At 34.9% G+C, this 72,089-nt stretch overlaps 1 protein-coding gene across 1 annotated transcript; it reads left to right on the forward strand.

Moving 5' to 3' along the window:
- The first annotated feature begins 24,292 nt into the window (after positions 1–24,292).
- Positions 24,293–56,646, forward strand: SULT1E1 (sulfotransferase family 1E member 1). Its single transcript, XM_082463935.1, has 8 exons — positions 24,293–28,194; positions 32,062–32,223; positions 34,274–34,399; positions 35,401–35,498; positions 45,383–45,509; positions 47,416–47,510; positions 50,391–50,571; positions 52,482–56,646. Exons 2-8 carry the CDS (start codon positions 32,073–32,075, stop codon positions 52,592–52,594), a joined length of 891 nt encoding a protein of 296 aa, XP_082320061.1. The 5' UTR covers positions 24,293–28,194; positions 32,062–32,072; the 3' UTR covers positions 52,595–56,646.
- Positions 56,647–72,089: the final 15,443 nt, after the last annotated feature.

Below are 72,089 nucleotides of genomic sequence, written 5' to 3' on the forward strand. Positions count from 1 at the left end.
CTAGCTATCTATTTTACGCTTGGTAGTGTATATATGTCAATGCCACTCTCTCACTTTGTCACAGCTTACCCTTCCCCCTCCCCATATCCTCAAGTCCATTCTCTAGTAGGTCTGTGTCTTTATTCCCATCTTACCACTAGGTTCTTCATGACCTTTTTTTTTTTTTTCCTTAGATTCCATATATATGTGTTAGCATACTGTATTTGTTTTTCTCTTTCTGACTTACTTCACTCTGTATGACAGACTCTAACTCCATCCACCTCACTACAAATAACTCCATTTCGTTTCCTTTTATGGCTGAGTAATATTCCATTGTATAAATGTGCCACATCTTCTTTATCCATTCATCCAATGATGGACACTTAAGTTGCTTCCATGTCCTGGCTATTGTAACCTCATTCTACATTTAATTGGTAAGAGCCTTGGACTCTGCTACTTGGCTCAGAGCTCATCTCCTGCTTGATTCCCAATTTACCAGGTAGAAGTCACCCGAACTTGTATATACTTTGACCTTACATGACTTACCTGCTTACATGTTTGGGATATCTCTTCTGAAAGGAATGTGGACACCAGGTCACATTTGCAAAGTGGACTTCTTTCAGAAAATATTCATGTTTGTCCACATTTATAATCCTGTGACCCTTTGAGTATGTTGAATGGTTTCGTCTTTCAGAAATGCCAAAATTGAAGCTGAGCTGGGAGAATCTCTCTCCTTGAACTTCCAGCCTGAATCCTGCAGCAGATTGAATTCTAGAATCAGTTACATGTCCTGGGCTGAGTCACTGTGACTCTCTAGTCAATCTGCCTGAGGTAGAATTCCAACATAACTTTCACCAAGATTTTAGTTAAGTTCTTTTCCCAGAACCACGTCTGTTGGTTACAGTGTTGTGCAATGGGCTGCACCCTTTACTCTGATGCCCACAAGTCCGTCTGCTCTGCATTTCCTCCTTGATTACTTATCTTCCATGTCCTAGGCATGTAGGCACCGGTGTCCCTGCTTATACTAGGGTTTATATGATTCTTCTACATGCATTTTTATTCTTGTTTATTTCACTGTGGAAGAAACATTTCTGTGAGATGCTAAATGTCCTCATGTAGAGAGTAATTAATTTTCTACCTTGCTAACGTTAGAGGTAGTTTAACAGACCTCTGCCTTTGACTGTCACAGAGTTCACACCATGAATTATAATTTCCTCTTCTGATTCTTTTATATCTATGTCTTATATGGAAAGAAAGGTTAAACTTACAGAAAATGCTTACTTATCAGCAAGGAAAAAGATGAAAGTCCTCGTGGATAACTTAGTTTTTTTCTAAATATATTCATATCTTGCTTAGCAAGATGTGGGTAAGTTTTGTTTTGTTTTTCATTTTTACTGCTTGTCACTATAATGGCTCTTTCAAAAGGTAAATATTATGTGTTTGTTTATATTATTATTTCTTAAGCATTGCATTCTTTCATGTCTATCTTTGTGGGATACTTATGAAATAAGTCTTCAAATACCTAGATATATACTCAGTTTATCTTAACTTTTTCTTACATTTTATGTTTTCTTGACCTTTGCACTGGTTTCTCTCAAAAATCTCTCTACTTTATCTTCTAGGTAGTTGATTTGATATTTTATTTTAATCTATAGAGAATGTTTTATTTCAATATCATGTAATCAATATCTAAAAATAATCATTGTTTCTTGTACAAAACAGTCTATTTTAGAATACCTGTAACATCCTACTGAACAATCATGGGCATATTAATTATTCATCTTTTAAAGTTTTCTTGAGTTTTCTGCATAAACCAATTTCTTCAGGTGTTAATGCTTCTTTTTGTAATTTTGGTGCCTCTCTATCATGCTTTTGGTTGTCTGTTTATATTAGACCATGATACACTCTAGTGCATACCATTAGGCTGTAAAGTATATTTAATAGTATTCTTGAGGTATATTGCACAATTACCAGCTGGAGAGTAGGACAAGCATCCAATGTGCTTTTCTATAGGGTGTGTGGCTAGCTTCTGTTTGACAAAATCAGTCCATTTTCCATAGTGGTTCTAAGTTACCTGGGTTGCACTTCTCCATCTATACTATTTGTTCTAGAAATTTCTGTTGTCAAAACTCCCATTTTAGATAGCTACTACCCTAGTTTTTGCTTAGGAGAAATCTCCAATGTCAGGAGTGAAAAGTTAGAACAGCTATTCTGCTGCCCATTAATTAAATGCACAGCTGCTCCCACAGGCACTTCCTTCTGTCAGCTTCTGCCGGCTCTGATCTTGAGGCAATTCTGTTCTGCTGAGATAACTCAGTATCTTTGAAGACTCTCTCTTTCTTGGGTTCTGGACCAAGATGCTGGAGTAGGAAGATCCTGAGGTCACCTCCTCCCATAGACACACCAAAACTACAATTAAATGTAGAACAACTATCTCTAAAAATGACCTGAAGACTAGCAAAACAGATTTTCTACAACTAAGGATACAAAGAAAAGGCCATATCAAGATGGGTAGGAGGGGCAGAGATGTGTTCTCGTCAGAACCCACCCTGCCCATAATGCCGGTTGTATCTCAACCCATGAAAGGAGGGATATCACAGCTGTAGGGGTACGCCTTGAGGAGCAAGGGGTCTAAGCCCCACGTCCTGGTCCCCAGCCCAGGGAACTTGCACCAGGAATATGAACCCCCATGTTTGTCTTTGAAAACCAGCAGGACTTACAACCACATCCAGGAAAGCCAAAGGGTTGTAAGAAACTGAGAGTTTGCTCTTGAAGGGCTTGCACACAAACTCACTCACTCAGCCCAGATGCAGAGGCACCAGCTTAAGAAGTGCTTGAGTCATAGGAGAAGGAGATTCATTGACTAATTTTAGGGCAAGTGCCAGAGGGGTGGAAATTTCTCTGGGATAGAAGCACTGGTGGGCATCATTTTTAAAAATGTTACTTCCACCTAGTTGGTCTGGCATTTTTGAGAGTCATTTCTGTGACTCTCTATCAACTTAGCTAACACCACGCACCATACCGCTGAGGACCCACACCATTAACTCACCCACCCTGGTCATGCCCTCCAAAGTGGCTTCTGCCCCATCCCACCTCGTGGGCAGCCCTGGCTGGTACAAGTGTCCCTCCAAAAAAGTTCCTGCTTCAGGGATCCAGGCCCACTCCACCTGGTGGGCAGCCTAAGCTAGCACCAGCACCCCTCCAAAGTGGCTGGGCGCCAGACCCACAACCCAGTGCACCTGCAATACTCATGTACCCACAGCAGTGATGGCTTGGCTTGGTAGCCAGTCACACTGGGGCCAGCCCCACCCACCAGTGTGCCTGCAGCAGTCACAACAGGAGGTCACACACAGTCCACATAGGGGATACCCCTGGCGTACATGGCTCTGGTGACCAGGGAGGATTGCACCACTATACTCCACAGGACACCTTGTACATGCCACTTTTTCAAGACCAGAAGGCATATTATGTATTAGCTGATATAATTAATACATAGAAAAAAACACAGAGAGTTAGGCAACAAAAGGAGACAGAGGAATACCTCCCAAAATGAAAGAACAAGGCAAAACCTCAGAAAAAGAACTAAATGAAACAGAGATAAGCAATTACCAGATTAAAAAGTTCAAAATCATAAAGATGTTCACTGAACTTGGAAGAAGAATGGATGAATTCAGTGAGAACTTTAACAAAGACACAGATAATATAAAAAAGAACCCATCAGAACTGAAGAATACAATAACTGAAATGAAAAATACCCTAGGGGGAATCAACAGTAGATTAGAGAATGCAGAAGAACAGATCAGTGAACTAGATCAGTGAACAGGGTAATGTGGAAATCACATTGGATAAAATAAATAAAAAAATAAATTAAAAAATGAAAATAGTTTAAGGGACCTTTGGAACAACAGCAAGCATACTAACATTCAAATTATAGGGGTCCCAGAGGAGACCAGAGAGAAAGGAACAGAAAACGTATTCAAAAAAAAAAAAAAAAAAAAATTGATGGCTGAAAACCTCCCTAACCTGGTGAAGGAAACCGATATCCAAGTGCAGGAAACACAGAGAGTCCCAAACAAGATGAATCAATTACAAAGAAATAAAACTGGAAAAAACACAAAACACAAACACATGGAAGCTAAACAACATGTATCTAAACAACCAATGGTTCAATAAAGAAGAAATCAAAGAGACAAATGAAAATGGAATCACAAACTTTCTAAAATCTATGGGATGCAGCAAAAGCAGTTCTAAGAGGGAAGTTTATAGCAGTACAGGCCTACCTCAGGAAACAAGAAAACTCTCAAATAAACAATCTAACCTTACACTAAAGGAATTAGAAAAAGAAGAAACAATGAACAAAGTTAGTAGAAGGAAGGAAAAAAATAAAGATCAGAACAGAAATAAATAAAACAGAGACTAACATAAATAGAAAAGATCACTAAAACTAAGAGTTAGTTCTTTGAAAAGAGAAACTAAATTGATAAACATTTAGCCAGACTCATCAAGAAATAAAGAGAAGGGCCCCAAATAAATAAAATCAGAAATGAAAGGCAAGAAGTTACAACTGACACCACAGAAGTGCAAAAGATTATAAGAGATTATTATGAATAATTATATGCCAACAAATTGGGTAACCTAGAAAAAAATGGATAAATTCCTAGAAATGTACAATCTTCCAAATCACTAGTAATGAAAGTGAATCAAAACCAAAAATCCCAACAAAGAAAATTTAGTACAAAATAGCTTTAAAGCATTTAAAGAAGACCTAATATCTATCCTTCTGAAACTATTGCAAAAAATTGAAAAGGAAAGATCACTTCCAAACTCATTCTATAAAGTTACCATTACTCTGATACCAAAATCAGAAAAAGAAACTACAAAAAAAAAAAAAAAAAGAAAATTACAGGCCAATAACCCTGATGAACACAGATGCAAAAATCCTTAACAAAATATTAACAAACAAAATTCAACAAATATTAATATTTAGTAAATTTAATAAAATTTAAATTTAAATTTAATATTATGATTTAGGCTGATTTGAGAAATATTGATTTTTCTTATTCCACCATTCATACTGCATTTATTATGAAAAATTTCCTGTAAAGACAAACTTTCCCTCATGTGCTAAGTCTTTAGAGACTCTGAAATCCAGTTCACATCGAAAAGACAGGATACATGCAAGCGACCAAAGCTGTTCCCCTTTCTGAAGTGCTTAGAACAATTTGGTAGAAATTGGGATCAAAGGCTAGAAGAAAACACAGGAAATTATTTGACTAAGGTACGAGTTAAAAGCCATTAATATTTTAAATCAAATGCAAATTAATTCTATCATCTTACACTGTTTATGACCAAGTTATGAATTTTAAGACAATGTGATCTTGGATTGAGTACCAGTTGGACGAGAGAAAGAGGAGTGTGTATAGGAAGTATTGAGATAGGTTTGAGCAATTTGAATCTTGGTATTTTTTGAACTAGCTTGAGATAAAACTAAAGAACCTTCTTATTTCCTTTTTTAGTAACCTTTTTCTTCTTTATGGAGCAGTGTCTTTCCATATTTCCACAAGTCCACATATAGATTTTCATATATTTTATGCCCTTATGCTGTCCTAAATTGTCTTAATTCTTATGTTTCTTTTCCTTCTTTGGACGTGTCCTAAGCTCAGAATGTGGGTTTTCTACACTTTTTCAATCTCAGTCTTCTCCAGTAATTACTCACAGATATCTATCTATGAAATTAAGTAAAATCTCCTGAGTCAAGCAAAAAAAGCCATTCAGGGACTTCCCTGGTGATGCAGTGGTTAAAAATCCACCTGTATGCCACAACTACTGAGCCTGTGCTCTAGAGCCCTTGAGCCACAAGTACTGAAGCCCGCATGCCTAGAGCCCATGCTCTGCAACAAGAGAAGCCATCACAATGAGAAGCCCATGCACCGCAATGAAGAGTAGCCCCCGCTCACCGCAGCTAAAGAAAGCCCGCGCGTAGCAATGAAGACCTAACGCAGCCAAAAATAAATAAATAAAAATAAATAAATTTATTTTAAAAAAGCCATTCACAATAAGTTTCCATTTATCTCTCAAATCTTATCTCCTCCTACTACTAGTATTACTAGTAGTAATACTACTACTATACTATTACTAGTACTAGTATACTAATACTAGTACTAGTAATACTACTAGTATTTAGCAGCTTGTATTCTATGATACTCTACTGATTATTGTTTTAGGAAAATGCCCTTGATTTTTTATTTCCTTGCAGGATGTTTGGTCCTGTCCAAAATGTCTGTAAGACATTTGGTCCATAAGACATTTGGTCTACTGCAAAAGGTCCTTGATATTTGGTTCTATCCAAAACATCCATGAGCATATTTGGTTCCTGCCAAATGGTTTTGGATAGGACCAAATGTCTGCTAACCTTTCATTTCTGCAGTTGTTCATACTGTTTTCTTTGGCTGTAATTATTTTTCTACTCTTCTTGTCCTGTCAAAGTTCTACCCATCTATCAAGGGCATTTCAAGTTTATTTTTTCACAATAGTTTTTGCATGTCTTATACCTATAACTCTCAGAGCTCTGTTTTATATTTCCCTTCTTGTTTTATGTTCCTTCATATTGCAAAATATTTATATAATTCACAGGTATGTTCATTCATTTGTTTGTCAATTATAGAATAAATTAATAAATTATACTGCTAGGGGAAGTGAAGTTGAATGTACATGGATTCTTTGTTGAACATGGAATGATTTACAAAATAGTAAGTATTCTTTTCAGAACTAAATAAAACAGACACCAAAGGCAGTCAGGCTAGAAAACACTATCAAAGTTGTTTTGTTTTTCCTTTTAGTGTATCAGGGTGCCTGACATGGCCATGAAAAGGTTGCAGGGAGAATGATCATGGTATCTTTTTTCTGCTCTATGAGGATATCCAAGAGATGATGATAATCCTTAAAATGAGAGAAAAAACACAGGAAACTGTGAGGAGTATTTTCCAAAAGTAATGATAGGAAATGAATTCAGTTTATACTACTTTGCGGCAGTGGGATCTGAAGCTGGAGTTGATAGGAAATTATCAAGCAAGTGGTAGCTCTTCAACTTATAGAGTCAATAGTTTGAAGATAATTAAACACACAGCAAGAAGAAAAATGTTTTAGGAATTAAATATACATTACACATTATACATTACAAAGTATAATCAGATGCTTAAGGGATTCAGAATTCTACAGACATGGGCCAACAGACCAAGTCCTCCAATGGACATTGAAACCAGCTGCATTTTACTTCTTCATCATGTATTCAAAAGATTCTGTAACAAATAGGTCACTTCCCAACGCATTGAATCCAAGGTCGAAGCTCTCTTCTTTTGAGTCCTCAGGCAGAACAAAACTTTCCATAATTTTTGTGGCTGGATGGATTCGGATACAGGCAGAATTTATACCAGAAAAGTTTCTTTGGTAGATGATAAGGAGTGAGGCAGTAAGTGTTAAAAACAGCTACTGATCCACTGTTCTACCTCCCGAGTAATTCAGTAATTATTCTTGTAAAAATGATTTACTAAAAGGCACAATGTAGTTTTTAGTTTATTGACTCCCTGAAAAATCAAGCTTTTATCTCTTTTTCAGTAAGATCCAAAGCAACAGGAACTTTCATTCATTGCTAGTGAGAATGCAAAATAATATGGACATTTTGGAAAACAGCCTGCAATTTCTTACAAAACTAAACATTGTCTTACCATATGACCCAGCAGTCATGCTCCTAGAGATTTACCTAAATAAGTTAAAGATGTGTAGCCTACTATCTCAACTGATGAATTCAAGTGCATTTTCCCTCTACCTAATCTCTAACCACTTGCAACAGCAATGTTTTATTGCACAAAATCAATATGGGGCATCTAGCTAATACCGAAAGAATGTTCCTTTTTTGATAGGAGGCCACAAGAGCCTTCTACCACCACAGATATTTAACTACACTCAAAGTTTCCATTGTTCTGGCTCTTCTATTTTTCAGTGTATAGGTTAAGTTGTAGTGTTGGGTCAGAGACCATGTTCTGGGCTCCCTTTCCAGGGACACATGTTTTGTCTGAATGAGCAATCATCAACAGGACTGTCCTCTGAGCAACAGTGACAAGGTCAAAGACAAAGTGGCTAAGAAATGCGGTTTTCTAAATGTCCAGGAAGGAGAGGAACACCAGGTATAAGGAAGTACCTGTATAGCCTACATAATCTCTCACTCAGAATACTCAGAAAGCTCTCTCTGTTTGACAGCCCCCCTAAACTTTTAGCATCCTTACCTACCAATGTGCAAAATAAGCTGTTAAAATAAAATTGTATTAAATAAAAGTCAATGACGAATCATTCAGTTCTTTATTTACTAATTAAATAAATAGTTTAATACCTAATAATGTTAGATGCCTGGGTACGTGTTTTGGGAAAAAAAATATGAATAATTACAATTATTTTACTCAAAAAATAGTAACATGTGAAACATATAAGTATCAAAATGAACATTATTTATGCTTTGATTCAAAAGTATTTATTGATCAATATTATGTGCTAGGTAATTACCAGAGAAACTGCTATGACTAATATATCTTCTACTTTCATGAAGCCTATATTTTATTCTGATGGAGGGAGAGAGAAAGCAAGCAAACAAACAAACATATTCCTACAAATGTGTAATATGCCATGTGGAGATAAATCCTATGAATTATCATAATGAAGAGTAAAGGACTAAAGTTTGGGGGAAGGTTGCTATTTGATATAAACTGATCTAGAAATGCCTATGAAAGTGATACTTGAGCAAAAAACTGAATGAAAGTTATACTTCATGAAGAACAGAATAATTATGTATATTATTATGAATAATAATTATGTATGCACATTTATAGGGTATAGAGTGTTATCTCTATGCTGGAATTCTCCCCTAAAAATCAACATTTACTACCCATCTCCATGTAGATATCTATTTGACCTCTCAAAATTAATGAGTCCAAAACTGAACTCTTATCCTCCCTTTCCTGTAGCTTGTATCCAAAGGAGTGAATTCCAAATAAAACATTCTTTGACTTGCTCAGCCCCCAAACCTTGGAATCATCCTTTACTTTACTCTCTCACTTAACCATTCCCAAATCCTGTAGAGTCTATGGCTACTTCTTACCAAATCCATGACTTTCATTTTCATCCAAGTCAGCATGGGCCATTGCCTGGATAGCTGCAAAAGCTCCTGCCAACTAAAGAATGTTGTTTGCCATCCGGCTCTACAAGGATTAGGTCATTAGCCACTGTGATTGCTGACCTTTAACACACCCTGAAAGGAGTTCAGGGTGGAGATTAGGAATGAGACACTCTGTGCTCTGGGAAAACTGGCAGAACAAACCTTCAGATAGTTAGGTACCTTCAGGAGAAATTCTTGAACCCCAAATCTTGCATCTTCTCATACCTAGAGAGGTACTAAAATCATTAATGGAGACATCTGCTCCCTGTGACTAGCAGCAACCTTCTACAGAGATGTGGACTTGGTTTCACGTACCCTCTTCATGAAAATCATGTATATATACTGACCTCCCCACTACCTCTTCAGAGAAGTTCCTCACAGCTATCTGAGAGGCTGTCTCCCAGGCTATAGTCCTCAGTAAGCCCCAAATAAAACTGAACTCACAGCTCTCACATTGTTGTGTGTGTATGTTTTTTAGTTGAAACCCCAGTTATTCTTTCTGCTCTACTCTTGCCTGCACCTCCAACCTCACATTTATTTTCAGTGCAGTCACCAGGGTAAATCTTTTAAAATAGAAATCAGATCTCTCAGTCCTCTGCTCAGATCTCTGTGATGAGTTCTCCCAGAACAACAAAAGCTGTTACAGTAGACTGCAAACCCCTCTGTAACGGGGCTCTACACTGCTGTTAACCTCTTCTCCTCCTACTTATCCCTTTTTCTCCTCCTTCCATACTAACAGCCTTACTATTCCCCAAACAGACTTGGCACATTTGCACCTGCTGTGCCCTTTTTTCTGGAATGCTCTTCCCTAAAATATCTTTATGGCTCACTCACTTTTCTTATTCAGATCTCTGTTCAAATGCTACCTACTCAGAAATGAATTTCCTGATCACCATATTTAAAATAAACTACTCCTTACCCTATCACCCTGCTTTACTTATCAGAAATTAATGCTAATCACTATTTGGAATTCTATATGTCTCATTTATTTTGTCTATTGCCTGCTTCATCTCAACAGATTGCGGGGAATTATATCTGCTGTTATCCACTGTTGTACTTTGGTGCCTACTAGGCCCTCAATAAATACGTGTGAAACGAAAAAAGGAAAAATAATGTCTTTCAATCTCTGTTCTGAAAATGATGGGATTTAAAAAAAAAAAAACACCAGGGAGACAGACACCTTCAACCCTGCCACAAAAGTATGACGCTCGATGAAATTGAATAACAGTGCTGTGGTCAGTTTTTAATACCTATATTTGTTCATATTATCTGAAAGTAAACATAAAATTTCTGGAGCAGAGATCAGAGGTATTATTACTCACCGTCATAACTTTATTAATTCCTTTTTACCCTAATTCTTTCTCTGAAGTAATGTGATAACCAGATGGACACGCCTGCAAGTACAAATGCTGTTTTTGTATTACAGGAGTGGAACCTGAAAAATATAAATATGAGTTTATATACATGTTGCCTTCCTCTGGTCCAGAGAGAGGAAGGAAAGCTTAATTTCCCTAATTTAAACAAATTATAATTGGGAAATGAAGGAGAGGGTTTCAAGGTTCTTATCCTTTGGAATGTAAATGAATGTCTCCGGGGGTGTTGGAATGTGTCAAATACCTCCAGTTTTGCAAGCCCAGGAAAGTTTCCTGGATTCCAAATGTAAATGAATACGTCCCAGATAGTAAATCTCAGTCATCTTTTAACTGCCAAGGCTTGTTTCTTAACCTAGGTCCCAGATTTCATTGTTCAGAAAGACTTAACTATACAAACATTTAAAAATATTTTCTCTGCAGTCCTGCCATCCAGTCACCTTTTTATCTATGCTCTTTTTCTTCTACTGAGCATTCTTATTCTTTCTTCTCAACAAGTTTTTAATTTCCCAAGTAATACACGAATATACACACATACACACAATCCTACACCATCACATTTTATAAATTCAAATGATTAGAGAAAGCAAAGTCACTCTTTTGTACCACCCAATTTCATATTCTTTTTCAGAGATTCTTCCAAATCAGTTTGCAAGCATTTTGCCTGTATATATATATACAATCAGATATGTATACATATATTAAGAAATATATAATTGTTCATTTTACATTAGAGAGATGACACTTTATGAATTGTTTTTCTCCCAGTTTTTGTCACTGAAGAATGTCTTAGAGATAATTTCATATCAATATATTCACATTATTATTTTTAAGTACTAAGTGATTAGATGTCTTACACCTGCTCTTCTCTCTAATTAGAATGTTATTTCTTCTCTTCCATTTTGTTCTTAAGAGAAATTTGACTCATCCTTTAAAACCTAGCTCAAGTATTACCTCTTGTATGAAACATTTCCTTACCATTCAGGGTACGTTAACTTCTGTTCTAATGGCCCGAAAGGCTGGGAGGAGAAGAGGAATAACCCCTGAATTAAAGGACCTGACCCATGTGTAGGGTTCATCCCCTTGGAGGGGTATCATAAATTAAAGCACAAGGTCCAGTGGAGAGGGATAAACTGGAGTGTAATTGTGGACAGTATTCATATCTATGGGCGAAAAGAGTAATATTTACAAATCAGTGGGCAAGAGGGGGAAGGTTTGTACTGGGGTTCTAGATATTTTCCTTTTTTGAAATAGAATTTTTTTCTACTAACTAAAGTGACCAAGGAAAGCATCTGATCCTAAAGGAGATAGAATTGGGGTCTGTGTCAGGATCTCTTCCAGTTTGTCTGAAGTTCAGCATAGAATTCCAGTCCCACTAAGGGACTATGGAAGAAATGGTTTCATGTGGATTAGTACACTTTTGAAATTAATGGAAACGGTTGTAATAACACCATGAATAAAGAACTTTTCTGAGGAATGATCTTAAAATAAGAAAAATAATTTTAAATCCTTCTTTCCTAGCAGGCTCTATCAGGTTTGGTTCAAGAACTTGAGGGAATGACACTAGAAAAAAATGTTTTTTCTGAAATTGATTATGGATGGGAGAGTGAAGGCACATACTCTTTCTCTCTGTACTTCCTTTGTATGTTACTGTTATCTTTAATGACATTTTCTGTTAGTTAATATAGTATCAGTTCCTTGAAGGTAAGATTTACGTATGATTGAACTATGTGTGTTCAGTGACTAACATAATACCTGGCACTTAGTTGATGCTAAGACATTGTTTCTCGAATTAATTTCTAAATCACTAACTATTTGAATCGCTTCAAAAAATGAAACAAAAATTTATTTACTCTTAAAGAACTTAATGAAACAGCAGAAAATTAGTAGAATTGATTCTCTTTAAACTTTCTGATCATCTTTGATATTCACTGTGCTCCAAGCCAGAAATCTAAAAATGAACTAATGCTGCAGTCAGTCTAGCAGCAGATATTGATATGTGCCAGTAGAGAGCAGCATGACCCTTTACTGCTAGTAGCACAAGGATTCTTTCCAGGACAAAACTTTAGTCGGGCTTCTCTGAGCCCTCCGCTCAACTAGGCCTGATCTTGGGATTATCTTAATACTTGTAGAGTCTAGTTTTGGCAGAATCCTGCTAAGTCCATTTAGCCAGAATCCCCCATGATTAATATCTGATCACCCTCAATATCTGCCCAAATTCCTTTATCCTCTACTATCCCCCAGGTAATATCTGATCATCCTGGCCTACCTTCAGCAAGAATCTTGTTAGGTCAGTTTAGCAAGAATAACACCTTTCCCTCTTACTAATTTTCCATTTATTTCCACCATGCCCCCTCTTACTTGCTCCTTGACTATAAATTTCCACATTTCCTTGCTGTATTCAAAGCTGAGCCAAATAGCTCTCCCCTACTGCACAATTCCATTGCAATAATCCCTATACAAAGTGCAGCAGTCCTGAATAAAGTCTACCTTCACATCTCTAAGAAGTGTCATGAATAATGTTTTCTTTAACACAAGCATAGTCTAAAACCTCAGAAAATTCTGGGGTTGATCAGCTGGTATAAAGTCTTCTACAGTAAGTTACTCTACTTCTTTATATAGAAATGTACTTTATAAATAAACAATTCAAATAATTAAAAGATATAGATTTTGCCCTCAAAGGGCTGATATTTCTACAATTAATAAGTGAAATTTTCTTTTTGTATTGACGTTGCATCAATTTTGCTCAAACATTTCCCAGATAATGAGATTTAAACAAGAACCTTGGATATCTAAAGTTTGAAAGGACTTATATTTATTTATTCATATGCCTTCTTTTTCTACAATATATTTGAGACTACTCTAAAATAAACAAATATATACATATACCACAAAAAAAGGAAAATTAATGTGATTATTTCTAGGAAGTGTAACTGATACTTAATATTCATTTCATCTATTACAATATTTTTGGTTTTATGGTTTGTTTTTTTCTTGGTACAATGGCTATATATGTCTTTCTAAATTAAGATGTAAATGTGGGGAAAACACTTAAGGTATTTGGTGTCAACTTGTTCTCTTGAGTTGAGATTGGCCAAATCTGATAGTGAAGATGTGAAAAGAAGAAGGGCAGGAAGAGTACTAACTAGTGACCACCGTCAAAGTGGTGAAAAGCTCACTCTGAAATGCAACTCCAAGAGCTTGCAATTAATAAGGGAATCACCTGATAGAAGAGATAATGAAGAAAACTATTTACAAAAGCAGCAGTAATAACAAGAACAGCAATAACAGCAACAAAGATGAAACACCCTTCCCCATAAAGCTGGATTCATGTAAGACTTAAATGAAAAAAATCATGAAACCTACAGAAGGATGCAAACTAAGACTTGAGTAATTGAAAGATTCTGTGATTTTACATAGACACAAATTCATACAGTTAAGAATTCTTCCTAAGTTAGTTAATAAAACAAAAGTGATAAAAATACAGAGTTTGTTTTATATTTTAATTAGATATGCTGAATCTAAGGAAAGTCATATAGAAAAGTCAACTCCTGTGAGGTGGCCTCTTCTCCAGCTCTCACTGGGTTCTCGTAATATCCTTTTCCCTAGCCCCTTCAGGCCAAGAGTGGTGATCGCTTTCTACTGAAGCCAGTCTCTGGGTGCCTCATTATTCCTTATCAGTTCAGGTCCCTTAATCTTGCCTGCATCTTTGGAAATAACCTCATGAAACTCACTTTAGTCAAATCCTCTTGAGTGGAATTATTCTTGCTTAGCTGCAATCCAGTTTTCTGAGTGATTAGCTGGTAAAACAAAACTTGCCACCCCAAAATGTGTCTCTTTGGCTTGACAGTTAGTTTGAGCTGATAGTTTTTAAGAATCAAAAGGCTCAGGAAGTCTTTCTTTTTTCCTCCCCCTTAACTGCCTAAAAGAATTTAGATAAGGGGCCCTGTCCAGGAAGAGCCCTCTCACCAGAGATATCTGCAGAGAACATGGGCTACTGTGGTAGGGAAACTCAGCAGGGCCTGGAGACCAAAGTCCACTCTGTGTCCCACTGTCTCTATAGCATAGCAAACATTTGTTTACCAAAAATTTGTTTTTCCATCTCCATGTGAATTGACTTCCTCCCCTCTGAAGCCTCAAACCCCTACCCCCTTCTTCTCTCAGATGGCATATAAGCCTTGATTGCCTAACTTGTCTTTGGGCCTCATAGTCTTATGGAAGCTCTATGCATATGCAGCTAAATTTGGTTTTTCTTCTGTTAATGTTTCATGTCAATTTAAGTGTTAGTCCAGTCAGAAGAACCTAGAAGAATAAAGTTTTTTCCTTCCCCAACAATTATAAATTGACTTCTGCAATTAGAGATTTTTTCAAATGAGGGTTCAACTTGTGTTGATGAGTTTATGCTGGATGAGAACAAACTATTGAGAGAATATTTAAATTTAGTAATAATTGAGTATGTCTTGATTTCCATTTAAATTAATTAAATACTAAGGCGGTATAGGATGCTTGTTTCATCAATAAAGTACACTCCTTACATGGATGCACGGATCATATATATAATCTCTCCTTTTCACTTAATCTTATTCTGATCCAATTTTCAATTTTCCTTTCTAAAAATAAAAAAAGGGGACTTCCCTGGTGGTCCAGTGGTAAAGAATCTGCCTTACAATGCAGGGAATGTGGGTTTGATCCCTGGTCAGGGAACTGAAATCCCACATGCCGTGGGGCAACTAAGCCCATGTGCCACAACTGCTGAGCTCACGTGCCTCAACTAGAGAGCCTGAGTGCTGCAAACTACAGAGCCCATGCGCTCTGGAACCGGTGTGCCACAACTACAGAGCCCACGCACCCTGGAGCCTGCACACCACAACTAGGGAGAAGCCCACACTCTGCAAGGAAGAGCCCGTGTGCCACAACTAAGACCCAATGCAGCCAAAAATAAATAAAATAAGTAAATAAATAATAAGTCTTTAAAAAATAAAAAATAAAAATAGAATAAATAATTGAAGAAGTTTGTTATAGAAATATACAGCTTCTGAAACTAGACACACAGTTTTCCCATGAGGGTAATCTTGGATCCTAAGGCCAGCGGTGCAGCCTTCAGAAAGACACTTGAGACCAAAGAGAAAAGCTCCCAAGGATTCATCTTTTTCTCACATCTGCTCTTTTCTTCTCTCCCTGTATGGCTCTATCTACTCTTCAATTTGCAATGCAAACAGAACTTTGCTGCTCTGGTGCCATAACTGAATTGTTTAAGAGCCCAACCCCAAATCCTACAGAACCTCTAGGTTTAGATTCCTGGTCATAATCTGATTAGCCCTACCTCGGGGAATATCTAATTCCTTCTTGATCATCTGTGTCCAAAACAGTCACTTTTACAAAATTGACTTTTGAGGTTCTAAAGCTGTAGAGTTCAGAACATCATTTTTAGCTGGAAACATACCCAAAAAGGTTTATTATTTCCAGAAATGGTGATCATCTTTTTGAATATATAATTTCATATACTCTTCCAGAAACCTTATAAGGAAGTTACTATATGAACATAATTTATAGATAAACCTCAAGAAGCGTCAATCAATTGTTCGAGGTCACAACAATTAAGTGACAGAACTGTTATTTAAATTCAGGTCTGCCCCAAGTCTAGAGTTGGAGCTCTAAGCCACTCCATGAAACTCCTGTATCGAGTCTTGGCTCAATGAAATTATTCTATGAGAAGACAAAATAAGCAAGTGTAAGTACATAGCTCTTTGACGGCCTGCCTTAATCCAAAAGTAACATTTAAAAATATCCAGAGAAACAGAATTCACTCCCTCAAACAGCTCTTTATAAATATTGCTTTTCATAACCTGGCTTTTGATATGTACTGGACAGCATAGAATTCAAAGTTGCTATCTCTGGCAAGCTAAATCTAATTTACTCTTTCCTACTTAAGCAAGATGTGGAGGCAAGCTAGGGCGGAGGGAGCAGTATGTTCTAACAAACTAGCAGAGAGAACACTGGGCTCTTCCTGTCCCCTTGCACCTCTGCACCCACTCGTTTGTTCAGCCAATATTCATTTTACACATATTAAACTCATGTCTGATGTTTTGCCATTTACAAAGCTTTTCCAAAGATTTTCATATTTGCCCCATTCCTTATAGTAAGAGAAGATGTGTTATTCTCTTTTATATTAAGGAATAGTAGTTAAAATAATTCCCTTGTATTGCTCAGTTCATCACAAGGAGACCAGGTAGCCTCACTATCAGGTCTATTTTCATTCACTATCTTGTTTGGTATTCTATGGAGGGCACCATGAACTTCAAGGGAAAAAATTACATTTGATTTCTCAGTGAATTTATAATTTATAAATTATAATTTATAATTATACATTATATAATTTAATATATAATATAATATATAAAAATTATAATTTATAATTTTAATTTATAATTTTATATAATATATATAAATTATAATTTATAATGTATATATTATATAATTTATATAATATATTCTTTATATTTAGAATTTATAATATCTCAGTGAATTTATAATTATGCTCACAATATTGAACTTTACCTGTTGTTCTCTGGAAAAGGGATTATTGCAAAGAAACACCCTTTCCTATATAACTTTGGTAAGAGTCACGGATGCCCCCTTGATTACCGGTAACACAGACACAGTTACCCTCCACATTTCCATTCTTGCCTTGTAAATGATTAATTGAACAAAATGTTTGTTGACTAAACTTTGGTTTTGATTCTTTCCTTCCCCCAGGAGCTGAACTTTGTCCTACCATCTGCCTGAATCAATAAACAACCCCATTTTATAAAATTTATTTTTTTTTTGAGGTAACATTGGTTTAGAACATTATGTAAGTTTCATGTGTACAATATTATATTTCTACTTCTGTATAGACTACACCGTGCTCACTACCAAAAATTTAGTTTCCATCTATTACCATACAGTTGGCCTCTTTACCCATTTTCCCCTCTTCCCCCACCCATTCCCCTTTGGTAACCATTACTCTGTCCTCTGTATCTGTGTTCATTTTCGTTTGGTTTGGTTTGTTCATTTATTTTGTGTTTTTGTTAGTTTGTTTTTTAGATTCCACATATGAATGAAATCATACAGTATTTGTCTTTCTCTGTCTGACTTATTTCACTTATCATAATATCCTTAAGATCTATCTATGTTGTTGCAAATGGCAATATTTCATCTTTTTACATGGCTGAGTAGTAACAACCCCTTTTTAACAGCCCATCTGAGAATAGGCTGGCTTCAGGGTGAGACATTCTCTGATCGTCTATTCCATCACACCACCCTTCATCCCACTTCTCCACTCATGGTTCTTTCTAGCCTTGTTGACTTCTCCATATGAAAGAAAAAACCTTTTGCCTATCTCTTCCACCCCCAGCTTTCCTGAGGTATAACTGACAAATAAAAATTGTGTACATTTAAGCTGTGCAATGTGATGATTTGATATAAGCATGCACTGTGAAATGATTACCACGATCAAGTTAATAACATGTCTATCATCTCTTACAGTTAACTTTGTGTGGTGAGAACACTGAAGATGTACTCTCAGCAAATTTCAAGTATACAATAGAGTATTATTAACTATAGTCACCATGCTGTACATTAGATCCCCAGAACTTATTCATCTTATAGCTTGAAGTTTGTACCCTTTAACCAACATCTCCCCATTCTCCCACCCACTAGCTCCCTGGTAACCACCTTGCTACTCTCTGCTTCTACAAGTTTGACTTTTTAAATTCCACACATAAGTGAGATCACATAATATATACCTTGCCTGACTCTTAAGATGCTTGCTGATCTATCAGTCAGAATGTTCTCCCTATTGCAGTGGTTCTTCCTCCATCCCCCCCCAATCCCCTGTCATCTTGAAATAGTTTAATTCTTTTAAATAAAGTTTCTTTCTACTAAGTCCAGATTTGTGTTTTTTGAAACCACAATATTACAATCTATAAGCGACATTCTCCATTTCACTGTCAGAGTAAATGTTCTTTTGAAACAATAATCTGACCTTATCCTTATCAAAGGTCAGATATTCCCATGTTCTTAGCTCTAGGTATTGTCCAATTCTCTTCATAATACCAACCCTAATTTTTAAAGCCTTTTATAGCTCTTCACTTCTAATTACATATGCCTTATGTCCTAGATAAAACAAGACACCTTTATTGTATTACAAAACCATATTTTTTTCCTTAAATCTGCACAAAGGTCCATAATACTAGATTACTTTACTGTGCTCTGTAATATTTTTCTAAAATGCAGTGTACTTCCCTTATATTAATCAGTATCATATATAGTATCATATATATCATGGCATGAATTAATTTGACCATTATTTGTTTAATCAGATTGGTTCATTTAGAAAGATACAGCTTTATTTTCTAGGATTTGCTCATTTGGCATTTATTGAAAGAACAGACAACTGCAAAACATCAGTGACTTATAATGAGAAAAATTAATTTCTTGCTCATGCCACTTGAAGGCTACAACTCAGTTATGGTGTAGTTGGGCTCTGCTGAGCTTCATTTGTCTCCTCGTTCAAAGACTGAAGATGAAGGAGGAGGTATTATCTGGTACATTATGTTCTCTTGGTGGAGGATAACAGAATCACAGCCAAAACACACAAGGACATTCCAAGCTTTTGCTCAGACATGGCCTATGTCATGTCTTATCATATTCTATTGGACAAAGCAAGTTACATGGTCGATTGTAAGATTATTGTAGTAGAGAACTATACTTCACCTTCAGGTAACAACGGCTGTGCATTTGTTTCCTAAGGCTGCCACAGTACCACAAATTAGGAGGCTTAAAACAACAGAAATTTATTCTCTCATAGTTCTGGAGGTTAGAAGTCCAAAATCAAGATGTCAGCAGAGCCATATTTCCTTTGAGACTGTAGGTAGAATCCTTCCTTGCTTCTTCCTAGGTTTGATGGTGTCTGTCAGTCCTTGGTGTTCCTTGGATTGTAGATGCATAACTCCAATCTCTACCTCCATCTTCACATGGAGTTTTCCCCTTATATCTTTACACTGTCATCTATAAGGACATCATTATATTGGATTAAGGCTCCTCCCTACTACAGTAAGATCTTAACTAATATTCTGAGGTACCAGGGGTTAAGATTTTAACATATATTTTGAGGGGACATAATTCAACCCATAACAAGCAAAGAGGGAACTCATTCTTACAAATTATAAATCTGCCACCATTTTTCTTCCTTTCTCCCTGTTCGTAACCTTTCAAGAATATACACTATAACAGTTACCTCAGTTACCTCCGAAATTGAGGAAGTAGAGGAATGGATCAAGATTCAAGATGGAATTCTTTCTTAGAAGATGGCCAAAATAGTAGAAAGTAGACTGACTACAGAGTGGAGATCAGAGCAGAAACCCACAGTTGCAGTGGACCTGCATAGGTGCAAGCTATCTCTGTGGCTTCAGGTCTTCAGGAATTGCCCCAGTTCACCAGTCCCCTGGTGTAGTTGACTATGAGATTCCTGCGAGCAAAAGGAATATGGAAATTACACCAGAGTCTCTATGCACAGAGGCAGAAGCCCTTAGGTAGGTTAGAATGATTATCCCTTTCAGAACTGGCTCAACTCTAGCTAGGCAGTCTTATCAGAGACAGAACTATTAGGAGCTAGTGAAAAAAAAGATGAAAATAAAGTAGGAATTCAATATGCTGATTAAAGATTAGAGAATTACTGGACTTGACTAAGCAATTGGGGGTTATCTAAAAAACCATCTCTTCTCACTCCCCCAAAATCTTTCTGGTTTCCACAGCTGTAGCATCTCCTCATGCCCTGAAGCCAATCCTGCTAAGAATGAGGATGAAGTGAGAAGATGAAGCTAGAGGTGGTGCAGGGAAGTGAGGGGTACTTAACTGCTACAGTCCTTTGCCACAGGGTTCTTTGAATGAGCTTTTGAATCAGTTGGCTTGGGTTCAAATCCCAAGTCAGCCACTTAGTGGCTGTAAATTTTTGCTACTTACCTAACCTAACTGAACTTCTTTTCTTTTGTCTTAAAATGAGGATAAAAGCACTAATTGATGTGAGGAGAAAAAGAGATAATCTATGAAAAGCACTCAGCATAGTTCCTGGGATGAAATAAGCCCTCATGAAATTTGAGATAATTTTAGCAGTTTTACAAATCAGGTGAGGAACTCTGTCTTATGATAAAACCTGCATTATATCCCATTATATCCCAGGTTTCTCACTTTTCTTCCACATCTGAATCTTTATCTGGGTACCTTAAGTTCCTCTCATATAGGATTCAGACTTGTTTTTTCTGTCTCTCTGGGAATTAGTCCTGCTCCTGAGCTCCAGGTTTATAGCAACACCTCTATCATCTGCTCAGCTCTTTCTGACCCTGTTCTCCAATTCCTGACTCTTAATACTCACCTTTCTGTTACCTACTACCCCATGTTCCCTGAATTCCATTGTCCTAGCACTTTCTGCCTATCTGTTCTGTGATAACGTGGTTTTGTTTTTTTTTTTTTTGATCAAGAAATCTAATTCAAATCTGAATCATTTTAAAGAAGAAGACCATGACTTCTGGAAAGAGTTTAAGATTAGCCTAGGTTTCTCTCACTCTCTCTTCACCATGATGCGTCTTTGTGTAGTTGGTTTCCAGTATCACAGGTGTGTCCTCCCACCTGCATATCTCAGGACATAGTTGTAGGACATACTTCCATTGGATAAATGTGAAGATCACAGATAACTGTACACAAACTGAGTGGCATATAAATTCTGTAAATTTTACTATGTCCTCTTCTTATTGTCATTGTTGCTGCTGCAGACACATGAGTAGAGAAAGAGCCCAATTACTAGATACAGGCCAACAGTGGACCAGTAACAGGGCTGACTTACCATAAAAGAAGTATAGTATTAATATTTTTTCAAAATAATTTTTAATTTGCCAAGAATTGGAAGTAGAATGTTCAGGAATGGTAAAATGAGGAAACTTGAACCTGCATATTGATATCATGTTTGAGAATTAGAGCCATCAAGAGGAATGGAATCAAAACAGTAAGAGGAACATATGATTTCATAATCTTCCTGGAAGCTGATACTTGCTTGAACTTAAGGTAAAAAATCCCTACAAAATAAAGAAATCCATGAAAAATAGGACTATAATGTAAGGATTTTAAAAGTATTTACCAAATTACCAGTGCCGTATTTAAAGTACAGCAATATTACACTAATAATGTCATGACCCATGTAGCAAAATACTATGAATTATAGTCTATTTTATATGTAGTTTATTACTTTCAAATGTACAACATTGTTAAAATAATTGGATAAGGCTCATTTGGAATTCACAGTACAATTTAGAGGCCAACAACTACTGTTTGAGCTTTAAAGATAACTCTATCAAGTGGATAGCAGGTATATATCTGATAGGAATGAAAAATAAAGTACGAAATTTGATGTTGAAAAAACCTGAGTTCAAAAAGATTTTCTTTTACTAAGATAAACAAAGATGTCGAGTTTTGTAAATCATTTAAAAATTTCTGGCATTCCAAGTATCAGGCATTTCAAAGAAGCTATCCGCTCTAATGAACACTACTGAAAAGTTAGTGGTGATGTCTTTTTTCCCTGATAAGACTCTCAGGGAACTTTTCACGAGTGGGAGAAGACTGTAGTCACTTCACATTTTTAGGCTCACAGAATATCAAAAAGTGAAGCCACATAGATGCATTAAAGTACTGTCAGACTCCTGGATTTGCTCTGACATATAAAGAGCATGTAAATAGTCAATCATATCCTCACAACAAGAAAAAAAAAAACCAAAAAACTGAACTGGAAATCAACAATGCGTCTTAGATCCATCAGAGAAATGAGGTCACAGGGCAAACTGCAGCCCCCAAAACTGGAGAGACAGGAGAATACATAGAATGAGAGGCAATGAAAGTGAAAGCCAGTGGAGCCAGTAACTGGTAAGAACTGATGAAATGCTGGAGGCTCAGTGTGGATTAGTTTAAGAGTTAAAAACTCCTGAGGGCCCAGTCAGAGAGAAGCCCCAGGCTTTTGTGAGTTTTACTTCCAAGAGTCTCACCAGGTTATCATGTTGAAGAACAAATGGAGAAAAATCCCCTGGGTTCAGGCAGAGAGAGGGGAAAAATAACCATCTAAAAAAAAAAAAAAAAAAAACCTAAAGGGAAAAAATGAGAATGCAAATTTCAAAAGTACCTGAAATTAGAAGGCTTTGAAAAGTGTCTATAGTCATTAGTATCTTAATATAAACAGATGAAAGTAAAAATTCTAGTCCTAGAGATACGGATGATAAATTGAACTTTGGGTCATTTATTTAGATGTTTGATATTGGGTAAATCCAGCCACATATTAAAGGAACTCTTATCCTTTGTTCTGCCTTCTTAATATTACAGTTACACAGATTTTCCAAGAGGAACATTATTTCATCAATATTTTGCTTACTTTCTATGCAAAGCTCACAATGTCTTCATGATTAATATGTACAGAGACAATGTCAAGGTATTTGATTTGTGTCTGTGTTTATTTTTAAAATACATTTAGGCCTAGTTCAAATATGAGAAGTCTCTTCAAACTTGAGGGTCATGGAAAAAAAGCATAGATGCATCTACTTAATAAAGTCTTCCTGAATGTTAGAGGATATTTTGAAACCTAAATCTGCTTATAAATAAAAGTTCCATCTATGAGAAAGAATTGGAGATAAACAAAAAGAAAAATGTAGCTAAATATTCTGTCTAGTATTTGTACTGTTGAAAGATAATTCTTATTTTCTTCACCCTTCAAAATTCATTGAAAAATTTAAATATTTAAGGAAGTGTTTCCTGGAGTTATTCTTTTCAGAATTTCCATGGCTATTTTTGCTCTGTGTCTTTCAAATAAACTTTATAACCAACATGTTTTGCCGAAGAAAAGAAAAATAATAATAAAATAAACCGAGAGTGTCCTCCACAATAAGGGTCTACTCGTTAAAGAAAAAGATCTTACCATAATCTTATCTCACCCGGGGGAAGGGAAATACTCAATTACAGCCCCCTCTGGGCTTCCTGTCTCATAAAGGGGAGGAAAAAGACAACAGAGGAGACCAAAGCAAGGACACTAGAGGAAATTCAAGTATGTGACACTATAGCAAACATTAAATACAGCCTAACTCTTAGACAATATCCAAAATTCTTACAATACCAAATGATGGCGAGGATGTGGAGCAGTAGGAACTCTGATTCACTGCTGGTGGGAGTGCAAAATGGTACAGCAACGGTGACAGTTTCCTACAAAGTCAAACATAGTCTTAACCATTCAATCTCACAATAACACTTCTACATATTTACTCAAATGAGGTGCAAACTTATTTCCACACAAAAACCTGCACATGAATCTTTTTTTTAAAATATCTTTATTGGCATATAATTGCTTTACAATGGTGTGTTAGTTTCTGCTTTATAACAAAGTGAATCAGTTATGCATATACATATGTTCCCATATCTCTTCCCTCTTGCATCTCCCTCCCACCCTCCCTATCCCACCCCTCTAGGTGGTCACAAAGCACCAAGCTGATCTCCCTGTGCTATGCGGCTGCTTCCCACGAGCTATTTATTTTACATTTGGTAGTGTATATATGTCCGTGCCACTCTCTCACTTTGTCACAGCTTACCCTTCCCCCTCCCCATATCTTCAAGTCCATTCTCTAACAGGTCTGTGTCTTTATTCCCATCTTGCCTCTAGGTTCTTCATGACTTTATTATTATTATTTTTTTTAGGTTCCATATATATGTGTTAGCATACGGTATTTGTTTTTCTCTTTCTGACTTACTTCACTCTGTATGACAGACTCTAGGTCCATCCACCTCACTACAAATAACTCAATTTCGTTTCTTTTTATGGCTGAGTAATATTCCATTGTATATATGTGCTACATCTTCTTTAGGGTGTTTCTGTAGTGTAGTAGTTATCACGTTCGCCTCACACATGAATCTGAATAGCAACTTTATAGATACTCGTGAAAACTGGAAACAGCCAAGAAGTCCCTCGATAGGTGAATGGATAAACAAATTTTGGTACCTTCAGACAATAGGATATCATTCAGCAATTAAAATAAATCAGCTATCAAAGCACCAAAAGACGTGGAGGAACTTTGAATGTACATCGTTAAGTCAAAGAAGCTGATCTAAAAAGGCTACACATGCTGTTTGACTTCAACTATATGGCATTCTGGAAAAGACAAAACTACAGATACAGTAAAAGAATCAGTGATTGTCAGCTTCACAGGAGGGGAATCAGGATGAATAGATATTCTTGTGTGTCGGGAGGGGCGGGGGTGGCGTTGAAACTATTCTGTATGACACCATAATGGTGGATGCTTGACATTAAGCATTTGTCAACACCCACAGAAATGTACAATACAAAAAATTGAACCTTAATGTAAATGATGGACTTCATTTAATACTAATGTTTCAACAACGGTTCTTCAGTTATAACAGATATACCACATTGATGCAAGATGTTAATAAATAGGAGAAAGCAAACAGGGGATAAGAGATATATCAGACCTCTCTGTACTATCTGCTCATTTTTGTAAACCCAAAACTGTTCTGAAAAGTAAAGTCTGCTACTAATAATAACAATAAAAACCACTCCGTCACACAGCCACAGTTTTTCACTATAAATATCAAAATCTTGTCATTTATGAAACAAGTGTTAGGACCCTCAAATTAGATCTAAAAGAAGTAAGTGTGTCATACAGAAGGAAAAGAAAAAGCTAAACGCTCACAAATAAGGAAAAACCATTGTCTTGGGAGCATTTTGTCACACGGACATTCCAGTGCCACATTTGTTTTCAGTGTTGTAGAGTTTGACAGCGGTATGCTATCACATCTGCCCAAACTCTAAGAATCAAAATAAACATTTTAAAAATAGTTCCTTATTAGGGATTTATTTTCCTAGATCGAATGTACAAAGGAGGAAAGATCAAAACATGGACTCAAACGTTTTCTAACTTCCTCTATACTCACTGCTCATGGAGAAAGATGAAGGTTAATGTGGTCATTTTGCCTGTTGCTTTTTTTTTATCAGCAAGTGAATCCTCATCATTTGAAAGATTTGTTAAGGCTAAATGTGTTTTGGACTTCAGTGGCTGCTAGCATCACATGGTTTAGAAACATTTGTAGTATCCTTGCAGCCAATTGCTTACAAGTGAAAGACAAGAGAGATGGCCTGAAAGAAAAGAGAGAAGGTTAAATTTGTTCAGATTAGCCTTTGCTCATACCCTGACTTTTTAGATCAAAGAATATCTTGGTAAACAATGAAGGAAACATCACAGATCCTTATCATTAAATAATGATAATTTAAAAATTAAATTAAACTACACAATAGTGTTAAATATTACAGTCCATATTAAATTTGTATATTTAACAATTAAATGTTTTAGCACATTTTATTCAACTCAAATAAATATAAAAAATAAAACGACCAACTACATAAGACCAAATAATATACAATCTAAAAATAAGCCCCTGGTTAAGCCTGCTCTACTTTGATTTTCTATCATGAAAAATTACCATTTTTCAAAAACCACCTAACTGTTCATTTTCTTTTATTTTTTTGTTTGTTTGGGTTTTTTTTGGTTTTATTTTTTGTTTGTTTGTTTTTGTTTTTTTGCTTTTTTTTATTGGAGTAAAATTGCTTTACAGTGTTGTGTTAGTTTCTGCTGTACAATGAAGTGAATCAGCTGTATGTATACCTATATCCCCTCTCTCTTGGACCTCCTTCCCATCCCCCCCACCAACCCACCCATCTAGGTCATCACAGAGCACCGAGCTGAGCTACCTGTGCTATACAGCAGGTTCCCACTAACTATTTATTTCACACACGGTAGTGTATTTATGTCATAGGGCTGGATATTAATGCCTTTTACAATTAACAACCACAGTTCTCTTAACTCCTTTTTTTTCTTGAACACATGAGCCACTTTCATTCAGTTAATATGTATTCACTGCCCAGCCTGCTAAATGCCATCCAGTGAGCTAATTACAGAATAGCACTCTGTTTTAAATGTATACACAGACTAATAAGGGAGTTGGACAAGTAAATTTTAATTACGGCACAATGAGATAAATGCTAAATAGGTTGCGGTGCAAGGTTTCAAAGGTCACTTGGAGGGATATTCAGTCTTGCGAGAGTCAGGAAAAGACTTTCAAAGAAAGTGCAATCAAATTAGAGTCAAGAGACAAAGGAGAACTAATCAGGCTTTGAACTAACTGGATTGGAGGTATTGATGGGGGTATAAGGTGGGAGCAAAGGAGAATATCCTCAGCTGAGGACAGAGTAGGTGTAGAGACATGAAAAGGAAAAAATGTGAAGGATTCATGCATTCCAAAACCCTTGGACTTTTTTTGAATTGAAGTATAGTTGAGGTAAATATTATATAAGTACAGGTGTACAATATAGGGAGTTACAATTTTTAAGGGTTATACTCCATTTATAGTTATCATAAAATATTGGCAATATTTCTGGTGTTGTACAATATATCCTTGTAGCTTATTTTATACCTAACAATTCATAACTCTTAATCTTCTATGCCTATCTTTCACCTCCCTCCTTCTCTCTCCCCACTGGTAACAGCTAGTTTGTTCTCTATATCTGTGAGTCTGCTGTTTTTTGTTATATTCACTAGTTTGTTGTATTTCTTTAGATTCCACATATAAGTGATGCCATATAGGATTTGTCTTTCTGTCTGACTTTCTTTACTTAGCATAATGCACTCCAAGTCCATTTTTCTCATTCTCTTATCGAAATTCCAATGGTGCCAATGGTGCCAATGGCTAACTTTACCTGGAAATTTCACACTATATCATTGAACATGTGATTGGGAGCAGAGAGAAGTGAGATTTTAAAAATAATAATCCAAAGGTGAGTGCTGTTTACATTCTTTCCTTAGCTGTCACCTGTTTTTGATTTTCAGGGATACTTAAGAGTTAAAGGCAAAGATTTTTAAATAGAAGGTGTTTTCCAAGTGACTTAGAACACAAGCAAGTACTACAATGCCTTCTTTGACAGGTCTCCCTAAACTAATCTAGGTCTCCTGATCCAGGGTCCTCGATGCCCTCCTGTTTCTTCTCTGTTTCTTACTCTCCTAGTAAGTTTATTCTCTCAAAGGTCAAGCCCGCCCATTTGATTATTCATCAGTGAATGAGTAAGGGACGCTGTCTTCCAAGCTCTCTTATGTTCTGTTGCATCATGTTTACATTTTTCTCCCTCTTCTTTGCCTTCACTTCCTCTCCCTCCTTCTCCTCAACCCACAGATGGCTATTGGCAGATTTAGAAATTTGATCATGAACCAAGAATGAAAAATAACAGGAGAATTTCTACATCTCTGTATGAATAAACATGACTCTGTGTGGCTCACTGCATCTGCAGGTATAATTCCATATTTGTATTACTCCTTTACAACACAAACTCCAGAAAGCCTAGCCCTGCAGATTAATCTCCGCCTCCTTCTCTGGCATTCAGAATAAAAGCTCACCAGAAACATTCCAAATGCACAGTAGTTCTCATCTTTTTTTGCAGCTTGAAACCTGAGTGGAGATTTGAAGAAAACTGGATTGGATCACCAAGTTTCTTTCACAGGACCGTCTGGACAGGTTTTATCTCATTATTGCTGACATTAATATTTAGATTTTAGATATAGGAAATACAGAATGCAAATTATTTATTACAAAGCTGTTTTAAAAAGGAAATATAGAGATAATGAAGTTTTTATCAATACTTTAGTCACTTAATAATGTACATGTAAAGCTTTATTAAATCACTTATTTATCATTAAAGATAATATCTTGTATTTATATAATGCTTTGCTGTTTAAAGAGTTTTAACATAAAACTACAGTATCCTAATGGCCTTGTAAGTCCTGCATGTTGGACATGTTCTCTATTTTACTGATAAGAAAACAAAGCAACAGAGTAGAAAAGTTAGAGGGGAGACTGAATTCTAGTCAGGTGTTTACTTCTGTGAAATAAGTCAGAAGCAGTCTATTACCACCAGAGGCCTTGAAAATATTACTATCACTTTTAAGTGAGAGATATGAGATACACAAGAGCAGAAATCCAAGTCCTTGGTAAGTCGTTGACAGGTAGACCATTGTCAGGATGGTACTTATTTTATCTAGGAGACTTTAGTGGAACCTAGAGAGCCCGAAGAGATTTGATCTAACAATTAAATAATTGAATTTAATGAGGATTTTTTAGCATCTATTTTGTGACACAGTGCTGAGGTTCTGGATAGAATGATGTACAAGAGGATATTCTCTACTTTCAGCCACTTTGCTCAAATCCAAGTAAGTCGAAGAAGGTGAGGCTGAAGTGAGGTCTTTGCATCTACACTCACCCTGGTATTCAGCACTTATCACTGTGCTTGGTAACAACAGAGGAACTGACAGAGAGTACTTGCTGAATGAAAGGCAGATTGGGAGTGGAAGAGGGGAGGATGGAGAAACACAGAAAGAAAAAGAGGAAGGAAAGAAGAAATAAAGAGAAAGAAGAAATATTTCTTCCTTCAACTGAATTTATGAATCACAGTTTTAATAATTTTTGTTGGTGTTTCTAGACAACAGTAACCTACATACTCAGGAAATGAAATTGACAATTTCTAACTGAAATTGGTCTTTTGAGAAAGAAAAAAGCAGCTAGAGGTGAATCTATACATTGTGACGTGAGATAATTTACTAAAAGAAGTTAAGTAAACAAAGCAAGAGATTTTATTATATGCCACCTAGTTTAACTCTGAGATTCAAATTGGCCATGAAGGGTCAGCCAGAAGTCAGTCAACTGTTTGTTAATAAATCAGCTACTCCCGACTGACTATAAGCCAATTCTTACAAACTTGGCAGAACATCAAGAAAGTTGTTCACATGAATAAACAAATCAACAGACAGGGCAAGGGATGCCTTCCGCACACAGTTTTTTCTAGTGATTGTATGAACAATAAACTTCTATGCAAACCATTAAGAAAGTTAAAGACAACTGGAAATACATGATGGGAAAACTACAGATATCTTCAATTTATAAATAAATAATAAATTACTAGCTGTACATCAGTTAGGACAAAACAACACTCTGATGGGCAAAATTGATCAAAATGATTAAAAGAACCAATAAATTTATGAAATATGAAAACATGAAAAATTATAAAATATCTATGAAATACAGAGTTTAAATAATATATATTCTATTATGAAAGATTGCAACAAATAAATTTCCAATACTGATGATGCAGTGAGAAAATAAGCAATTTCATATACCACGCAAATGTGCACACTCTTTTAGTGATTTGTTGAAGACAATTGCCAATTTCTTATGTGTATATACCTTTTACTTCGGCAATTCCATCGTCACTGCAAAGATAAGTGTGAAAAGACATATGCTCGAAGAAATTTGTTGCAGTACTACTTATATTGGAAAAAAGGAAAAACAGGGATTCCCAACAATAAAGAGTTGTATCATCTATGTTACATCCATACTATGGATTGCTATGTGTTATTTATAAGAATAAAAACAGAATTTGTGTACCAGCACCAAAATATGTTCACATCATACAGTTCAGTGTAAAAATAGATTACAAATGAATGTAAAATAGAATACAAATTAAACTACATTCATAAGTGTATAGATTTTATATATATTTAAATATTTAGAAACATAAAAACAGCATTATTAGGAATGGTCATTTCTTATGTGTACAATAAAGGGAGCACTTTCATTTTCTCTATATCATTTAATGTTTTCAACGTGTCAAAAATAAGGATATTTATATGTGCATGTTTACATGAATGCATGAATATGTGCGAATTCATCCTTCCTTGTGTAAGACGGATATGGTTCGATCCTCAAAAAGTCTCCTGCAGGACAAACTTAACCTAATCTATAATGATGTCTGCTTTTTCATAGAACCTTATGACATATGCATAAGGTTTTAAAATAAAACTTTTCAGGTCTGGCAAAAAGTGTCTAATAAATAACATCCATTTTCTTTCCTAGGGTGGTTGTAGAAAGAAAATAGGCACTTCTTGCAGTGAGGCCATATGGAAGGCTATTTTCATATTCAGTCAATAGTTGTTGAGCTTCCTAACTAGGACAGTGACCATGAAGATAGAAAAGAGAAGAAAATAATGGAGATGGAATCAATGGGTTTGAGTGCCTGGTGCTAGTGAGGGAGAGATAGGAGGTAACATCTGGAAGTTTTCATCTCTACTGTTTAGCCTGAAATGTAGTAGGGGAAACGCTACCAGAAGGAGATTTCAGTGTAAGTCAATGGCCTAAATACTTGGTTTGATTTGTAGGTCACATCTTTCTAAAATTTTACCATCAGTTATTTCTTCCTTTGGGTTAATGTATTTGTTACAATACCTGCTAGTTTCACTTCCTCTTTAGAGTGTACTTCTCATAGTTTGGGATGTTCTGTATTAAAGAAAACATATTAGGTGACTAAAAGAACTACTGCCTCCAAGAGGCTCCTGTTATGGTATGAACTTTCTGAAAAAGACAGTAAAAGCCACAGCAGTCACAAATGTATAGGGGTATAACAACTTATCCGGCAGTTTTTTGGGCAAGGGTGGATATTAGCTGTAATGCTAATATCAAAGAAGGACATTTGTTGAGATGCTATATCACAAACTTAGAACGGGGTAAGTTTGGGGAGTAAAAATGTAGTGAAAGAAGTTGAAAGCCAATAAAGGAAAGTGTGCTTAATTAAAAATTTTAAGACTAACTCTGAACATGAAATGATTTAACATGGGATCAGGAGAGGAACTGTCAATGATAACCATGTTGTTTAACCTTATAATTGTCACACAAGTCACTCAATGGGAGTGTTGACTTCTTTACTGATCAAGTGAGAGAGAAAAGTGTAAGTAATGCTAGGGGTCACACAGGAATCTTCTCTACCCTCAAGAATCTGTGTCTCAGACATATCCATTACAGTGTCATTAATTTCATCTTCTTTTTAATACACTCAACGAGCATTTGATTTTTTTTCATTAAATGAAACATATTCAGGAACTAAGGAAGCTCTGACTTTGATATCTGGCAATAGCTATCAAATGTGACCATCAATCTTTATTGTTATTTAATGTATACAGAATTAATCAAAGTGATTCTTTGCCAAAGTATTGTTGTATTTTCTCAATATCTTAGCTTTTTTATATGCCCCATCAATTTTGACAGAGAAATCGAAGGCTCTGTTGAATGTATCACACATTTTGTACATAGTTTTGAAACATCTTACTTTATTGTGCTTTGTACTTATTCTTTCATATGTTAGACTTATTAATAGGATTAGAAACTCTTAAAACACCAAAGCTATGTTATATCCTTCTTTAATATTCCTTTATCCCATATGCTCAACAGCTAAGAAATGCTAGACACCCAAGAGAAACTCAATGTACTGGGCTATTATTAATGTTAAAACATTTTAAAGTACATACAAAGTGGAAAGCATACTTTTTTTTCTTTCAGTGTACCACTCTATGATGAATTCTTCCAAACCTGCCTATTTAGATTACTTTGGCAGAATCCATGGAATTCTACTGTATAAAGAATTTATCCAATATTGGCATGATGTGGAGGCATTTGAGGCAAGGCCAGATGACCTTGTCATTGTTACCTATCCCAAATCTGGTAAGTCTCTTTGTTATGTCAAAGTCGTTCCCTTTTCACCTAGAAATGACAAACCCACCTTGACTGGTAAATATTGACCCTTTCACCCCTCCCATACTCACTCTCTATATTAAATAAGGACAGATATAGCAGTTTTGGTATAGACATAGAAAAAGTGGCATACGCTAGCTCTATTCTAAGACCACAATCTGTACCTATAATTTGAGCAGCACATTGACAAATGGGTATTGTTGGCCACTTTAGAAATTCACATAATATAGGTGGATGAATATGGAACCATAACTAAAATTTAAAACTACCCACTGTGTTTACCTTATGTCATTATTGTCATTGTTGTATAGACAAAGTATAAGCAATTTTCACAGATTTTTAAAAAATTAACACTTTTTCAGCTAACCAGCTCCTCTTTATAAAGTCCATCTCTGAAACTCTATTTGCAAGTAACGTCTTTTTTCTTGAAATTAGCTTGTTAGTTATAACTCCGGAGTCTTACAATCCTAGACCTTTAGAAATTAGAAAGGTCCAGTACAGACTTCTTCTCTATCTTCTCTATCTCTATCTTCTCTAATTCTAACTGTTCCAATTAGCACTTAAGTATGTCAAACACTAAATATATCTTTGGCTACTCTCACTGTAAAGAGCTCCTGCATTTCTCTTCCTTGTCTAGATCTATGTCAGCACAAAACCAGTCACATGAAGAGGACACCTGAGAGCTATTCCAGAGTCAATTTCTTTTACTCCTGCATCTCCCATATTCAATCAATCAATGTGTTTTGCCCATTTAGTCTCTTAGATATGCCTCACAGTCAGTCTCTTACAGGTCTCTTGTCACCTTTCTTATTGACCCCTCACTCCATTGTTTTATTTACTTTGGCTCTAGAGGAGTTCTTCCAAAATATAACCATGATAATCTTGCTTTCTTGCTTAATGTATGCTAATGCCTTTGAAAAACTTTTAGAAAACAACTTGAACTCTAGAATGAACTACAAGGCTTTTTAGGCTCAGTATCTGGTTGCTGCTGTAGGCTCATCTCCACCCATCCCTTCAGGTAGCCTCTGATTTAGTCTTTATAATCTACATCCAATTTGTTTCCTTGCCACTTTACTATTTGTAAGTATCTGGTCTTTGATTATAAAAAACAAACAAACAGATCTTCTGTCTGGTAGACCACTTTCCTACCTTACAAAACTTGTGAATTTATGCCAATAATTTGTTAAAGCTAAGCTCAATTATCATGGTCTTTTTTTTTTTTTAACATCTTTATTGGAGTATAATTGCTTTACAATGGTGTGTTAGTTTCTGCTTTATAACAAAGTGAATCAGTTATATGTATATATATGTTCCCATATCTCTTCCCTCTTGCGTCTCCCTCCCTCCCACCTTCCCTATCCCACCCCTCTAGGTGGTCACAAACCACCGAGCTGATCTCCCTGTGCTCTGCGGCTGCTTCCCACTATCATGGTCTCTTGAAGGCATTTCTTGTGGAAACATCACAGCAGCAGCAGAAGCACACAAAGTTCCTCCTTTGAACAGTCCTTTGAATCCCTGTGACCATCTGTATCACAACATCTTAAGGAAAAAGCAGTGTTGTAATTATTGAGCGTTCTTTCTGACTTTTCAGAGGGCCTGTGAACATCACAGGACAAGGACCAGATTTATTCTTTTCTATATACTCTGTACTAGGACTCAACCTGAGGCATAGAAGCTATCCAGAAAATTTGTGGATGAAAGCATGCTTACTTTCTAGATGTAAACATTTAGTTCCAAGACTGTTATCAGCTTGTACAGTGTCACAATTCATCATCGACAAATTCAGATTTCTACCACAGGTATATCTTATTACAATGTTCTTCCTTTATTGATGCTATGTTTGGATCCTATAAGATTAAATTTTAGAAGAAATATTTCTTGAGTCCTGTGGTTATTCTGGCATCTTTCAAATACTATTGCATTGGTAACGTCCTACTTTATCCAACTAGAAATCTATCACTCCCTTCATCATCAGCTATGCATCCTCAGTGGGAGACTCAGATTTGTTTAATTTTTTCAGGCACAACATGGGTTAGTGAAATTGTATACATGATTTATACAGAGGGTGACGTGGAAAAGTGCAAAGAAGATGCCATTTTTAATCGAATTCCTTACCTGGAATGCAGAACCGAAAAGGTGATGAATGGTAATGCTTACGTTAATTTTAAAAGCTATATACATATATTTTAAGTGTGGGTGTAAATGGTGCAAGGAAAGAGACTATAAGCAAAAGTGGTAATTAGTATTATGTCTTCTACATAGGAAAGAATGTAAATTTAATTTTAAATCTTGACAGAGTTTATGGTATAGCATATGCCTGGAATAGAGTGAATAAGGATAGCTCTGACATGCTTTCAGCAGAGCCTAGTAATATGTGAGCATTTATCTCTTTATGGGATGTAGGCAACAGTACTTTAAATGCCAGGAAAATATCCATAAATTTTTCAAGGATGTATGCAAAAATATTTTTATCACAGATTCTTTTAATATTATGAAAAATTAGAAACAATATATATGTTAATCAACAAAAGAAGAGTTAAAAGTGATATGAAATCATTAAACATATTATGATGTCATATGTTTCTTGACATTGAAGTGTTGCTATAATATATTGAGAAAAATGCAATTAGGGAACTTCCTTGTCTGTCCGGTGGTTAAGACTTCACCTTCCAATGCAGAGGGTGTGGGTTTGATCCCTGGTCAGGGAGCTAAGATCCCACATGCTTCACGGGCAAAAAACCAAAACATAAAACAGAAGCAATATTGTAACAAATTAAATAAAGACTTAAAAAAATGGTCCACATGATAAAAATCTTCAGAGAAAAGAAAAATGCAATCAGAAGATATTAAAAATTTCATCTGTGTGTGTGGTATTTGTATGGCTGTGAGTCTGGGCGTATAGACATCCTTTTATGGAAGGATGCTTACCAAAACATTAATAATGATTTTTTTCAAAGGTGAAATTTTATTTGATCTATTTTTTCTCTATAATTTTCTCTACCTAAACTTCTGTCATAGTGAATATGTATTATTATTATGAAAACAATATAGAATATATAGGTACTTCTATTTTCTTAAATCTATGAAAATCCATATAAATATTTATAATTTTTGAAGTTGTCTAACTTTTGTTTTTTTAAAAATTAGGAGTAAAACAATTAAAACAGATGGCATCTCCTAGAATAGTGAAGTCTCATCTGCCACCTGAGCTTCTTCCAGCCTCATTTTGGGAAAAGAACTGTAAGGTAACCAGAGTCAAGTGTTCTTAGAACTTCACCCAACTCAAAGAATTTTACAATGATAAAGTTACGTAACATCCTAACTGTGTCTTATACACACTTGTTTATTTATTCCTTCATTGAATCTATAGACATTTTTAAAATGTGGATCTTAGTCAGTATAGTCAGAGAGTCTAGATTTCAGTTCTAACTCCAGAGGTGATTCTGAGAAAAATAGGTAAACTCTCTAAGCTTCAGTTTCCTCATCTATAAAAGAGGGATAATAATTGCATTCCGCATAGAGTTGTTATAAGGATTAACTAAAATAATTCTTGTAAAGTGCTTAACATAGAACCTAGCATGTTATAAATAATATATGGTAGCTATTTTGTATTTGCTGTTATTAGTAATTGCATTCAATATACTCTTTTTGCAAACTATTGTGCTTGGCATTGTGAGGCATGCAAATGAACTAGACAAGGATAAACCAGAAAAAATAATATAATAATTATTTACTGAGTGCCTATCATGAGCCAGCAATATGACAATTAACAAGATGCATGCAATCCTTGTCTTCATGGACACATGGTCCACAGGGGAAAGTGACAAATAAACAAACAATACAGAAGGTACTATGTCAAGTAAGAGAAGAATTCTAGCCCAGACATTGAGGGCATAGAAGTTATCCAGGAGCAAGTAACATCTCAGCTGATATATGAAGGATGCATAAGAATTAGTCTATATAATCCCAGAGACAACCCAAGGTGGGATGTGAAACCAGTTCAATTTAGCTGGAGAGCTGAGTGTCCATGCTGGCTGGATGAGTGAAGGGAGATAAGCTGGGTTTGTTTATAACAGATATAGAAGCCAGTTTAGAAAGTTTGGGTTCCACTTTGATGATAATGAGGAGTTACAGCCATATTAAGCTGCTGATTTATATGATCAATTTTGCTTTTTAGAAAGAATAATACATGGAATCCTAAAGTACAGGCAAAACATTGTCTTAAAACATTGAAGCTGTTTCTCAAGACTTTACTAGCTTTATTAGGACACACTATGACCCATACTAAACATATAAGATATTAAAGCACTATATGTAGTCATTACTGACAAAGAAGGGGATCTATCTGAGCCATGAAACATTTCCATTTTGTACTCTGATGTAACAGGGCATATATGACATTTTCTGGAGATCCATGGTGCAAAATTTTGAAGATTCCGATGTTTATTGTTTGTTTGTTTGTTTTTATCATAGGCAATCTTAGAAAGATCACATACATCCTGCTGAAATCATTCCATACATAAGAGCTCTCTCTTTAATAAACATTATTTATGTATCTTTTGGGAAACATGTCATTACTATTTTTTCAAGAGATTTGGCCAAGTTACTTTTTTTCTTTGGAGAATGAGATGAAGCCTTGATGTTACCCCTTTATTTATTTATTTATTTTAATTTTAAAAAGTTAAAAAAAATTTTTTTTATAAATTAATTAATTTATTTATTTTTGGCTGTGTTGGGTCTTCATTTCTGTGTGCAGGCTTTCTCTAGTTGCAGCGAGTGGGGGCTACTTTTCGTTGCAGTGCATGGGCTTCTCATTGCAGTGGCTTCTCTTGTTGCAGAGCAGGGGCTCTAGGCTCACAGGCTTCAGTAGTTGTGGCATGCAGCCTCAGTAGTTGTGGCGTGCAGGCTCAGTAGCTGTGGCACATGGGCTTAGTTGTTCCGTGGCATGTGGGATCTTCCCGGACGAGGACTTCAGCCCATGTGCCCTGCATTGGCAGGTGGATTCTTAACCACCGTGCCACCAGGGAATTCCCCCCCTTTACTTTTAAATGAAAATACATACTGTACCTTTATAATAGCCTTAGTCTTCACAAAACTGCTGATCATCTCAGAGATCACCAAAGACTAGGAGACAATTGGATGGATTCACATCCTGAGTACTTCCAGGGTGATTCACTGGTAGACAAGATGAGAGGTGAATTGAGACTGTTAGTAAAAGTGTGTTTGGAGTGTTGGACTAGAAACTTTAAGTTATAAAAAAGAAGAAAGTAAAAAAAAAAAAGGGAACAGGCTAATAGATAAAAGAAACAATTGAGGCCAATAAACTTGAGAACTTGGAGTTGTTGCAGAAGAGGTATATTCCTGATAAGAAAGAAAGAATAAAGAAACAGGACTGTCTTGGAAGAAAACATGGTGCTCAAGGACAAGGCTTCAGAAACTTTAGGGTACTGACAAGTTTCAAGATTTGGCTAAAAATATTGTTAGCTGAAGTAAAATAGAGGTAATGATCAATGACCACGTGAACCTAGAGAATCAGATGGATCATGCGTACAGACACTAAAATTATACAGTGTGGTGAAAAGCTTTGGTATGGAGAGTAACGCTATGAGGCAGGTGTTCAGATCTTCAATTAAAGCAAGGGAATGACCACAAGCTTAAAAATGGCTCAGCTGGTTGAAGTATGAATTATTATATGATCAGGGGTTTTTCAAGTGTAGGAATTTTAAGATAGATTATGATCCCAAGTGAATTGTGGGCAAAATAGAAACTTTGACTTGAGAGAACTGAGTGGAAAGACCTAGATTTACCTCGAAGGCAGGAAGAGCATGTGCAGTGAAAAGTTAGGGAAGAGAATAGGATCTTCCAAAAAAGAGATAAGACAAACTGATGGAAGTTTAAGGAAAGAGGAATTGCTTTAACTTCCCACCTTCCTCCGTCCCACATCCTGGAGAATAAAAACTTTCATGGACGACCTGGAGCAAAGGTTTAAATACAGATAGTATTTTTTTAAATTAAATTTAATTAAATTAATTAATTTATTTATACAGCAGGTTCTTATTAGTTATCTATTTTACACATACTAGTGTATATAAGTCAATCCCAATCTATCAATTCATCCCAACACCGCCCCCGCCTCACTTACCCCTCTTGGTGTCAATACATTTATTCTCTACATCTGTGTCTCTATTTCTCCCTTGCAAACTGGTTCAACTGTATCATTTTTCAAGATTCCACATATATGCATTAATATAGGATATTTGTTTTTCTCTTTCTGACATACTTCACTCTGTATGACCGTCTCTAGATCCATCCATGTCTCTACAAATGACCCAATTTCGTTCCTTTTTATGGCTGAGTAATATTCCATTGTACCACATCTTTATCCATTCTTCTGTCGATGGGCATTTAGGTTGCTTCCGTGACCTGGCTATTGCAAATAGTGCTGCAATGAACATTGGGGTGCATGTGTCTCTTTGAATTATGGTTTTCTCTGGGTATACGCCCAGGAGTGGGATTGCTGGGTCATATGGTAATTCTATTTTTAGTATCTTAAGGAACCTCCATACTGTTCTCCATAGTGGCTGTATCAATTTATATTCCCACCAACAGTGCAAGAGGGTTCCCTTTTCTCCACAACCTCTCCAGCAATTGTTGCTTGTAGATTTTCTGATGATGCCCATTCTAACCAGTGCGAGGTAATACCTCACTGTAGTGTTGATTTACGTTTATCTAATAATTAGTGATGTTGATCAGCTTTTCATGTGACTTTTGGACATCTGTATGTCTTCTTTGGAGAAATGTCTATTTAGGTCTTCTGCCCATTTTTGATTGGGTCTTTGTTTTTTTAATATTGAGCTGAATGAGCTGTTTATATATTTTGGAGATTAATCCTTTGTCCATTGATTCATTTGCAAATATTTTCTCCCATTCTGAGGATTTTCTTCTTTGTCTTGTTTATAGTTTCCTTTGCTGTGCAAAAGCTTTTAAGTTTCATTAGGTCCCATTTGTTTATTTTTGTTTTTATTTCCATTACTCTAGGAGATGGGTCAAAAAAGATCTTGCTGTGATTTATGTCGAAGAGTGTTCTTCCTATGTTTTCCTCTAAGAGTTTTATAGTGTCCAGTCTTACATTTAGGTCTTTAATCCATTTTGTTTTATTTATTTAGTTTATTTGTGTATGGTGTTAGGGAGTGCTCTAATTTCATTCTTTTACATGTAGCTGTCCAGTTTTCCCAGCACCACTTATTGAAGAGACTGTCTTTTCTCCATTGTATATCCTTGCCTCCTTTGTCATAGATTAGTTGACCATAGGTGCATGGATTTATCTCTGAGCTTTCTATCCTGTTCCACTGATCTATATTTCTGTTTTTGTGCCAGTACCATATTGTCTTGATTACTGTAGCTTTGTAATATAGTCTGAACTCAGGGAGTCTGATTCCTCCAGCTCCATTTTTTCCCTCAAGATTGCTTTGGCTATTCGGGGTCCTTTGTGTCTCCATACAAATTTTAAGATTTTTTGTTCTAGTTCTGTAAAAAATGTCATTGGTAATTTGATAGGAATTGCATTGAATCTGTAGATTGCTTTGGGTAGTCTAGCTATTTTCACAATTTTGATTCTTCCAATCCAAGAACATTGTATATCTCTCCATCTGTTTGTGTCATCTTTGATTTCTTTCATCATTATCTTATAGTTTTCTGAGCACAGATCTTTTGCCTCCTTAGGTAGGTGTATTCCTAGGTATTTTATTCTTTTTGTTGCAATGGTGAATGAGATTGTTTTCTTGATTTCTCTTTCTGATCTTTCATTGTTAGTATGTAGGAATGCAAGAGATTTCTGTGCATTAATTTTGTATCCTGCTACTCTACCAGATTCATTGATTAGCTCTAGTAGTTTTCTGGTGGCATCTTTAGGATTCTCTATGTATAATATCATGTCATCTGCAAACAGTGACAGTTTTACTTCTTCTATTCCTTTTATTTCTTTTCCTTCTCTGATTGCCATGGCTAGGACTTCCAAAACTATGTTGCATAATGGTGGCGAGAGTGGACATCCTTGTCTTGCTCCTGATCTTAGAGGAAATGCTTTCAGTTTTTCACCGTTGAGTATGATGTTTGCTATGTGTTTGTCGTATACGGCCTTTGTTTTGTTGAGGTAAGTTCCCTCTATGCCCATTTTCTGGAGAGTTTTTAATCATAAATTGGTGTTGAATTTTGTCAAAAGCTTTTTCTGCATCTATTGATATGATCATATGGTTTTTATTCTTCAGTTTGTTAATATGGTGTATCACATTGATTGATTTGCATATATTGAAGTATCCTTGCCTCCCTGGGGTAAATCTCACTTGATCATGGTGTATGATCCTTTTAATGTATTGTTGGATTCTGTTTGCTAGTATATCATTGAGGATTTTTGCATCTATATTCATCAGTGATATTGGTCTGTAATTTTCTTTTTTTTGTAGTATCTTTTTCTGGTTTTGGTATCAGGGTGATGGTGGCCTCATAGAATGAGCTTGGGAATGTCCTTTCCTCTGCAATTTTTTGGAAGACTTTGAGAAGGATGGGTGCTAGCTGTTCTCTAAATCTTTGATAGAATTCACCTGTGAAGCCATCTGGTCCTGGACTTTTGTTTGTTGGAAGATTTTAAATCACAGTTTCAATTTCATCACTTGTGCCTGTTCTGTTCATATTTTCTATTTCTTCCTGGTTCAGTCTTGGAAGGTTATAGCTTTCTAAGAATTTGTCCATTTCTTTCAGGTTGTCCATTTTATTGGCATAGAGTTCCTTGCAGTAGTCTCTTATGATGCTTTGTATTTATGCGGTGTCCGCTGTAACTTCTCCTTTTTCATTTCTAATTTTATTGATTTGAGTCCTCTCCCTCATTTTTTTGATGAGTCTGGCTAAAGTTTTATCAATCTTGTTTACCTTCTCAAAGAACCAGCTTTTAGTTTTATTGATCTTTGCTATTGTTTTCTTTGTTTCTATTTCATTTATTTTTGCTCTGATCTTTATGATTTCTTTCCTTCTACTAACTTTGGGTTTTGTTTGTTTTCTTTCTCTAGTTCCTTTAGGTGTAAGGTTACATTGTTTTTTTGAGATTTTTCTTGTTTCTTGATGTAGGAATGTATTGCTATAAACTTCCCTCTTCGAACTGCTTTTGCTGCATCCCATAGGTTTTGGATTATTGTGTTTTCCTTGTCGTTTGTCTCTAGGTATTTTTTGATTTCCTCTTTGATTTCTTCAGTGATCTCTTGGTTATTTAGTAACGTATTGTTTACCTTCCACGTGTTTGTGTTTTTAATGTTTTTTCCATGTAATTGATTTCTAATCTCACTGCATTGTGGTTGGAAAAGATGCTTGATGTGATTTCAATTTTCTTAAATTTATCAAGGCTTGATTTGTGACCCAAGATGTGATCTATCCTGGAGAATGTTCCATGTGCACTTGAGAAGAAAGTGTAATCAGCTGTTTTCGAATGGAATGTCCTATAAATATCAATTTAATCTATCTGGTCTATTGTGTCATTTAAAGTTTGTGTTTCCTTATTAATTTTCTGTCTGGATGATCTGTCCATTGGTGTAAGTGAGGTGTTAAAGTCCCCCACTATTATTGTGTTACTGTCAATTTCCTCTTTTATAGCTGTTAGCATTTGCCTTTTGTATTGAGGTGCTTCTTTGTTGGGTGCATAAATATTTTCAATTGTTATATCTTCTTCTTAGATCAATCCCTTGATCATTATGTAGTGTCCTTTCTTGTCTCTTGTAACATTCTTTATTTTAAAGTCCATTTTATCTGATATGAGTATTGCTATTCCAGCTCTCTTTTGATTTCCATTTGCATGGAATATCTTTTTCCATTCCCTCACTTTCAGTCTGTATGTGTCCCTAGGTCTGAAGTGGGTCTCTTGTAGAAAGTATATAGATGGGTCTTGTTTTTGTATGCATTCAGTGAGCCTGTGTCTTTTGGTTGGAGCACTTAATCCATTCATATTTAAGGTAATTATCAATATGTATGTTCCTATTACCATTTTCTTAATTGTTTTGGGTTTGTTTTGTAGGTCCTTTTCTTCTCTTGTGTTTCCCACTTAGAGAAGTTCCTTTAGCATTTGTTGTAGAGCTGGTTTGGTGGTGCTGAATTCTCTTAGTTTTTGCTTGTCTGTAAAGCTTTTGATTTCTCCATCAAATTTTAATGAGATCCTTGCTGGGTAGAGTAATCTTGGTTGCAGGTTCTTCCCTTTCATCACTTTAGGTATATCATGCCACTCCCTTCTGGCTTGTAGTGTTTCTGCTGAGAATCCAGCTGTTAACCTTATGGGAGTTCCCTTGTATGTTATTTGTCATTTTTCTCCAATGCTTTTATAATTTTTCTTTGTCTTTAATTTTTGTCAGTTTGATTACTATGTGTCTCTGCATGTTTCTCCTTGGGTTTATCTTGCCTGGGACTCTCTGCACTTCCTGGACTTGGGTGGCTATTTCTTTTCCCATGTTAGGGAAGTTTTCAACTATAATCTCTTCAAGAATTTTCTCTCTCTCTCTTCTCCTTCTGAGACCCCTATAATTCGAATGTTGGTGCATTTAATGTTGTTCCAGAGGTCTCTTAGGCTGTCTTCATTTATTTTCATCCTTTTTTCTTTATTCTGTTCTGCAGCAGTGAATTCCACCATTCTGTCTTCCAAGTCACTTATCCGTTCTTCTGCCTCAGTTATTTTGCTATTGATTCCTTCTAGTGTATTTTTCATTTCAGTTATTGTATTGTTCTTCTCTGTTTGTTTGTTCTTTAATTCTTCTAGGTCTTTGTTCTTTAATTCTTCTAGGTCTTGGTTAAACATTTCTTGCATATTCTCGATCTTTGCCTCTATTCTTTTTCCGTGGTCCTGGATCATCTTCACTATCATTATTCTGAATTCTTTTTCTGGAAAGTTGCCTATCTCCACTTCATTTAGTTGTTTTTCTGGGGTTTTATCTTGTTCTTTAATCTGGTACATAGTCCTCTGCCTTCTCATTTTGTCTGTGTTTCTGTGAATGTAGTTTTCTTTCCACAGGCTCAGGATTGTTGTTCTTCTTGCTTCTGCTCTCTGCCCTCTGGTAGATGAGGTTATCTAAGAGGGTTGTGCAAGCTTCCTGATGGGAGGGACTGGTGGTGGGTAGAGCCGGGTGTTGCTCTGGTGGGCAGAGCTCAGTAAAACTTTAATCCACTTGTCTGCTCATGGGTGGGGCTGGGTTGCCTCCCTGTTGGTTGTTTGGCCTGAGGTGACCCAGGACTGAAGCCTACAGGTCCTTTGGTGGGGCTAATGGTGTACTTCGGGAAGGCTCATGCCAAGGAGTACTTCCCAGAACTTCTGCTGCTAGTGTCCTTGTATCTACAGTGAGCCACAGATGCCCCCCACCTCTACAGGAGACCCTCCAACACTAGCAGGTAGGTCCGGTTTAGTCTCCTGTGGGGTCACTTCTCCTTCCCCCTGGGTCTTGATGTGCACACTACTTTGTGTGTACCCTTCAAGAGTGGAGTCTCTGTTTCCCCCAGTTCTGTCGAAGTCTTGCAATCAAATCCTGCTAGCCTTCAAAGTCTGATTCTCTGGGAATTCCTCCTCCTTTTGCCAGACGCCCAGGTTGGGAAGCCTGACGTGGGGCTCAGGACTTTCACTCCAGTGGGTGGACTTCTGTGGTATAATTTTTCTCCAGTTTGTGAGTCACCCACCCCCCCCCCATTTATGGGATTTGATTTTATTGTGATTGCTCCCCTATTACCATCTCATTTCAGCTTCCCCTTTGTCTTTTGAGGTGGGTTATCTTTTTTGGTGAGTTTCAGTGTCTTCCTGTCAATGATTGTTCAGCAGTTAGTTGTGATTCTGGTGCTCTTGCAAGAGAGAGTAAACACACGTCTTTGTACCCCTCCATCTTGAACCAATCCATGGATAGTATTTTGAGATGCAGAGAATATTCAAGACAGAGGGAACAGCATGAATAGAAAAGAGAGATGAAAATTATGAAGTAAATTGTTGGATATAGTGGCAAAGAGTTCCATTCAGCTAATAGGCAAAAAGGACTAGGGAGAGTTTTAAGTAAGATTGGAAAAGATCAATATGGCTAATGATAGCTTTGATGAGAAAAGAAAGTTCACTTTATTTACTGTAGTATTTGGAGCTTTTTATAGTGGGACCTTAAAAATGAAAACCATACTTCTTAGAGTATACAAAAAGATTTCTTTAAAATTGTTTGAAAATGTATTAACTTGAGTAAGACAGGTTATGAGCCTAATCATATCCAGGAAAGAGTGGAGAGTCAAGAGTAGCCATTCCCAACGGCATTGCTCAGGTGCCTGAATGAGGAAGTGGAAGACCAGAGAGATGGAGTTTACTTTTGCAGCTCTTTTCCTGCAGCACTGAGTGTTTGACCTAGAAAAGACTGTAACGATCTGATGTAACTCATTTGTTTAGTAGATAGAAAATGTAGGTCCAAAATGATTGGTGCTTTGCACAAGATGGTAGAAATTAGTGCCAGAACCAGCATCTAAAACCAAAGCTTCCTGACTGTTCATTTATTGATGTTTCCTCACTATATAAAATGGAAACTCAACAAGGTGAGTGAAGATTATATTTTTTCACTGACAACAACATGCACTTAAAAAGAACCTCATAAACACGATTTTTTCTTCAAGATTGCAAGCAAGAAAATAACAGGACTTTTTTTTTTTAAATTGCTATAAGGAATAATGGTGTAGTATAAAGGCCAGAAGACTTTTTACTCTCATTGGGTACATTTATTCTCAACCACGTATTCTGACTAAGCTTCAGTTTAGTTTCTTCACTTATAAATTGGGGATAATAATCTGCCTCATCCATTTTATATCAGTGGAATTTGAGACACTCAAATGAAATATGTGAAGTAAAAATGAATATGGCACAAAAATGAAAAGTGAGAACTAACATTGAACAACAATGCAAAAGATGCTGTCACTTCAGATTATTTAAGGAGTTTTCTTCTTTATAATTTTATATATATTTATATATTTTCCACAATAAATATGTGTTATGTTTATAGTCGAAAACATAAACGTTTCCTTTTTAAATCTTGATGAGACTATATTTGAAAAATATTAGCTGATTTAATATCTAATTTCATCTTCTTAGATCATCTATGTTTGCCGGAATGCCAAGGATGTGGTTGTTTCTTATTATTATTTCTTTTTAATGGTGACTGCTAATCCAGATCCTGGTTCTTTTCAAGATTTTGTGGAAAAATTCATGGATGGAGAAGGTATGAACAGTTTCTTTTTCTGAATTCTTTCAAGGTAAATGATACAAGACAAATGGCATCTCTGGGCAAAAATTTTTGTTGTCTTTTCTGGTCTGTTATCCTTCCTGGTCCTTAATTAAAACACAGAAATTCTAGAAGACCTTGAACTTTAGAACAAGCATAGAGTTTCCAGATCAGATGGCAAATTGCAGAATCTGGATACTCTAGTTTGGTGCCCACAAATAAATATACAGATGTATGTGTGTCCAATTCTCTCTCATCTCTTTTTATTACAGAAGCACTTCACAGTGTGTTATTACAACTTCATTGAACAAGAGGGGAAAAAGACAGAGGAGAGAAAATGTTCATTTGTTTCTAAGAAAAATTTCAGATACTACATGGGGCCAGAATTCACAAAGAAGTCTGAATATCTGCAAAGTTCTTACTCATTCTAACCACTGTACAGTCTGAATAATCCAACTAGATTTCTCAGAACAGTACAAGAGTTACTTGAGCAGAAATTCTGGGAAATTTTGTCTTTTTATTTAACTCCCAACTAAAGCAACTGAGTATTCAAATTTGAGAAAGAAAGGGTTCAGGAGAATCTAGTATTAACTAAAGAAGACCATTCTAATCCTGTAGTAATAATTGTAAGTAAAAAGGATAATAACACTATTTTTATATCCACAAAATTTATATTGACTCAATGAAAATGTGGTATATGTGCTTTACGCTTGTTGCTACATTTGGAAAATTTTATGCTAAAGCATCATGAATAAAATACATGCCTCAAGATCATCAAACAGGTGTTATAAGGCAGAGAAAGATAATGTACCTCTGCAAAATGAACGAATAAGATCACTATAAATATCATTATATGACTTTTTCTGTAAAGAAAAAAATGTAACAAAACAGAAACAGACCTACCCCCATATACAGAAAACAAACTAGTGTTTACCACAGGGGAGGGGGATGGGGAAGGGTAAAATAGATGAAGGGGATTATGAGATACAAGCTGCTAGTTATAAAATAAATAAGTCACAGGGAAGTAATGGGCAACATAGGGAATATAGTCAATATTTTATTATAACTTTACAGTGTGTAATCTATTAAAATATTGAATCACTATGTTGTACAACCACTATAATATTGTAAGCCAACTATAGTAAATAAATAAATAAATAAATAAATAAATTGTCGGTAGAGTCAAAGAACAGAAGAGGTATGTAACGATTTAATGCAAAGCAGAGTACTTTGACTCACACATCATTATATTATCATGTCAGCTTTTTACTGGGTAAAATACTTGGATATATGTGAGAGAAGATGAGGGAAGAGAAAGGAAGAAACCGTATTTGGTCATACCACATCATCTCCAAAATCTTCTAAGTTTTTAGCGTGAGAATGATACTAAGGGTCCCTAAGAGGACACCTCTTACCATTTAAACTGCGAGTAGTGTAACAAAAATTATATAGCTGCTAGCTTCAGTTACCAAAGCTAGTTATTAAATGGTATATTTGAGACCTGGACTGAATTCTGATCATAATAATGTTGATAATTCCACTACTCAACTCCTTTCACTAATAACCTGATTTAACACGCACACACACACACACACACACACACACACACCCCATTTTCAAAAATGCTCTCATAAGCTCTGAATCAAATGGATGGGGTCTTCCTTCACTTTTTCCCTGAGTCATAAACCATGTCATAATAATGAAAGTTGAGAATATGTTTCTGTACATAGTTTATTCAACATACTGTGCTGCTTTTGCTGCAGAGAAATCTGCTTCAGATGTGCAGCTGATCTCTAGTTTTCATTCCATGACCATTTATTTATATTTCTTTGTCTGAAGACTCATTTTCAAGTTATATAAAGATGATGCTATCTCCTCACGTTGTTTTTGTCTCTAATTTTAGTTCCTTATGGTTCCTGGTATGAACACACAAAATCTTGGTGGGAAAAGAGAAAGAATCCACAAGTGCTATTTCTTTTCTATGAAGACATGAAGGAGGTGAGAAACTCAAAACATATGACAACTTAGTAATTCTCAAAATGTTAGAATTTGACAACATGGTAAATACAAAATTCTGCCTTTAAATAAATGATGCAGCCAACTCCAAAAGTTAAAATAATCCAGATACTTTAGCACAGATTTGAAGCTAGTAAATAAAAACCTTCTGTAAATGAATACATATAAATCCAAGTCTCAAAAAATTACCAAAGACAAAAGTTGAAGGAATTTGAGTTCATAAAACAAAACAACAACAACACGTACACACATATGCACACAAGGAATCACAATGGGCAAGAAGAGTTAACTGGTCTCCAAATCCATAGATGTAGGAATAATCAGACAAGGACCATAAAATAACTATGCTGAACATGTTTAAAGAAACAAAAGAAGAAATTAAAAATTTTACAAAAAAACAAGAGATTACTAAAATTGACAAAGCAGATTTGGAAAAAACCCCAGCAAAATAGAATTTCTAAAATAATTTTTAAAAATGAAAATTAGAAAATTAAAAGATAGTTTAAATAAAAGATAAGACATAGCTAAATAGTGAATTAGTAATGAAGAAGATGATGCTGAGGAAAGTCCACAGGATGTACCACAGTGAGATAAACAGAATACTTCAGAAGAGGTAATGAACATATAAGATAGAGTAATAAGGTCCCACATATATCAACTCAAACTTCCAGAAGAAGAGAGTAAAGAGAATGCTGGAACAACAATATGAAAAAGAGTGAGGACATCACAATTTCTTCATAATCTGGTTTTTTTTTCCAGCTTTGTTAATAATCAGGGTAATTCAAAATAAAAATTACTAGGATGCCCTTTCACATCCACCAGACTGACAACAATTAAAAAGTCTGACAATAATAAATACCAGTCAGGATGTGTATTAGTGAGAAGTAACACATTTCTGATAAGAGTATAAAAATATACAAACACTATGGAAACAACATGTTACCTAGGGAGGGCAAACATGCACATAATTTAAGACTCAGAAATTCCACTAGTAGATATATGCTCTTGAGAAACACTGACTTGTGTGTAGTAGTTTATATATACAGCAACCTTCATAGCAGCATTCCCCATGACCATAAAAATTGGAAACAACCCAAATATACATATATTCAGGAATCAATACATGATATATACTATTATTCTACAATTAAATATTATATTGCAATGAAAAGGAATACACTTCAAATGTGCACATCAATTGGGTAAAACCAAACCATATGTTGTCTAGGGATACATACATGAGTTTCAAATCTACAGAGTAAAGCCCAGGATTGATTAGATCAATTTCAGGATAGCAAGTTTGTTGTTGTTTGTGGAAATTGGAATGGAGAATGAAAAGAATGAAGTTGGAAACTTGCAAATGGAAAAACTCAATCAATTATGAACGTTTTATTGCATACATTGGGTAGTAGGTTAGGGTACTATATTGATTTTTATTCTTTAAAGCACATATGTGCACATATCAAATAATTTTAAAATGAAAGACAAAATACTGGGTCTTTTTATTAAGGGGTAAGAAATATCTTCTCTCATTCTTTATTAGTACCAAGAAAGCAGTTGATATCCATGTCTTGTCCACATCTTTGCACAATTATTAAGATTCATGTGGCAGTAATTCTAGATTTACTTTGATGAGGACAAATTTGAAATAAAATCATAAGTATTATTTTAGAAACTGAATTATTATTTCTTTACAGAATTTAACACAGAACAAATTGGAATGAGAAGCAGCCATGATCTGTAGTTTATTTTATTACTTAAATTTGTGTTCTGTAACTAGAATATTGAAGACAGTAAATTTAAAAGGCACACGAAAAAAATTTATTAGTTAATCCAACCATTTCACCCTTTCAAATTGTTCATGTCCATTTACTCTCTATTTTGGTCAATAATGGCCATGTTTAGGTTTCTTCTCTATTTGAGTGAATGAGGAACAGAAGAATAAATGTTTACTCTTGTTTCTACAACATATCAAGTAGAAAGAGAAAAAGACAGTAACCTTGCTATGTAGAGATACTACCTTTTTTTGTAGAAAACAAGTAAATAAAAAACATGTGAGAATACATATATGGTACAATGGATTTATATAGGGATTTATGGGAGCAAAAATAGAGTTATCTAACTCAAATTGGAATAGTCGAGGAAATCATCCCAAAGAAGGTGATACTTAAGCTGAAGTTTGACAGGCAAACCGTAATTTGTAGGACAGGGAATTAGAGAACTGCATTCTGTGTAAAGGGAACTACATACCAGAATAAGCATTATAGTTGGTTTTGAGAATTGTTGCATTGAAAGATTAAGCTGAATAATAGGGTATGCTATAGAAGTGACTAGAGATGGGGATGTTTGTAGCTATGGTTCATAAAAATCTGATATTGTTCCATGTTGAGTATTTGACTTTTTACACCCTTCCTTAATCTTTCTTGTTCCTTTGCTTCTCACTAGTTACACCAAGAAATTAAAAGAAAAATGAAAGCTGTCTGCATATTTTCAACCCAAAACTTGATCTGCCAAAGGGGACTGTAGTCTTTAAGAGTGTATATTATATTCACAGATAGTATTTATTGAGCATGTACTATGCATAAAGGATGAAAATAAATATTTTATAAACACCATCTCATTTAGTGTTCTAAAAATCTTTGAAGTTTCTTTTATGTCCATTTTATGAATGAGGAAAATTATGCTTAGAGAAGTTAAAAAATACCACTTCCCCAAGAAATGTTTTTACTCTAGAAGCCTAATTCCAATATCAGTGGGGGGAAGAAGAGGGAAGAAAAGTTTTCTTTCTGTGTCCTTTTTTATCCACAAAATAATGTATTCAATTTTAGTAACTGAGTCTTCAAAATATTTTTTTCTTCTTAGAATATCAGAAAAGAGGTGATGAAATTGATAGAATTTCTGGGAAGGAAGGCATCAGATGAGCTTGTGGACAAGATTATAAAACACACTTCATTCCAGGAGATGAAGAACAACCCATCTACCAATTACACAATGCTACCGGATGAAGTCATGAACCAAAAAGTATCTCCCTTCATGAGAAAGGGTGAGATAGTCATGTTATTTACCTCCATTGCTGTAGGAAGTCATAAGCTGAAATAGTTATAGGCAAACATCTATTAAGGTCTATTCATGCCTGTGGACCCTGCTTGTTTTCTTCAGAGCTGTTTCACATTTGAGTGACCAGTTCTGCAGAAGCATAAAATATTAGTACTACTACTAATACTACTAATAAATTACTATTACTTGTTGATTACTTGGTATATGCAGCAAATTATATTAAGAATGACCAGCGGCCACCCCAGCCTCAGTACTAGCACTAATACCACACTCTACTAGTTATTACTTATTAAGTCTTTGTGCCTTGGTGCTGTATCACATACATCATATAAATTGTAAATTCTAATTTTTTTAAAAAAATTCTAATGCAAGAGTTAAGAGAAACTTCTATTATAATCTAATTTTGAGATGAGGAAACAAGCTTAGAACAGTTAGTCAGCTTTTCCTTAACCAAGTGGAAGGCGTTTTTCAAGACTAAATGGCAAATATCCAAACTTATCAAATTGTATACATTAAATATGTACAGTTCTCTGTATATTAATTATACCTCAATAAAGCTGTTTTAAAAAAGACTAAGTTTCAAAACACTTAGTGGCAAATACAGCTTGGCTTAGCAAAAATATCAAGGTACAATGAGGTGACATCTATTGGGAGGAGGCATGGTGGTCTTGATGAGATATAGTCAGTTTATAAATCCAAAGGCATGTAGGATATGCAGAGTATTGGGACATCCAGTCTTACTGATACGTGAAGCAGAAACAGAACAGAGAAAATCTTGCTCTTGGAACCAAATTGTCATTGAGAGGGTCAGGGATTTTTTAAACAATTGGAAAAACAAACCTGCCACTGGGTGAAAATAGGGCACACATGAAAGAGAGTTAACATGCAGAGTAAATTTAAGTTATTGAATCCTCAGATTATCTCAGTTTCTTTTCCCATAATGTCCTCATATATTTTTAAGATAAAACAACAAACTTAAAATAATGGCCATGTTTGTAAAGGGCTTTGTACTGTTATACCCTCTGACCCCACATGATTCTCAAGACACACATTTTCTATCTTCTGCTTTTTGGGTCTTTTCATTGGGAAAGTTTAGATCTCCTTGAGCTAACGGGGCAATTGAACAATTGATTAATTTAAAACACAAGGTGACTTCCTTCTGTCAGGGGAGGGTTGGATGTGATGAAAAGCAAAAGAGAAGAGCCTGCTAGGCTATTGTAACACACAGGTGGGAAACGTTGAGGAGCTTCTCTGTTGGTGGCAGCAGAAATGGAGAGAAGGCAATGGCTAGGAAGAAAGTCTGAATATAAATAAAGAATTAGATATTGTGGTTGAAGGATAACTGCCAAGTTTATGCAGAGGCTACCTGCTGTTGCCATTAACCAGGTTATGGAAAAGGTCACCAAAAAAATGCAATTTTGTAGGGAAGGAAATGAATTTATTTTTAAACTGGGTGAATTTGAGATGCTCGTATGAAATGAAAGTGGTCACATTAGGTAGGCACTTGGATATGAAGATGTAAGTCTGGATTTTAATATTATCAGCATGAAGATGATATTTAATACCTTGGGAGTAGGTAAAACATGGATCTCAGGAGCCCCAACATTTCAGAGGAAATTGGAGAAGAAAAATTAAGTGAAGTATTGATAGCATAACAGGGGAAGGTCAGAGAAATAAATTTGCTGTTTTTTTTGTTTTGTTTTGTTTTAACAATCAGGATAAATCCTTGTTTGCGCTCTCAAATATATAGTATTTATGGTATATATTTTATTTCTATAATTAAGGATTACAAGAATAAAACTTGATTAGGTGTTAATGAAAGTGATGAATATTAGAAAATTTCATTATTCTGGCTGGAAGACATAATATTTACTGTTTTTTTCTCTTTTGTTACAGGGATTGCAGGAGACTGGAAGAATTACTTTACAGTAGCCCTAAATGAGAAATTTGACACACACTATGAGCAGCAAATGAAGGGGTCTACACTGAAGTTACGAACCGAGATCTAGGAAGGGTTTTCTTGACACATCTGAGATTAAAGTGTTCTTCTCATCATTCCTTACCTCTTTTATTTTAGACTAGTAGAGAATGAGTCATGTGAAAGATCATGATCAGGTTCACATGATTATTGAGATCTTCGTAGAAAAAAGCAAGAGAGATTTTTTCCCTGCTGTTATCTTTTAATTTTTTTTTCCTTTTCTTTCTTTATTACAAATTATTACACAAATCTATAACCTATGAGAATGATGTAGGAACACATAAATTATTCAAGTTGTTAAAGCCTCATCAAAAATAACCAAACATTCCAAATTCTTTAACTTTGTTGTTACTTTTTTCCATTTATTAGTACATTTAGTATATACATATACATTTATATACATATATGCATAAATATATATATTTACATGGAATTTGAAAACCTTGACAGAAAGAACTAAAGAATAAATAAATATGAGGGTATAAATAGATCTGTTATTTCCTTCCTGATATTTTCTTTCACTTTCAGCAAAATGGCTTAATTTGGAATTTACCTTAGTTTAATGTAAATTTGGGGCGTAACAGAACTGATTTCTAGACGTTTATAAATAATCCCAATGAGTGTTATTTATGCTTGAATGTCTTTAGTTAATTTGAAATAGTTATGCTTTAGTATTATCTCTGTCCTATACACAATATAATAAAATTAAGCTCTGTAAAGTTTTAAAGAACGTGATATATGCCAGTAAAATAAAATACAAACAAAAGTAAAAGAAGAATTATTTTTTAATTTAAACAATGTTGTTTTGGCTTATGTCTCCTATTTTTCTCTATTCTCTTGATCATTTTTTTTCTATAGCATGTTTCTTTTAACAGTCAGTGCTTCCTTTCTCTAAATCAGAAGACCCACAAGATCTCAAAAAATTCACTGTGGATCTTTAGTAGAATAGAATGTCATTACTTCCTAAACTCAAAGATCAAATCTAGGGAGAAACTGATATATATTTTCTTACTCTTTGGGGGAAAAGCTAGGAATTTCTCAACCCCCTATTTAATAATTATGATTTTCAGAATAAAAGCTATTTTTTAGTGTAACATTGCTATGCATTATACACAAATTGAAGAGTCTTGAAAACTTTAAGATTTTGTTTGGGTTGAGGTGGTAATTAGAATCTCAGTCTCTGGAGGGAACAGCTGTTACATACATACACACATGAATATACCTATACACACATTCAGACTCATTCATTATCATTATTCTTTTTCTGAACCATCTGAGATAAAGACATAATCACCCTTAAATATGCCAGTGTCTATTTCCCCCAAATAAGGCACTTTCCTGTATAATCACAACTATCCAAATCAGGAAATCAATATTAACACAGTACTACCGTCCAATCCATATATTATAATCACATCCATCCCAACTGCTTCATCAAAGGCTTTTTGTTTTCTCCTTCTGGTCCCGGATCCAATCTGAGATAACATGTTGCATTTTATTGTCATATTTCAGATTTCCTTCAGTCTCAACAGCTGCTCAGTATTTTCTGTGTTTCGTGACCTTTGCAGTTTTAGAATATAGACTTTTAATTTTGCACAATATCTTCCAATCTTGCCCATCTCAACTCAGGACATACAGAAAAATTGTGGCTCTCTCAGCACATCACATCAGAGGGCTTGCAATACCAGCCTGTTCCACACTGGTGTTGTCAAACTTGATCATTTGGTTAGATTGGCGTCTGCCCTTTTTATCTACCATAATGTCACTTTTCTATCTTTGTGATTGATTAGTATTTTGTGGGGAGATAATCTGAGACTATAATTCACTCCCTTGCATTTGGCATCCATTGATTATTTAGCCTAAATCTTTCACCACTAAAATGACTGCAAATTCTGTCAATAGTTTCTATTTCTATCATTCTTAATTTATTGCATGGCATTATATTATAAGAAAGGAATTTTTCTTTCCCCTCATTTATTTATTCATATCAATATGAACTCATGACTTCCCATTTAATTCACAAGCTATTATATGTCATATCAAAATGTATTTGATACTCAAATTATCTCAGTTCTGGCTAGTGGGAGTCCCTTTAAACTGGCTCTGTGCCTTCTTGACATTCCCTTATCATCTTTTGAGAACTTATTTTCTGACTTATGTATTTTCCTTGCATCGACCTTGGAACAAGCTATTTTTTCCAAGGAACTTGAGTTAATTTAGTGGAAGGTACCATTTAGAAATCAAGATCTGAGTATTTTGTGTGCTCATTGTTTCTAGACTGTCATTGCTTCTGAGTCACCTTAGTACACAGTTATGTCACTCTTCGTTTCTCAATATCTTTCTCTATAGATAGATAGACATATAGATACATAGGGGCAAATGAATAGATAAATAGATAAATCTCTCTCTATATATGTAATTTGAATCAAAGTATATATACTATGAAAAATACAAGTTTACATCTACACCTATAACTTCAATAATATTATACAATCTTTTCATTTTCTAAATTTCTAAATTATTTCCCATTATCTTTAATGTACTTATTTTTTTGCTTAATCGCACCCCTCTTTCCCCATATGTAACCAATCTCATGATCATGCTACTATCTGCTCTTGCCTGCCACCTACTTGACCCCTAGATTCACTGCCACTTTTCCCTCACCCAGGCATGCTGTTGCCTGCTAGACCCCAATAACTCTTTAGCCCTTAGTAATGTTACCACTTTCAAGGAAAAGAAATATGAAGAAAAGAAATATGAATCTGAACTTATGTGGTCTTCAGGATTCAATTAAAAACACAGTGGTTATACAAGGCCTCTCCCCCATCTTTTCCTGGGGCCTAGAATCCAGCTTTTATCTTCCTAAACCCACAGGCCTCTCAAAAGCTATGCTCAGCTTCTCAGCTACCTTTCAGGAAATCAGAAGTCCTTATGGGATTAGCAGGGTTCGATTCTCTAGATTTCTGTTTCTTCTAGATTTCTGGAACAGTATTTTCATTATTTCACCAAAGTAAAATAAGCCCCAAAGACGCAGAAGGAAAGAAACGATAAAAATTTAAATCATAAATAAGTGAAATTGAATACAGAAAAATAAATAGAGAAAATTAATAAACTAAACACTAGTTCTTAAAAAAAAGTCAATAAAATTGGCAATCCTCTAGCAAGAGTGGCAAAGATGAAAGGATACAAGATGTAAATCATCAATATCAGGAATGGAAAGAAGAGATGTTACCATAGATTACATAGCCAATAAAAGGATAATAAGAAAATACTATAAATAATTTTATGCACATAAATTTGACAACTTAGAAAAAGATAAACCAATTACTTAAAAACTACAAGCTATCAAAACTCAGATCAGATGAAATATATAACCTGAATAGTCCTGTAACTATTAAAAATTGAATTTTTAATTAAAATACTCTTGAAAAGGAAATACCCATTCCTAGCTCACTTCAGTGCAGAATTTTACCAAACATTTAAAGAAGAGTTAAGACCAATTTTACACAATCTCTTCTAGGATACAAAAAAGAAAAGAATGCTTTCCAACTCATAAAACCAATATTATCCTGATACTAAAACCAGACAAACATAGTACAAAAAAGAAAACCATAGGTCAATATCCATAATGAACTTAAACACAAAAATCCTCAACAAAAGTATTAGTGAACTGAATCTAGCAATATATATATTAAAAAAAACACACAATATGACCAATTGAAATTCATATTAAATATGTAAGGAGTTTTCAACATTTGAAAATCAACCTATATAGATCATCATATTAATAAGCTAAAGAAGAGTTATCATATGACCCTATGAATTGATGTAGGAAAATCATTTGATAGAATTCATTGATAAAAACTCTCAGCAATTTGAGAATAAAGGAAAACTATATCAACTTGACACAGACTATCTGTAAAAAGCCTACAGCTAATATCACACTCAATTGTGCAAAGACTGAATCCTTTCATCTTAAAATCAGGAAGAAGGCAAGAATACCTGTTCTCATCATTCTTATTAAACCTGGTAGTAGAAGCTCTGGCCACTGTAATAAGGCAAAAATAAATAAATAAATAAATAGCACACAGATTGCAAAGGAAGAAAGAAAACTGCCATGTCATGAGTATACTCAGCAACCTTGTGGACATTCCTTCATGACAAAGAAATTAGGTCATTTGTCAATAACTGGAATGGAACTAAGCCTTCCTGTCAACAGCCGTGCAAGTCAAAGAACTTAAAATTGAATTCTCCAATCCTAGTCAAGCCATTGGATGACTGGAACCCCAACCAACAATTTGACTATAACCTTGTGAGAGACCCAGAGCCAGAACTACCTTGCTAAGTCATTCCCATATTCCTAACCCTTAGAAACTGCATAAGATAATAAATGTCTGTTGCTTTACACTACTACATTTTAGTGTATGTAATTTGTTACACTATAATATATAACGAATCCAATGTAGAACTGGATATCGCAGATACTAAGTGTACCTCTCCAGACAGTGCTAATCAATTACAAAGAGAGAAATGGTGACATTAAGATGCACAAAACCTATCAGACTCCAGCTTGATCAATAATCAAAGATAACATTTATTTTGTCTCTCTCCAATCTAAATACAGTTAAACTCCATGAAGGCAGGGACTATGTTTTATTCACTCATCAATACAAAGCCTTGTGTATGGTGACTTGTGTACAGTATATATTCATGAATATTAGATGAATGAATGAATGAATGAATGAATGTCTACCCAGGTACATATGTACATCTCTGTTATTAAAAAGAGTTTAAAAAATAAATTCCTTACTTATACAAATGAAAATGTCATTTTTCTCATTTATATCAACTCTTGAAACCATCGAACATTAATTTTAACTGAATTATATAGTACTTTTGTCCAAATCTCTAAATATTAAGACCAAAGTTGTCTATAAAGGAAAAGATTTATTGTACATATTTTAGAACAACTACTCATAGGAAAAATTTTAAACCAGTCTCCAACTTAGTAACTATTTTAGGGAAGGTCTGTGAGAAGCAATTATGTTAGTCAGCTTTACTAAAGAAACCAAACAATCTGAAATCTCTCATTACCTACAATAACAGAGGGCTAGTCCTAGTTCATGTTACCTTTATACTGCCATGCATTTCCAGGTTTTAGACAGGCTGAGACTCTGATACATGTTTTTCATTCTGGGACCCAAGCTGAAGAAGCAGCCCCCTTGGGGTACATGTTCATTCTCAAGTTAGACACAGTAAAGAACAAGAGATCCATTGTAAAATGCAAAGTCTCTTAAAGCATCATTGGTGTGTTCTCACTTCTGCTCACATTTAATTGGCCAAAGATATCATGGCCAAGTCCAAAGTTATTGGGCAGGAAAGTATATACTCCTTTCCCAGCAAAGTGGAGGACAGTGAATATTTGCCAAGATTAACGTCAACTTCCATGATCTTCTCTTACCTTTTTATAGCCTTCATAATCAGAACTGTTGCTATCTATTTGATATTCTACAGGCAGAATTGCATTATCAAGAGTTCAAGCACTTTCTAGTTTCATTCATAATCCCCTGCCATCCCTAAAACTCAGTTATTAATTTTCTTGTTAAGAAAATGCTGAATTTATCACACAGTACTCACATTAAGGCCTCTGAGTCTCCCAATATTTGGCCCAAAGTGTAAGAATCATTTGTGACTCTTGGGCCACAGTGAAAACATCAAATTGATCCACACCTTAAAGATCATCCTTGTTGCTTATCTATTTTATACATACTAGTTTGTATCTCTTAAAACCATACCTCTATCTTGCCCTTCCCCTCTTCCCTAGCCCCACTGGTAACCACTAGTTTGTTCTCTATATCACATTGCACAGTACTGGGAAATATAGCCATTGTTTTGTAAAAACTTTAAATGGAGTATAATCTATAAAAATATTGAATCACTATGTTAAACAACTAAAACTAATATAATATTGTAAGTCAACTATACTTCAATTTTTAATAAAAAGAGAGAGCAAATTAAACAAGGGAGGTATTAGCTGGGCTAAGGTCATGTTAGTCAACTTGCCTGAGATGATCATCTCTGTGGGAATATTTCCAGTGTAAAAAAAAAAAATCATCCATAGTACATTATGCCAAATCTAGTGATTTGAAATCAAATCTAGTGATGAGAAACTAGAGATCTATGCTTTGAGATAATCTTACCCTTAGGTTCAGTCTTATCAAATCCAGGATAATGTTGGTAAAATCCACTGATATGATACTCCCTCTCAAAAACTCACAGTCTTATGCTATGAATAATTCATCTTTAGATTAAGTATATATTTCCACTTATTTCAATCTTGATTTCTATACACACACACACACACACACACACACACATATGTTCTGCAAACTTATAAGATTTATTCCTAAAGAGAATATTTAGTTACAAAATGTATCCCTACAGAAAAATATTTAACACATTTTTTCACCAATCATATTAACAATGCTTTTTAGGAAAATAATAATTAGGGTTTTGTTAGGGTTTTCCCTCTGAAAAATGGGACAAGTTTGCCATGCTGTATATCTTTAGTTTACCCCTCCAGATTCATTCTCCACTTTTTTCCATCCTGTTCTGCGCCCTGGAGGCTGATGCATATGGATTACATCAGCAGGATTCTGGGCCCTCTGGTTTCTATTTGCCCGGAGATCTGAGGGAATAAGGATGGTGAAGTCAAGTTGATTAATTCCTGACTCTTTCCCATGAGGTCAAATTAAGTGAGCTGCATACTTCAATCAAATTAACTGGAAAAGTCTTACTAAAATGGAGAAGGACCCTGCAGGGATATGCTTCATATATTTTGGGGACTTTGTTGTCTTGTGTGTATATATTTATATTTTTTTTATTACAAATTCAACTTCACTACTAGTAATTAGTATGTTCAGATGAGTTCGCTCCTACACTGTTGGTGGGAATGTAAATTGGTGCAGACACTATGGAAAATGGTATGGAAGTTCTTTAAAAAAAACTAAAAATAGAGCTACCATATGATCCAGCAATCCAATTCCTGGGTATATATACAGAAAATACAAAAACTCTACTTCAAAAAGATACATGCATCCCAATGTTCATAGCAGCACTATTTTCAATAACCAAGACATGGAAACAATCCAAGTGCCCATCAACAGATGATTGGCTTAAGAAGATTTGGTATGTATACAATGGAATATTACTCAGCCATAAAGAAGAATGAAATATTGCCATTTGCAGCAACATGGATGGACCCAGAGAATATTATACTTACTGAAGTAAGTTAGATAGAGAAGACAAATATTATATGACATCACTTATATGTGGAACCTAAAAGATAGTACAAATGAATCTATATACAAAACAGAAATAGACTCACAGACATAGAAAACAAACTTATGGTTACCAAAGGGGACAGGGAGGGGGAAGAGGGATAAATTAAGAGTATTGATAAGAATAGAGTAGGATAATTAAATAGTTTAGAAATCACACTAACAGATTAAAGACAGAAAGAGAATTTTAAGGGGGTTTGGGAGACTTATAATTTAATGACCACTCAAGAAAAGAATCCAGTAACCTAGAAACAATTTACATTACCTTGCAGGAAGACCAGGTGCAACCAAGCACCAGACAGACTCAAACCACAAATCCTGATAAACAATAGGTAAGGGGTCTGAATCTTCTTACATGGTAAGTCAGGGAGTTAATAGTCCTTGAAGAGTAGCATTTCTGTATGTAGCCAAGACAGGAATATAGGTGAAAGGGGAAAACAAAAAAACCCAAAAAACTAGGTGAAAGGGGACATTGTACTGAAACCTGAATTACTGTATATCAGTATATGTTACCACCCTTCGGTTAATATGCGTATGATTTAAATAACACCATGACAGTCTTGATTAAACCTTATAAGGTCAAAGGAGGAGCTACTGATGTAAGCCTTGATGTCTGCCCAAGAATAAGGAAGGAGGTGGTCTTCTCCCCCTCCCCACTTTTCTTTTGTTTATAAAAATAAAGTCCTCTCAGACCTAGGGGCAGAGCCTTCTTGCCTGCAGGCTAGTTTTTCTCACATGCATCCTGAATGCTAATAAACTCACTCTTTGCCTGCCACTTTGCCTCCTGCTGGATTCTTTCTGTGCTGAGACAAAAGAACCTGAGCTTCAGCAAGTCCTGACACCAGATGAGCAGTTTCAATTAAAAAACAATGAGTTTGAGTCCTCTCCTAATTCAGTGATCATAGGTTCAAGTCCCAATCTGAGTTTTGGTTGGTTTCGAGTCCCACCTGAGAAGGAGTGTGGTTTCAGTATGAGATTAACAGATACAAACTACTATACATAAAATAGATAAACAACAAGGATTTACTGTATAGCACAGGGAACTATATTCAATATCTTATAATAACCTATAATGGAAAATAATCTCAAAAAATACATATGTGTATATAACTAAATCAATCACTTTGCTGTACACCTGAAACAAACACAATATTGTAAATCAACTATATACTTCAATTAAAAAAAAAAAGATGTTTGGATTTGTTAAACGGACATCTTGTATCACATTAAAGAAAGAAATTATGCTGTGAAAATGTACATATTTTTAGAGGTTTTAAGATCTGTTCATAAGTTTGCCAATCAAAAAATGTTAATATAACAAAGAGTTCTTTGTTTGCACTAGAGATTAAAGTTTTTAAAGGTTAAAAATTGTAATACATATATAATTAGGAAAGCTGCTAAAAATAATAGTATTTCAATATATGAAAAATGTAAGATATATTTTGTCTGCAAAAATACAATCTAAAAAGTGGAAATATTTTTGTTAAGAGAAAAAGAGAGTAATTTTGTCCTAGAGCTGGTTGTTTCTAAATGGGAAAGAAAATAAGGGACAAACTAAATATTAGTTTTCCCTCATGTCGGTAATATTACCACAATTCCCTTGTTTTCATTATGACACATTTTCCTTGGCTATATCTAGTTATCCTAATGCCTGAATCCCTACATTGCAATTTTTCTAGACTATAAATCCCCAGTCTCCTGCAAGGAGAGAAATGGGGCAGACATGGGGCATGCTGAGAACCTGAGGATCATTTTCTGGTTACAAGGCATGTAGAGAGGCAAACTAGGAATGCTTTTCCCTTGCTTTTCAGACTAAATTGTAAAAGCATCTAATTGCCTCTAGTGGTTCTGCCTTTCTGTAACTCTGTAGCAGCTTGACATTCAAGTTGTTTCTTGTTTTCTTCCCTGAATCACAGGACAGAAAAAATCCTATTCTAGATTTTCCCCAAGGGATTCAAATAAAATATTTGTATAGGATGTTCACAGAAGATAATAAAAAATATTTACATCTTCATATTTTGTTGAATGAGAGGTTTCAACTTCAAATTCCATTATTGTACAGATCTAAAAACTCACAGAGTTTTAAAACTTTGCCCTTTGTCAGTATCATGATTTCAGCATCTAGAGACAAAAAGGAACCAAGTAATAGAAAATATTTTGGTCATATGGAAAATGACAAGAGTTTCAAACAAGTTTTTTTCTATTTTGAATCAGGTGTTTTTACCACAGTCACCACTATTACTAGGTGACTAAGAAAGGTGATATAGAGACCTGCCTCTAGATGGTACAGGCATTATATAATATTCACACTATGCTCCAAATTTTCTTGGCTGTATTTCCTTTTCCCTTTGATCCCACACAGGGAGCATGCTCTTGCTTGTTGAACTTATGATGGCACTTCTAGAGGTAAGGATAAATCACGTTTAAGTGAGGGTTTTTAATAGACGCCCTGAAGCCATGAAAGAGCATCTGTATTTTACTTGGCCTTTATTGTTGAAATCAGAAGCAAAAGTCAAAGCAAAAGTAAAGGGCCTTCATTTACTACACATAATCATCTGAGAGCAGTTAATTACAGTTGCTAAACTTAGTAGATTTCCATGGGCTCTTTGTTTCATTTTATTTACCACCACAAGAGACAACAAAAAAGCCTTCTGGTAAGCCTTTAATGCTTAAAATAACAACAGACGTTTTTACAGTTTAGTCATCAACTTCATACAGTTCTATAGACTTCCTTTTTTTGCCTTCCTAATGCATAGGATGGATTATCTCAGTTGACTGAAACAACATATAGAGTGAAAGCTTCCATTAACCAATTGCAGTAGAAACAAAATCTGGACCTTCAGTTTTTTAAACTGGCACTAGGTAAGTGATTTATCAAATCTGTCTTCAAAGAGCTTATATTTTCCATAAAACTATTAAATTCAACAATTGAAAAATTATAAAATGAGAAATGGAAAATTCTAGTATGGCTGTTTTGCCACAAGACGGGATATATTTGGGAATTCTTTAGATTTCCTATCATAAATTCACAAGATTATTTTTCATATTTAAAATTGTGTTGAGGTAGTCAGCTCTACTAATTTTAGGTTGGTAAAGCTACAAGAAAATTTAAAGTCAATTAGTCTTCCACCTTTTCAATATTTCTAGTTAGTTCTAAAGGAATATTCATGCATGGTCTGCTGCTAGGTTGAGTTCTTAAAAAAATCTGTGTGGGAATATGAAAATCAGATCTAGGCAAAGATAATAGTTCTCACAACTCTGTTTTTGTGTACCTCTCAAAATTCCCAAAGACCATGTATTGTTTAGATGCTAGATAAATGCATTTTCCATTGATAACTGCTTTTTTCCTTTTTCAAAAAATTTTGGCTACATGGCATATTTTTCACTACAATACACCTATGATCTTTTTTTATTATAAAACCAGAGAACTACTACAATGATGTTTTCTTCAAATTTCTGGAAATTCATTACTTCCTAAAGGGTTTTGAAACAAGATTTGAGCTATTTTATTTTCACATATACCCTCCTATTGTCATTTTAATGATAACCACTTCAGCATGGTCTCTTATACATCCCTTAGTCTTTTCCCTGAGTTTATTACCAAAACAATATTCCAAGAACCCCACATCAGCACAAAAAGTTCTAATAAAAGAAGAGTCGCATGATATCATCGTCTATTGTAGTAATGAGAATATTTAACCTTATATTTTAGCAACAAATGAAAAAAGGTTCAATACATTTTAAACCCAAATATTTTAAATTAAATAAAATTCTAGTAAGTCAGATTCATCTATTTAGCCTAATGCCTGTGACCAGTCAAAACAAGATTTTTTCAATGGATAAATGTTTCACAATTAGTTTTATTTTTTTTATTTTTTTAATCTAAATATTTTCCTCAGATACAGGAAAAAATATATATATATTTTAAATTTATAAGCCAATGTTCTGAAAATGTTCCAAAATTGTATTTTTATTTTTAATGGCATACAGATTTGTTAACTATCAACGTATATACTAAACGAGGTTTTCATGTGATTGAAAAAAAACATTCATTTTGGGTCACATGACTCATTTAGTATTTCATCATGGCCCAGCATATTAAGAAGATGCTCTTCAACCTCATTTTGATTCTTTGTTCTCCTTTGAGCATTAGCAAATTTATAACTTTGTTCATTGCATCTAAGAGTGACTTCGTTTTGTGGTCTGAAACTTGATACAAATAACCATGACAGAGTTTTTGAAAGTGATTTAAAAAGTTGATAGGAAGTAGTTTTCAAAAGCCTTTGAAATTTTGCAGAATGCTGTTACCGAACCGAGGTCCAGCTGCTCGCTGCTTGAAAGCCAAAACTCGAGAGACAAGTATTGGTAGGAAAAGAAAGTTTGCTTTATTTCAAAGGGCAGCAACCAGGGGAGAAGGTGGACTCCTGCCTGAGAACCAACTCCCAATTGCTGCTCAGGGGACAGGAGTTTTTAAAGGGGAGTTTCAGGATTGTATAAGTGGAGGGAGGAAGCAGAACAACATGGTCAGCTCTGACAGTCATCTCAAAATCAGTAATGCAGTGGTCTGATCAGTGTCATCTTGGTTGTTTTCAGTACAGTTAATCTTTAGTGCCCGGGTTTGTTCCCATTTCTCTGATGCCAGTTCTCAGAATTGTATGAAGTGGAGCAGCTTATGTCATGGCTTCAATGTGGTCATCATGTAGTCATCTTCCTCCACCTGGTGGGGGCATCAGTATCTGCAAAACAGCTCACAGGAGGATGTGGCTCAGAATATTACCTATAACCCTTGAGATATAACTAAAGGTCCTTGGCTATGCTTAACGACTAAACTATTATTATTTAGCCTTGTTGGACTGTTTTCCTTTGTTTCTTCATTTTTTCACCTCTCTGATTAAACTTTATTCTTTGGTTAAAGTTTTTCCATAGATGAAAGGCAGATGGAGGACATGGGGGGCAAGGACCATGGGGTCCTGCTCTTTTTCAGTACTTTCAAGGACTTGTGGCCAGGCAGCAGAGGACTGGTGGCCAGGCAACATCTTAAATGTTACAATCTAAGATACTCAAGTGGGTTAAAGCAGGTAGTCATCTACTTCTATGAAGAATTGAAGGACTTCTTTGTTAAGTTTCACAATGTACCTATCTCATCTAATCTCACCACATCCTGAAAGTAGATCTTAGAGAGGAAGAAGATAACATTAATCTTTCCTAGAGAAGAGAAATTTATTCTTTGGGAAAAGGTTCGACAATAAGGGATCTGCCATTGCCCAGCTAATTTTCTTTGGGTCTGATTCAGGCCAACATGGATCACTTCGTCCTTGAAAATGTGGACTTAAGGCTATCCCTAACTCTAGGTTTCTCAAGTCAGCAGATATTATCAAAGTTTTTAACCTATATAAATATCATTATTTCTCAAAGAAAGACTCTGTATTTTGTATTCTATCTTCAAAAGAAACTCATGCTATAAAAGTTATAGTACTGATAGAAGTTGCAGAAGGGTAAGGAAGAAGGAAACATATTTTAAAGGAGAATAATGAAATACCTCTGTTAATAGAAGTGCATCTATATTGTCTAAGAATAAAAACTACATAAATATATTTATATACATATGTGTATGCATATGTACACATATATATGGATTTTTTAAAGGATTAGTTGAAAAAAAGATAACATATATAGACAAAAAACCCCACAAAAACCTAACAATACTATTGTCTCAAGACAGAGTTCAAAACAAAAAGAATTAAGTGATAGAAAGTTGTATCTATAATAATAAATATTATATTCCATAATAAACATAAAAATTTATGCTTTAAATAACACACTTTCAAAGTAAAAAGGAAACTCACATGCTGTGTGTCAACTGAAAGGACCATGAAGTATAAAGAGGCAAAAAGGCATTTTATTTGGGCTATTAGAACTTCACTCGAGGACCACAGATTCCAGAGGAACCCAGAATAATGTCCCACTAGAGGAAAATGAATAGGGAATTTTATAGGAGAAAGGAGGAATTTAATGCTGACTTAACACAAGTTGTTTACCAAGAATTTGGATTGGAAGGTAAATTTAATCTGTACACATGATTGGGTTATGGAATGCATCTCACCTTTTATTAGGAAAAGATATGTTTTCTTTAGTCCAAAAGAGTCCAGTTCTCAGCATTATTCTTTTCTTTTGGCAACTCAACAACTATCCAGACGTTTTATTTTTGAATCTTCAGTGGAATTTCTGCATGGGTAGCAAACATGGAAGTCCTCAGGTCATGTCTCAGTCATTCCTGACATAGTTCCTTTCACCTGTGTATGTTAAATTTTTGAGAAAAACTGATGGAAACATATGTGCAGAGGGTGATCTTAACACAATATTAATCTATCCAACTGATTAAATGTTTAAAAAAGATTTTGAAGATTTAAAAATATATTGTTCTTGAATTCATTTGTGTGTGTGTATATATAAACACACACATTTATGCTTATACTATCAATAAGTAACACAACTTGCAACATAATGATCATTTATTGGCACAAGAAAATCACAACCAAATCTAAAATGTAGAATTTGTGATGATTGTATTCTCTAGACCAGCAAATTAACATATAGAGTCTAATTAAACATTATTGTAAAATGCAGTTGATTAGAAAATTAAAACTAAACAAAATTCATTCTATTTAAAATAATTTATTGAGCCAGCAGTCATCATATAATTCAGCATAAATTATGTAGTGAATAATAAAAACTGGAAATATTAAAATCTCTGGGATTTGACCAAAGCAATGATCAGTGGCAAATTCAAAACCTTAAATATTTTCATATTAGGTTAAAAAAAAAAAAAGAAATTATTTAACTGAAAAAAAAAAAAAAAAAAGAACACAATGGTCTCCAAAATCCATAAAACTGGTTGTGATTTTTTTACTTCATTACATACTTGTTTGATTTTGGGAAATGTTCATAACTTCTCTAAGCCTGCTTCTTTTTCTGTAAGATAAGGATAAATAATATCCATCTCAAAAATTGCTGTAAGGCTAAATTATTATTATAGGTATTTTTTGTTGTTAATATTTTATTGATCTTTACTCTGCATCAAGCATTGCTCTAAGTACTTTACTCATTTAATTTTCACAACTATCCAATGTGATGGGGCATAAAATAATTCCCATTTTACAGATGAGGACATTATGGCAAAGAAAATGTACATGGATTATTCAAAATCACACTTGAATCGTCCTTTTGATAACTTGGCTTAATCTCTAGTAGATGCTGCTTAAATGTTTATTTCTCCACCAATCTTCCCTTGCCTACTTTTGATTTTACAAAATAGGAAACTTTGGCTCAACCTGTGTTACAATCAGCTCTGCAGGATATTGTCTATTTCTCAATCTCCTACTTAAAACTTTAGGTAAAATCATGCAGCACTAGGGTGACAGGAAAACCAAATCATTAAAGAAAGAAACAGAGATAAAATAAAGTTAAAAGAAACCCACATATGCAAACACACACATACACAGTTACATTTTTAATGAAGATCCGTATTTGTTATCCTATTTCTAATAATATATTTCATTTAGGCTGACAAACAAGTAAGGCCTATTATAAAGTGGAGTTTTTTATGCTTTCAGGAACTGAGATGATGATCTCACTGATCTCTTCCATTTTCTGGATCTCTTCTGTTTTCTGGATTTTATTAGACCCCAGGGACCCCGATGGAGAAGAGTATAATTAGCTCTTCACCATAAAATACCTACATTAAAAGACCCTGACAATAAGAGCGCCTAGTAGCAAATGGCATACAGTACTTCCTGACTATATACAGTTAATTACTGAGTATATCAAAGAATAGGATATATTTAACCTTAGAACATCTGTATAAGATGAAGTGTGATTATCTCTAGTCAAAAGCTAAAGTCGCCAAGCACTAATAGGGTTAATGACTTGCTCAAGACTGATTGTAAAGCAGAGATCAAATATAAAAACTTAGACCCATTATCTCTTTCTGTGTGGAACTGACTGAAGGATGGAGAACTGTACTTTAGGTTAAAGCGAATGTATTTTTCCGCTGATTTGAGGCAGTGTTGATGTTAATGAAGAGCATGGACTTTGAGATTATGATGGTACCAGTGGCAATAATGTGATAATAATCCTGGTAATACTTAAGCTTATACTGAGTGATTTTTACATGCCAGACAGCATGCTGCATCTTTATACATGTTAAATTATTTCATTTATGAGATTATAACAATGAAAATGACACAATGACAATGGTTTTATGAGTTGGATACTATCAACTAAAATGAAGAATTCTATGCTCAAAAAATAAAGTTCAGTTGCCCAAAGCTACATAGGTGGTAAATTTAAAATTTTTCTAACAATGGCCTTTCCAGCAACAATGCTAAATGCTTTCATCATTAGTGTGTTACTTCCCAAGACTTGAAGCCTGATTTCACCATTCATAAGTTTTGTGTAGTTGGGCAGGTTACATTAAACTCTGAAAATTTCTAATGGTTATATGAATTTTAAAGCTATTATTATTAGGTTCAAGTGAAAATGTATGGTACAGAAATTATAATGCCTGTAAGTATTCAGTAAATATTAAGCTTCTTCATAGCCCATGGCGTGATGCTGGTCCATGTAGTTTTAGCCAATTAAATTCGATAATTGTAATATAGCCTAAGATTATTTATAAGATACAGAGTGTGGGAAAGGAACATAGCCACATTTCTAGGTATACAGCAAGCAAAAAAAGAGCAAAAAACAACAGTTGAAAGTCACATAATTGAATTATTTTATTGCAGAGATAAACTACCAATGGTCATATGAAAAATAAATATGAGGTAAGCAGCTCAGGGTCATTCAGCTGGTTCGTGGAAGAGCTGTACTAAATGCCTCTCTTCAGCTTCCCAAGGCTATGCTCAGAAGAGTCCTACAAATACAGCTTTCCTAGCATTAAAGTATTTTAGCTTTCACCTATTTAAAAAGGAGCTAATAAGATCTATCCTGTTAAGGTCAAAGATCTGCTGAATATCAAAGTATCACTTTCTAAAAGAATAATGTATTGATTATTATTAGTTTAATATTCGTTTTTTATGATAAAGGCACATCATCATATCCTTAGGTAAAATATTGCATCGTTTTTAACTCTTTAATGGACATGAGAGTGAATAGTTTTGTTTAAGTTAATGTGGTCTAACATTGACTTTTATCAGCGTGAAGGATACTAACTTATTTCCCAGGTCTTGTAATTATCCTCCAGAGATAGTTATATTTCAAGGGACATTTTCAGAGGAGTAAACAAAAGAGCCCTAAAGCAAGCAACCATCTTTTTTCAACAATTCCTGAGCTTTTACCAACTCAATTTCTCTTAAACAGAGTAAGTTATACACCACACAAGGGTATCATCCTTTTAATGATTTGCTGGCCCTGATTCTTAACTTGAAGATATTCATTTAAAGCTCTCAGGAGTTTAAAGGTAAGTTAAATTTGACTGCATTTATTCTATGAATAAATCAGTATTTTTTCAGTTTTTTTAAGAGTCATAATGTTACTTCAGAATATTAAACTCATGCAAAATTTGAATCCAGTTCAGGAAGTATTAAAATACACTGATGTGATTAGTTCACCTTCAATGTATGATCCATAATAACCAGATATTGGAAAAAACACAAATATTCCAAAAGTTACAAAAACCTGTGTATAAATTAAATTAAAACATTTCATTGTACAGTTTTCATACATGAAACAAGGTTAAAATGCATAATATCTCCCTTTAGAAATGGTTCTGAATGAAATTTTATATAATCAGGTAAAAATATATGAGTATTAAAGGAAAACAAATATTATTAAAAGAAATCATTAGTGTGATCCAGTTTTTCTAAAAGTCATTTCCTATGCACTTTAGTAGTCTTTTCCATATATTTATGAAGCACTTTAGTGTGTGTGATATTGAGCAAAAAAGAATACTGTTTCTTTATTTTTTTCTACCTTGAATATTTTTTGAATCTCTAATTAGCCAAACGTTGCGGTCAAAATCAAATCACAGCTTGTACTAGAGATCTACCAACCAACCACCTTACCATAACTTGGCACTTCTCTTATATCATGTTGTATTAAAATTTACCTCTTCAACGTTTATATTTAGAAGGTAGTGTAGAATAGTGATTAAGATTGCTGGCCCTGTAGTCAGACAATGTGGGTTCAAACCCAGTCCTGCCACTAACTGATAATGAGACCTGGGCAAATTACTTAAGTTTTCTCTATACTGATTTTCCACTTGGTAAAATAGGGATAATAGAACTTAAATTAGAAGATTTTTTCAATGATTGAATAACATAATACATGCACTGAAAGCAGGGTTGTGTGTGTATATACATGTGTGTGTGAATGTGTATGTATTTTGAATAATGAATTAGAGTGTAAACTCCTTGTTGATTGGGTCTATGACCTACTGATACTTCCCAGTATATCCCAAAGTGCTAACTTGATAATCAAAATTATAGTGGTAAGATAAAATAATTAAAACCCTGATTATTCCACCTAGAATATTAGAGAAACTTCATTTCATTTCAATATACAGTTATTAACCTCATTACAGTAAAGGCCTTGGAATTACAAAGTCAAATATATATTTCAATCTAGGGACAAGGAACCTAAATTCTAATCAGGGAAACACATTGTAAACAGATAATAACAACATACTAAAATATATAAAATAATATCAGTATATTTAGTATATGGAAATGGAGAAGAAAGAGTAACTAATTTCTCTTTAGGTCACCAGGAGAGCTTTTCAGAGGATGTGAAACTTGTACAAGAGTTTGAGAAAAGAATGAGTTGCCTGGATAGACAAGAGAAATAAGAGTATCAGCTCAAAGACAGAAACATGCAAATGCAACAGCTAGATGTAAGGGGGTGGATCTATCATTTTTAAAAACTAGAGAGAGTCAGAGAAGTTTAATTGGAAAAACCATGGCAAAGCTCTTTAAACTTTATCCTTTCAACGTGGGGTTGTGATCAGGTGTTACAGAGATCATGATAGTTAGCAGGTGAAAGGGAGGAACTGAGCTTAGACATAAGGAGACTAATTTTAAGACTATTGCCCGAGTACAGGGTGAATGATGATAAGGACATAAATTAAGGCAGATTGTGGGGGATAATAATAATGATAATATTAATAATGGCTACCATTTACCAAATACACCCACCATGTTTTATGAACATTCATGTTACATCCATCTTCTGATTTCTCCATCACAATAGCTCTATAAAGTAAATAAGTCATTACCTCTGTTTTAAGATTGGGAAGTTGAACTTAAGTTTATGTTTTGTCCAGAGTCCCACTGATAGTAAATGACAGATTTGGCATAGAATTCTGAATCTAGAGACCTTAGTCTTAACCACTAAGTTAGTTCATGAAGAGAAGCTGCTTTTCCCAGGGATACTTGAAAGATAAAAACAATCAGATTTATGAGCCAATTGGATTTGGAAGTGTCAAGGAGAAGGCAGAATCTAAGATGACTTCCAGCTTTCCGACTTAAGTGGTGGAGTGAATGTGATATCACCAAAATATGAGGTATGTAGGGAATCTAGGACAAGAACTGGTTCACTGGAGAGCAAGGCTAATGAGTTAAATTTGTAATTACTGAATTAGACTTGGCTGAGGAACTCTGGGGAAAGACAGGCAGTAGCAGTAGCAGTTGGATATATAGGTCTGGAGCTCAGAACAGAAATTTTTAAAAGAAGATAAATCTATCTTCTGGAGGCATCAGCTTACAGGTGGTTGTTAAAACCATGGAAAAGTGTGTAAAATAAGGAAGTCAACCATGGGACTCAAAGGAAAAACAATACTTCTGGCCTAAATAGGTAGAAATATTTTTTTTGGAAATTGAGAATAAACAAAGAGATGGGAGATCAATGTGACAGTGGTCCTATACTATCCACAATATGTTTGGCTATACTACAGCAAAACAAACAAACAAAGAAACAAATAAAAAAAACAAACACCAAAATATCAACGGTTTAACATATTAAATAATTATTTTTCACTGCCACAGTATGAGGAAGATCATCTCAATCTTGTACCTAAACATTCGAACACATAGACTCCAAGGGCTCCATAGCAGTGAAAGAGAGGACTGGAGGATGGAGGAATGGTTTTACATCATCCACAGCCCATCAGCTAGAACTCAGTCACATCCT

This window comes from Balaenoptera physalus (genome assembly GCF_965194825.1).
Source record: "Balaenoptera physalus genome assembly, chromosome: 5".
Taxonomy (NCBI): domain Eukaryota; kingdom Metazoa; phylum Chordata; class Mammalia; order Artiodactyla; family Balaenopteridae; genus Balaenoptera; species Balaenoptera physalus.

Coding starts and splice junctions, on each gene's coding strand:
- SULT1E1 (XM_082463935.1), top strand. CDS start 32,073: ATGATGAATTCTTCCAAACCTGCCTATTTAGATTACTTTGGCAGAATC. Junction 34,400..35,400: donor AACCGAAAAGGTGATGAATG/GTAATGCTTACG, acceptor TTTAAAAATTAG/GAGTAAAACAATTAAAACAG. Junction 45,510..47,415: donor AAAATTCATGGATGGAGAAG/GTATGAACAGTT, acceptor CTCTAATTTTAG/TTCCTTATGGTTCCTGGTAT.